The sequence below is a fragment of the Pan paniscus genome, chromosome 15 (assembly GCF_029289425.2).
Source record: "Pan paniscus chromosome 15, NHGRI_mPanPan1-v2.0_pri, whole genome shotgun sequence".
Classification (NCBI taxonomy): domain Eukaryota; kingdom Metazoa; phylum Chordata; class Mammalia; order Primates; family Hominidae; genus Pan; species Pan paniscus.
In genome coordinates, this window is record NC_073264.2 from 96,862,170 (window position 1) to 96,934,258 (window position 72,089).

At 44.4% G+C, this 72,089-nt stretch overlaps 1 protein-coding gene and 1 long non-coding RNA gene across 2 annotated transcripts; one reads left to right on the forward strand and one right to left on the reverse strand.

The window, feature by feature from the left end:
- Nucleotides 1–3,031: 3,031 nt before the first annotated feature.
- TCL1A (TCL1 family AKT coactivator A) lies at nucleotides 3,032–7,742 on the reverse strand. The gene is made up of 3 exons (XM_055097542.1): nucleotides 7,569–7,742; nucleotides 5,839–6,015; nucleotides 3,032–5,421 (listed from the first exon to the last, which is right to left on the reverse strand). Exons 1-3 carry the CDS (start codon nucleotides 7,686–7,688, stop codon nucleotides 5,374–5,376), a joined length of 345 nt encoding a protein of 114 aa, XP_054953517.1. The 5' UTR covers nucleotides 7,689–7,742; the 3' UTR covers nucleotides 3,032–5,373.
- A 1,358-nt stretch (nucleotides 7,743–9,100) lies between these two features.
- On the forward strand, nucleotides 9,101–50,479 carry LOC130540802 (uncharacterized). The gene is made up of 3 exons (XR_008954805.1): nucleotides 9,101–9,328; nucleotides 11,088–11,185; nucleotides 48,732–50,479. It is a non-coding gene; the product is annotated as an uncharacterized LOC130540802 (long non-coding RNA).
- Nucleotides 50,480–72,089: the final 21,610 nt, after the last annotated feature.

The following is a 72,089-nucleotide window of genomic DNA, read 5'->3' on the forward strand; positions in this document are numbered from 1 at the left end:
AGATGATCATCTCAACAGATGCAGAAAAAACGTTTGACAAAATCTAACATCCCTGCATGAAAAAAAAAACACTCAATAAACTGAGAATAGAAGGGAACTTCCTCAATCTGATAAAGGACATTTATGAAAAAGCCATAGCTAATATCAGACTTAATGGTGAAAGATGAAGATTTCTAAGATCAGGACCAAGGCAAGGATGTCCACTCTCACTCTTTGTTTTTCTTTCTTTCCTTCCTTCCTTCCTTCCTTCCTTCCTTCCCTTCCTTCCTCCCTCCCTCCCTCCCTCCCTCTCTCTCTCTCTCTTTCTTTCTTTTCTTTTTTTTTCTTTTGAGACGGAGCCTTGCTCTGTTGCCCAGGCTGGAGTGCAGTGGTACAATCTTGGCTCACTGCAACCCCCACCTCCCGGGTTCAAGCGATTCTCCGGCCTCAGCCTTCCAAGTAGCTGGGATTATAGGCACCCGCCACCACGCCCGGCTAATTTTTGTGTTTTTAGTAGAGATGGGGGTTTCACCATGTTGGCCAGGCTGGTCTCAAACTCCTAACCTCAGATGATCCACCCATCTCGGCCTCCCAAAGTGCTGGGATTACAGGCATGAGCCACCATGCCTGGCCCACTCTCACTATTTCTATTCAACACAGTTCTAGAGGTTCTAGCCAGTTCTAGAGGTTCTAGCCAGGGTAATTAGGCAAGAAGACAAAAGGAAAATCATCCAGATTGGAACAGAATAAGTAAAATAAATATCACATCATGCTTGTGAGGATGGCCGTTATCAAAAAACCAGGAAACAACAAATGCTGGTGAGGCTGTGGCAAACCCTTGTGCACAGTTGGTAGGAATGTAAAATGTTGTAACTGTTATGGAAAACAGTATGGAGGCTCTTCAAAAAATTAAAAATAGAACTACCATATGGCTCAGCAATCCAACTGGCAGGTATTCATCTAAAAGAATTAGGAAACAGAATCTTGAACTGATATTTGCGTGCCCATATTCATGGCAGCACCATCCATAATAGCGAAGAGGTGGAAACCACCTTCTATCCACCTGTGGATGAATGAATGAGGAAATGGTGGTGCATACATACAATGAAACTTCATGCAGCCTTAGAAAAGAAGGAAGTCCTGCCATATGGTTGAGCCTGGAGGACATCACGCTAGGTGAAATAAATCAGTCACAGAAGGACAAATACTGCATGATTCCTACCTTAGATGAGGAAGCTAAAGTTATAAAAGTCATAGAAGTGGAAAGAAGGGTAGCAGTTTCCAGGAGCTGGGAAAGAGGAGGCGATGAAGAGTTGCTCTTTAAAGGGCACAGGGTTTTAGTGATGCAGGATGAAAAAGTTCTAGAGATCTACTGTACAACAATGTTCATATAATTAACAATACTGTACTGCACACTTAAAAGTCTGTTATGAGGGCAGATTTCATGTTAGTTTTTTTGTTTGCTTTTTTTTTGTTGAGAAAGGGCCTTGCTTTGTCACCCAGGCTGGAGTGCAGTGGCAGGAACACGGCTCACTGCATCCTTGACTTCCCAGGCTCAAGCGATCCTCCTGCCTCAGCCCCAAAAGTAGCTGACACTACAGGTATATACCACCACGCCAGGCTAATTAGATTTTTTTATCATAATAAAAAAAGAGTAAACTTAGGAATCAATTTAACAAAAGAAATGCAAAACCTATACTCTGAAAACTGCAACATGTTATTAAAAGAAATTAAAGAAAATATAAATATATATGTAATAAAATATGTAGAGGGAGGCTGGGCACGGTGGCTCACGCCTGTAATCCCAGCACTTTGTGAGGCCAAGGCGGGCGGATCACCTGAGGTCAGGAGTTCAAGACCAGCCTGACCAACATGGTGAAACCCTGTCTCTACTAAAAATACAAAAAATTAGCCGGGCATGGTAGTGGATGCCTGTAGTCCCAGTTACTTGGGAGGCGGAGGCAAGAGAATCGCTTGAACCTGGGAGGTGGAGGTTGCAGTGAGCTAAGACCGCCATTGCACTCCAGCCTGGGCAACAACAGTGAAACTCCACCTCAAAAAAAAAAAAAAAAATATATATATATATATATATATATGTATATATATATATGTATGTATATATATATATATATATATATATATGTGGAGGGAAAAATATGAGGTATTTAGAATACATTGGCAAAACAACTTTGTGTTTCCAGCCAAAACCCTAGAGTCAGTCTTGTGGAAAACTGAGATTCTGCATTGCATTTAGTTAATTTATTAGGGCCATTTATTCTTACAAAACAGCATTTCTTTTTGTAAGAAGTAATCCTTTTGCTATGTTTTTAATTTCCACAGCAAATTAAATCTGCACAGCACTTGCCATCCCCTCTTCCTAAGAATCTAGCTCCCTCTTTTTCAAGGCCCAATCTTAAATGCCATATCCACAGACAGGAATTTCCTTACCAGCCAATCGAACTCCCTACCATTACCCTGTTCTATTTTCTTCTGGGATTTTGCACCTTCTTTTTATCTTTTTCCAGAACTAAGGCTGCATGAGAGTGGGGCCTTCACCTTGTCCCTGCTGAGTCCCAGTTCCTGGCACCGTTCATGGTGATGGTCAAATATTTGGTCAACAAAAGAATCTCGCACAAAGCTTCCCTCTTTCTGGGTCCCCGCGTTCCTATTCCTAAAATGAGGCAGCTGCCTGATCTCCCATGGTCCCCCTGCTCTGACTTTCCACGTTCCAGCCCTGCTGAGAGGCACCTGTACAGTAATTGCTCCCACAGACCAAACTCCCCTGCTGCCATGGTCTGTGCAGGGTGACCGGGTTACAACAGAAGACACAAACCCTGGCACGTTGGACGTCAGTGCTTCTTCTCTGTCTAGTGCTGGTTAAGAAACCTGGGTTCAGAGACTGTAAAGCGGGAGAAGTAGTGTTTTTCTTATACAATTCTCTTAAAGCACTTCAGTTATATATCCCGCTGAATCCTCAGAACAACCCTCTGAGTTCATCTCTGTGACAAGAAAGCTGTGGACTAGAGACACAGGGAAGTGGGAAGGCCAGGATTCGACACAGGACTGATTCCCTTCTCTGGAAGGCATCCCCTGGTAATATCTGAGGTCCAGCTACTGTCTATAGAGGTACAGGAGGGGCAGCAGGGTCTTGAGAAGGGAGCAAGAGGACAGGGCACAGGGTGGGATCTGCTGTGACTGCAGGTCATGGGAGGTGGGGAAGGGAGTCTGCTTGGGGCCTGAGTGGTCAGGGACAGCTTCAGGCAGGAGGGGCTTCTGCTGGGATTGTGAGCAGAGAGGATAGAAGTTATCTGTGCAAGGACAGAGCCTGGTGAATGCCCAGGTAAGGAGGAGGCAGAGCTGGCTGGGGCCGAGGGCACATGGGAATGAGGAGGGTGAGGAGAGCAGGACCAGATGGAGGCAGGGGGGGCTCTGGAATAAATCAATCCATGAATATTTTTTATTTGGGGGCTGCCTATTCTCACTTCTCTCCACCAGAATCTAAGTCAAGGATAGAAGCTGATTCCGCACGAAGTTAGATAAACTATCTTGCATTTAATCAATCATTACAAAAAGTATTCATGCCACATACAACTTTGTAACACCCAGGTGCGTGACCATCTATAAAAGGGGGGAAACCCAACCTCTATCCCTTTTCCACGTGGGCAAGCCAAGGGTTCTGAGGGCTCATCCACAGGGCTCGCCGGCCTGGCCTCCTGCTGCGTCCTGGGCTGTGGACCACTGATCCAGAGGCTTCTGAGTCCTGAGCACAGATAAGGGCTCCTTTCAGGCCTTTCCTTGAGCTGCACCTGAACCTGTGTGGGCAGGCAGCGTTTGCAGGCGTGTTTACGGGCAGGCAGCGTTTGCAGGCGTGTTTACGGGCAGGCAGCATTTGCAGGCGTGTTTACGGGCAGGCAGCGTTTGCAGGCGTGTTTACGGGCAGGCAGCGTTTGCAGGCGTGTTTACGGGCAGGCAGTGTTTGCAGGCGTGTTTACGGGCAGGCAGTGTTTGCAGGCGTGTTTACGGGCAGGCAGTGTTTGCAGGCGTGTTTACGTGCAGGCGTAGCACCATGTGAGACCACTGGTCCGGGGTTTCAGAGGTCCTGCTAATGTGAATCGGCTGTGTTCTCACAAGTTCACGGAGCTGAGTGGGTGTGCAACATGAAACACTAGTGCTGTGAGGGACAGAAGGGACAGAAAGAGGCCGAAGACCATCAGCCAGCTGAGAAAAGCCGAGGCACAGGTATAGCTGGGCACCTGGAAGAAGCTCTGCCAAATGGAGTCCTCCTTGGCAGGAGTGGTAGTGCTAAGGCGAGCAGAGTGGGCTACAGGCAGGTCCTGCAGGCCCTGGGTAGAGCTCATCCTCTGTCTGTCCATTCCTCCAAGACCCCAGCGTGATGGAGGAGAAGACACAGACGTAGTAAACGAAGGTGAACAGAAACACAACATCCCCATTGTAGGCTGGCCAGGCTCAGGCCCTGGGGTGAAAGGAGACAGGTGCTGCAAGACCTGGAGAAGGACAAGAGAAGACAGAACCAAGGGTGAAGGAAAGGACCAGGCAGTGGCGAGGGGTGGTGCTGCTGGAGCAGGTCTAAGTGGGAAGCCTAGTGGTCAGGGATGACCCCCAGAGGCCTTCTGAGCCAAGGCAAATTCTGACACCTGGCTCTGTGATCTGAAGATGTCACTATACTTCAACTCATTTCTGAGTTTTGTACTCTTATTTCCTCAAAACTCAATAGCATATCTAATATCTGGCTCAGCTGATGTAATCAAGCACCAGTGCTTATTTAATAAAGCAATGGTAAGGCCGGGTGTGGTGGCTCATGCCTGTAATCCCAGCACTTTGGGAGGCCGAGGCGGGCAGATCATGAGGTCAGGAGATAGAGACCATCCTGGCTAACACGGTGAAACCCCGTCTCTACTAAAAAAAAAAAAATACAAAAAGTTAGCCAGGTGTGGTGGCGGGCGCCTGTAGTCCCAGCTACTCCGAGGGCTGAGGCAGGAGAATGGTGTGAACCCGGGAGGCAGAGCTTGCAGTGAGCTGAGATTGCACCACTACACTCTAGCCTGGGCCACAGAGCCAGACTCATCTCAAAAAAAAAAAAAAAAAAAAAAAAAAAAAAGCAATGGTAAATGAAAGTGCCAGCTGAAACTTGTGAAGTACCTTATAGATATGAGCAGCTGCGATAAAGGGGGCTGCCTACAAAGCCCTTGGCTCCCGAAGTGGTAAGGGAGAGACATGAGTGCCTCCAGGAAGCCTCTCCCATCCCTAGGGACCCTCAGATGGCAGCAGTCGGGGAGGGGTTAGCACTGCCTTCATGGAGAAGGGGTGGTCTTTCTTTCTGATACAGGCACTGTGGACTAAGAGGGGTCAGGCTCCAGTGGAGCTCACCATACATCAGTCATCTGGCAGCAGCTCAAGAAGCATGTCCTCCACGCCGTCAATCTGAGAGGCAGAGAGAGAGAGAAGGCATTGATCGGCCAGAGCCCTCCACTCCCTCCATTCCTCACTCCTGCGCCTTCCCCTAGCTGGAAACAGCAGGTAGGAACCCAGGTGTGAGGATTTCAGGGGCTCTTGGAGACTGCCCCTCCTCCCACCAGCCTTCAGCCTGTGACTGCCCACCACAGATGTCTTCCTGCGGCTAGCTGGTGGCTGGGAGGAAGTGGAGGTAGGGTTCTGTTAGAGACCTCAGAGGATCTATCTTCTCTCTGGTAAAGTCCTTTAGAAATCCGCACTTGTACATTTCCCCCATTTTTTAATGCTTTTGGGACTGGGATGGAGGGAAGATAAACCACTAGGGCCAGACATGGAGGAGGGCAAACCCAAGATCACCCGATGGACCTCTGGGGGAAAGACACTCACCTTGATGTGGTACACTAAGCGCCAGAAACTGGAGTCTGAGGATCGGTATCGTCCATCAGGGTAGAGCTGCCACATGATAGGCAGCAGGCTTGGGCCTATCTGGGTGGGGGTCATAGGCCTCCCCAGGACGACGTCTTCCCGACGCAAGAGCACCCGTAACTGTAACCTATCCTTTATCTGAGGAGAAGAAAAGGACAGGGCATACTTTCAGGTTCCGCTTGCCAGGGCTTTTCCAGGCGCAGAAAACCGGAATCCCTCCTGCCAGCCACCCACCCATCTGGGCAGGGGTCCGAGTGTGAAATGATGGTCATCACTGTTCCCTGAAGCTCACTTCCTTAGGCCATGCATGCTCCTCTCAGGGACTCTGGCTGGGCCAGGACCACCAGCACACACATGTGTCTAGCCACCCAGACAGGGCCATGAAAGGCACACTTTTTTCTGGCGGGTTGCAGTGGCTCACACTTGTAATTCCAGTGCTTTGGAAGGCAGAGGCAGGAGGATCGCTTGAGGCCAGGAGTTTAAGACCAGCCTGGGTCACAGAGCGAGACCCTGTATCTACAGGAAAAAAAAAAAAAACAACAAAGAAAGAAAGAGAGAAAAAGAATACTGGCCTTTTCAATGATGTGAGGCAAAATCTGTCCCACAGTTTGCTAGTGGGTTATTTTTTGTGGAGCATGTATCATGATTTTATGAAAAACTGTCTGGTTCGTGGTTTTGGTGTCACGTTGAAGAAGAGATTTCTCAGAGATTTAAAAAAAGAAATCCACTGAATCTTCAAATTATTTCTTCAAATTTTGATTTTAAAAAAGTAAGTATTTAACTTGATTTTTAAAGTAAAAACATATTTAAAAAATTGAAATGCCAATAAAAATGCAGATTTTGTGGTGGTTAAGAGCCTAGAATTCCAACCCCATTACCTACTAGCAATCTTACCTCGGACAAATGTACATTTTTGTGCCTCAGTTTCCCATCTGTAGAGACACAGTCAACACTCAATAATTTTTGATTGTTTGCTACTGGACATACATGTTCTAATGTATTTTTTAATTTTTATGCTTTCTTCAGTGTATGTTTGGAAAGAGTTTGAACATTTTTTGACTCTTTTTCATTGAGTAAATCCAAATACTTGTAAAAGACTTATCTATTTCTTTAACAAAAACTTAACATGGATTAAGGACCCATCTTAAGGCATCACACATTATAAAAGTCAATATTGATTCAATACCGGCGCTTTTACTACATCACTTGTTAAATTTGTTTTCTAAATAAAGCCCAGAGGTAATGGAAAATACTTCACACTCTAGGGCAGTGTTTGCTATGCCTGGTTGACCCTAAACTGTTGAGGGTTCTTTTTAAAAATACAGATTTCTGGGACCCACCTGAGATGATTCCGATAATCGGCCATATGGATGAGTCACTTAGAGATACCCATTTTTAAGGATTAGGACCCCGAAGCCCAGAAAATGCCTGCTGTAGTCAACATTATAGTCACACTCCACAGGCACTGGGTCCCCCCCTTTGACCGACATTCCTTTGCGGTTTTCCCACCCTTCTTCCCTGCCTGGAGAACTCCTATTCATCCTCCAGAGCCCGGCTCAAAGTGGCTTCATCTGTGGGGATCCTCCCTGCCCCATAGTGAGTGCTCCTTGAGTCCTCGCCCTTCCTAGGGCATCCCAAGCTCCCAGGGGCTGCCCCTGCTGCCTCGCCATCCGCTCCAAAGCTGGCTGTACCTCGATGGTTAAGGGCAGCCAGGCATGCTGCCTCTCGTCCAAATACACGAACTTCTCCCAGGCCCACAGGCGGTCCGGGTGGTCGGTGACTGCCTCCCCGAGTGTCGGGCACTCGGCCATGGCGTCCTCGGGCCGCCTAAGAAGCAAGAGCCAGAGCCTCTCAAGGCCGCTCGCTGGTCCCTGGGATGTGGGGCCGACCCTTTATATCCGGGCAGCATGCGGCCGCCACCAAGCGGCGGGGCGGGAGGACGGCCTTGGGGCGGGACCCCGGGTCGGGAGAACGACCTTGGGGCGGGGCGTAAGGCAGGATGGGGCGGGGTTTGTGGGGGTCTTGGTGGCAAGTGAGGGTCCCGCGCAGGCGCTACGTCCCGGCCTGACTTGCTCCCTGGAACGGTGGCAGCGCCTGGGAACGCAGACCCGGCCCCAGCTGGCCCGCGCCTTCCTCGAGGCCCCGGCCAGCAGCGACCCCGACCGCCGCCCTCTGCTGCTGCTGGAGAGGCACCGGGGTGACCTTGGCCCTTCTTCTGGAAGACCCCGCCGCTTCCCTCGGCTGCCGGACCGGGACTCTGGGCCTCTGCTGGGAACTCACAGTCGACACCAGGATGCCCAGAGCCAGGACACACTCCTCATCTTCTGGGATCAGAAGAGACCCGCGCGGGCCTGAGTTAGGCCTGGGCTTTCCCGGGTTCCCTGGATCTCCACCAGCCTGTGCCTTTGAGTGTCAGAGTACGTTTTTTGGCAAAGGACAACTCCTGACGCTCCCTCTCCCTCTTCCATACACAAAGCATGCGTTTTCCACAGGTCTGATGTGCTGTGGACATCTAATAGCTATTACAAAATGGAGAATCATGGGTTTTTCCCCTTGGGCTTTGAGTTTACTAGTGAAAGCATAGTTCGAAATGAATACTTAAAAAGAAATCCCTCCTTCCACCCTAAGATCAATGGATTTGAAAAGTGCCTGGTTTATATGATCAAAACCACCCCTCTGTAAATTACAAGCAATAAGGAAAACAATTTCACTTTATTTTGCAGTAACGCATTCCCACTAAGGCAATTAAGAAAGTCATGCACAATGAAAAACATGTGAAACCAGCTCCAGCCTGGTTCAAACATCACCATGGGATGGAGTTTGGTGTCTCATCTTCCAGCTGTTTCCCAGTTCTCTGACCAGGCACTAAGAACATAATTTGTGATCCTTTGAAATATCACCAAAGTGGAAATTAAGAGATCTGATGAGGACATCTGATTCACCTGGCAGCTGGGTATCTGTCTCTTTGCCTATCCAGAGAGCCTAATTCCCAAGAAGGGGCTGAGAGGGCCTAAGGTAGTCGAGACATAATGGGATTTACCAGGAACACAACATAGAAGAGAAAAGCCAAGGGAAGTTGGGGGTGGAGTGAGGGCCCCTGAGCTCAGCAAACCTCTTTTCCACTGTAGCCCTTAGTGGTGTTAATATTTAATATGCAAACTTAAAGGTTTCATGCTGATTTTCCTGTGAATGGCTCTTGACTCCAGACCCAGATAGCCACAGAGCAAGATGACAAGCTCGCTAATAAGCTCTGTTGGGGAGGTCTCAGCCCAGGCCAGAGCTGTGAAGTGAGAAATAACAAGTCCAGTTTAAATAGTGCTGCTGGGATGGACTTTTGTGGCCAGGGAAGGGGTACCCAGGAGCCAGTGTGGCCACTGACCCAGCCTCATCAATGGCCCTAGGATCCAGAATGCCACAAACAATGGAGCAAGAATCAGATCTGTGTGTCTGGGTAAGCAGAATGTTCTGGGAATATAATTCCTTTTTCCTTCTTTTGTAAGAACAGTTTATTTCTTCAGTTTTGCATGAGGGCTTCTTAATATTGAGCAAGAATATACATCATTATTGCGTGAGATTTAGAAAATTATTTGAGAGAGGGTTCCAATAAATGAAAATGAATTAAGGATGTCTGTGGAGTTCATTGGGCAACTTATAGAGCCCTTGAGCTTTTTTAAGTGAACATTCCACAAGAGGGGAAACAGTAGCTATTGCATAGTCTCAGAGCTGTCTCTGAGCCTCCGTGGCATGTTATCTGCCCCATCTAAGGGTTATAAAGGCCATAAGCCTAGCTTTAGAATTTTATGTTCCTTTCCAAGTCTTTGTTAGTCTGATTTCCCTGAGGATAAGCAAATGGATGTTTCACACAGAAAGCTACAGGAAGCAATCATTTTGACAGAATCCTTAATGGATGCGTTCATGTCCTGATTTAGATCTAGTTTTGCCTTTACCACGATCACCTGTGAACTTGACAAATCCTTTGCAACTTGGCCTCAGTGCCATAGTTTTGTAATGAATGGGCCAAACTACCTGCTCTCTAAGCTTGTTTCTAACTCAGTAGGCCCCAATCCTCCTATAACATTGCCTAGCGGGAGGAGGGAATAGTTAAGAAAAGAGATGGACAAAATATATGATGTTAGTTCAGGAATGCCTACAGTTTTTGGTACAGTGGCTGTAGATCAAGGACCCCAGTGGAATTCATGGGAGCCATTCTTCTTGTTTGGGTTCCAAAGAAGGGGTTGAGGAGTAGTCAAGGCCATCAGGATGACCTTGACTCAAAGTGTTGTCCCTGGACCAGCTACAATAGCATCACCTGGAGCTCGTAAGAATGACAGAATCTGGAGCCTCCCCCAAGACTACTGAGTCAGAATCTGTATTGGAACAAGACCCCCAGGTGATTCACGGGCATGGTAAATGTTGGGCTATATGGAGGGAGGGTCAAGAGGGAGAGATAGGGGGTGTCTGATTCAACACACCAGTGCCCTCCAGATTTCTCCAACTATGACACAGGACTTATATCGGTGTTTATGTATCATTTACTTCCAGGCTATCTTATTTTCTGCCAAAATCACCTCTAATATATAGAGTGTTTTCCTCTTAAAAGAAAATCCTAGTAACCAAGGTCATCCTAACCAACCCTGGGGTCCTTGATTTTCAATGATTATAGCAAGCTGGAAAGAGCCTAGAGGCTACTTAGGTGTTTAGGCCTTTGGGCCCTATGATGACTGACCCTAAACCACTAAGAATCACCTGGGAAGCTTTAATAAAACACCTGCGCCTGGATCCCACTCCAAACCAATTACATCAGAATCTCCGAGATTGAGGCTTGAGAAAAGTAGGTGATGCTAACATGTAGGCAGGGTTAAGTACAATTTCTCTAAGATCTGAGTGACTGTTTTTGATGTGTGCACAGATTTATAAATCTAAATAACTATGAAAATGTCAAAGCTATTCTTTCTACCATCAATTCTCATTGTAAACTTCACCCCAACTCCATATTTTACTTCTTTCCCTTTGCCCTACTTTGCTGCTTCCAATCCTTTGTGGTCAGGGATCCATAGCCCTAAGTTTATTGGAATCATAAGGGTCTGAGATCTTGCTAATGTGTAAAACACAGAATCTGTGATATATATGTAGCTATTAAGGCATCCATGCCTGGAGTGTTTTGTTTGTTTGTTTGTTTTTTGAGACAGAGTTCCCCTCTTGTTGCCCAGGCTGGAATGCAATGGTGTGATCTTGGCTCACTGCGACCTCCACCTCCTGGGTTCAAGCGATTCTCCTGCTTCTGCCTCCCGAGTAGCTGGGATTACAGGTATGCGCCACCACGCCTGTCTAATTTTGTATTTTTAGTAGAAACGGGGTTTCTTCATGTTGGTCAGGCTGGTCTTGAACTCCCGACCTCAGGTGATCCTCCCACCTCGGCCTTCCAAAGTGCTGGGATTACAGGCATGAGCCACCATGCCCAGCCCGTTTTTTTTTTTTTTTTTTTTTTTAATTCCTAGGTCTGGGCCATAGTTGAAATAATTAAGGCTGCTGATCAAGTGAGTTCAGGGTACAAAAGATGTTGTAGCCTTTACTCATAAGGGATGAAATGGTATCTCTAAATTAATGGAGAATCTGAGACAAGGATATTTCAAGTAGAAATTAGGGACTGATCCTACTCTGCCCACTACATAGCTATCATCTCTCTCTTTAAAATTAACAGTTCTAAGGAACTTAAAGCTTCTCCAACTTTAAGGTGTATATGGAGATTTTATTTAAATACAGATTCTAATATGGTAGGGTTGAGGCGATTCTCAAGATTCTGAATTTGTAACATATTCATATCCTCGGAGTTGAGGCAGGTACTAATGGTCTATAAATCACCTCTGGGTAGCAAGGACCTATACTAACCCCCATGCTACCCTTGATACCCACACAAAACACAAATGAAAAACACAACTCACAACCCCTACTCAAAATGCAGCGAATAGTTGATTCTGCCAAGCTAGCAAGTGACCAAGATGTGATAGAATTGCACTGGACACTTTGAGCTACAACTGTGGTTGCCATTTGCCAGAGGCAAGTTAAAGTTGACCTACATTTGTATTGGAAACATTTCTCAATCCTGGGATTACTCCACACCTTGGGTGTTACTGTCCTACTGATGCTATGATGCCTACAGCTTTGTTTTTGTTTTTCTGTTTTGTTCAAAAATGTTTTAGCTATTCAGACCTTTTGTGGTTCCATATGAATTTTAGGATTATTTTTTCTGTTAATGTGAAAGTGTTGTTGGAATTTTGGTAGGGATTGCGTTGAATATGTAGGTTGCTTTGAGTGGGATGAACATTTTAATAATTTTAATTCCTTCAATCTATGAACATGAGATATTGTTCCATTCGTTTGTGTCTTCTTCAGTTTCTGTCATGGGTATTTTGTAGTTTTGTGTGTTCAGATCTTTCACCTCATTGCTTACATTTATTCCTAAGTATTTTCTTATTTTTTGTAGCTATTGTGAATGGGATTTTTAAAATTTCTTTTTCACATAGCTCATTATTAGTGTATAGAAACGTTACTGATTTTTGTATGTTGGTTTTTGTATCCTGCAGTTTTACTGAATTCATTTATCAGTTCTAACAGCTTTTGGATGGAATCTTTAGGAGTTTTCTATACATATAAGATCATGTCCTCTACAAACCGAGACAATTTAACTTCTTCCTTTTCATTTGGATGCCTTTTCTTTCTTCTACCTGTTGCTCTGATTAGGATTTCCAGTTCTGTGCTGATTAGAAGCAGTGAGAGTGAGCATCCTTCTCTTGTTCCTGATCTTAGAGAAAAAGCCTTAAACTTTTTACTATTCAGTATGACATTAGCTGTGGACTTGTCATATATGCTTCATTGTACTGAGGTACATTCCTTCTAGACCTAATTTGTCGAGAGTTTTTACCTTGAAAGGATATTCAGTTTTGTCAAATGCCTTTTCTGCATCTATTGAGATGATCATATGGTTTTTGTCCTTCATTCTGTTAATGTGATGTGTTACTTTTACTGGTTTGTGTACATTGAACTATCCTTGTATCCCTGGGATAAATATCATTTGATAATGATGAATGATCCTTTTGATGTGCTGTTGAATTCAGTTTGCGAGTATTTTGTTGAGGATTTTTACATCTATATTCATCAGGGATATTGGCCTGTAATATATTTTTTTCTTGCAGTGTCCTTGTCTGACTTTAGTATCAGGGTAATGCTGGCCTTATACAATAAATTTGGAAGTATTCCTTCCTCTGCAATTTTTTGGAGCACTTGGGAAGGGTTGGTATTAGTTCTTTAAATGTTTGGTAGAATTCAGCAGTGAAGCATCAGGTTGTGGGGCTTTTCTTTGATGGGAGACTTTTTATTACTGATTCAATCTTCTCACTTGTTATTGCTCTGTTCAGATTCTCTGTTTCTTCATGATTCAGTCTTACTAGGTTATATATGTCTAGGAGTTCGTCCATTTCTTCTAGTTTATCCAATTTGTTGGCACAACATTATTCATAGCAGGCTCTTATGAACCTTTATATTTCTGTGGTATCAGTTTCATCTTTCATTTCTGATTTTGTTTGTTTAGGTCTTCTCTTTTGTTAGTCTAACTAAAGCTCTATTGATTTTGCTCTTTTCAAGACATCAACTCCTAGTTTCCTTGATCTTTTCTACCGTTTTTCTAGTATATTTCATTTATCTCTGCTCTGATCTTTATTATTTCCATTCTTGTGCTAATTTGAACCTTAATTTCTTCTTCTTTTTCCAGTTTGTGGAGGTATGATGTTAGGTTGTTTATTTAAGATCCTTCTTTTTTGATGTAGGCATTTATTGCTATAAACTTCCATCTTAGAACTGCTTTTGCTACATCTCATATGTTTTGGTATGTTGTGTTTCCACTTTCATTTGTTTCAAAATATTTTTAAATCTTCCTTGTAATTTCTTCTTCAACCACTGGTTGTTTAGGAGCACGTTGTTTAATTTCCACATACTTGTGAATTTTCAAAATTCCTCCTATTGATTTCTAGTTTCATGCCATTGTGATTGGAAAAGATACCTGATGTGATTTCAATTTTTTAAAATTTGTTAACACTTGTTTTGTGGCCTAACATATAATCTATCTTATAGAAGGTTCTCTGTGCTTTTGAGAATATATTCTGCTTATGTTGTGTAGAATGTTCTGTATATGTCTGTTAGGTCCATTTTGTCTAAAGTGTAGCTCAAGTTCAATATTTCTGTATTGATTTTCTCTCTGGATGATCTGTCCATTGTTGAAAGTGGAGGTATTAAGTTCCCTTACTATTATTGTATTGCAGTCTATCTCTCTCTTCAGGTCTATTAATATTTGCATTATATATTTAGATGCTCTGAGGTTGAGGGTATATACATTTGTAATTATTTTATCTTCTTGATGAATCGACTCATTTATCATTATATAATGACCTTTGTCTCTTTTTATAGTTTTTAACTTAGTCTCTTTTTTTATGTAGTCAATGTTCTCCTGAATTAAGGTCTATTTTATCTGATGTAAATATAGCTATCTCTGCTCTCTTTTGGTTTCCATTTGTATGAAATATCTTTTTCCATCCCTCCACTTTCAATTTATGTGTGTTCTTAAAGGCAAAGTGAGTCTCTTGTAGGTAGCATGTAGTTGAGTCTGCTTTTTTTCTTTTTTTAAATCAATTCAGCCACTCTTTTTCTTAGAGAATTTAATCCATTTATATTCAAGGTAATTATTAATAGGTAAGGACTTACTACTGTAATTTTGCTCGTTGTTTACTGGTTATTTTGTAGATCCTTTCTTCCTTTCTTGCTCACTTGCTGTTTACCTTTGTGGTTAGATGGTTTTCTCTAGTGGCATGCTTTGATTCTTTACTTTTTATCTTTTGTGTATCTACTATAGATTTTTGCTTAGTGGTTATCATAGGCTTACATAAAACATCAAATAGTTACAATGGGCTATTTTAAGCTGATAACAACTTAACCTTGATCACAAAAACCTCTACGCTTTTACTCCAGTGCCCCTCCAACTACATTTTATATGTTTGTGTAATAATTTACATATTTTTATATTGTGTATCCCTTAACAAATCATTGTAGTTGTTATTCTTTTTAATAGTTTGGTCTTTTAACCACCCCCCCCCCTTTTTTTTGAGATGGAGTTTCACTCTTGTCACCCAGGCTGGAGTGCAATGGCATGATCTCGGCGCACTGCAACCTTCACCTCCTGGGTTCAAGCGATTCCTGCCTCAGCCTCCTGAGTAGCTGGGAATACAAGCATGTGCCACCACACGCGGCTAATTTTTGTATTTTTAGTAGAGATGGGGTTTCACCAGGTTGGCCAGGCTGGTCTCAAACTCCTGACCTTAGGTGATCCGCCCACCTTGGCCTCCCAAAGTGCCGATTACAGGCATGAGCCTCCATGCCTAGCCTTAACCTTCATACTAAAGATATAAGTGATTTACACACTACCATTTCAGTATTAGGGTATTGTGAATTTGACTCTGTACTTACTTTTACCAGTGAATTTTATACTTTTATATGTTTTCCTGTTACTTGTTAGCATCCTTTTCTTTCAGGTTAAAGAATTCCCTTTAGCATTTCTTGTAAGGTATGTCCAGTGGTGACAAACTCCCTCAGCTTTTCTTTTCTGGGAAGTCTTTATCATTTCCTAAAGGACAGCTTTGTCAGGTAAAGCATTATTGGTTTGCAGGGGTTTTTTTCCCTGAAGCATGTTGACTATATCATCCCACTCTCTCCTGGCCTGTAAGGTTTCTTCTGAGAAATCCACTGCCAGCCTTGTTAGAGCCCTTTTTTATGTGATATGCTTCTTTTTTCTTGCTGCTTTCAGGATCCTCTCTTTGTCTTTGATTTTTGACAGTTTGATTGTAATATGGCTTGGTGCAGTCTTATTTGGATTGAATTTGATTGGAGACTTTTGACCTCCCTATACCTCAATATTTATATCTTTCCCCAGATTTTGGAAGTTTCTAACTTTTATTTATTCGTTTATTTATTTTCTTTGGTGCCCCTTATGCACCAGGAAGCTTTCATTTTTTTAGATAAGCTTTCTGGGTTTTTTTTTGTTCTTCTCTTCTGCTTCTTGGTCATCCATAATTTAAATATTTGTTCTCCTGATGCTGCCCCATAAATTCTTTAAGCTTTCTTCATTGTTAAAGTTTTTTCTTTTTTCTCCTCTGACTGTATACTTTCATATAACCTGTCTTTGAATTCACGGATTCTTCTTTTGCTTTATTAATTCTGCTGTTGATGCTCTCTGTTGCACTTCACATTACATTCACCAAATTCTTCAGCTCCAGAATTTTCATTTTTGCATATGATTTCAATCTCTGTTTATTTTTGTATATGATTTTGATCTATTTTGTTCATTTATGTTTCTCTGATTTAATTGAATTGTTTTTTTGTATTTTTATTGAAATTCTCTGAGCTTCCTTATAGCAATTATTTTGAATTCTTTGTCAGGCAGTTTATATATCTCCATTTCTTTTGGGTCAGCTACTGGGAGATTATTGGTTTTTTGTTTGTTTTGTGGTGTGGCATACTTTGGATATTTGTCTCCTCTAAATCTTATGTTAAAATGTAATCTCCAATATTCAAGGTGGGACCTGGAGGTATTTGGATCACAGGGAGAGATCACTCATGAATGGCTTGGCAGCCTTCCCACAGTAATGAGTAAGTTCTTGCTCTATTAGTTCATGTGATATCTGGTTGGTAAAGAGTCCGGGACCTCCCCCCAATCTCTTGCTTCCTCTCACCATGTGACATGCCCCTTTACCTTCTACCATGAGTAATAGCTTCCTGAGGCCTCACCAGAAGCAGATACTGGTGTCATGCTTCTTGTACAGTCTACAGAACCATAAACCAAAATAAACTTCTTTTCTTTATAAATTACCTAGCCTCAGGCATTCCTTTATAACAATGCAAAATGGACTAATACAGAAAAATTAGTACTGAGTAGTGAGGTATTGCTATAAAGATACCTGAAAATGTGAAAGTGGCTTTGGAACTGGGTAACAGGCAGAGATTGAAGGAGTTTGGAGGGCTCAGAAGAAGACAGGAAAATAAGGGAAACTTTGGAACTTATTAGAGACTGGTTAAGTGGTTGTGACCAAAATGCAGATAGAAATATGGACAGTAAAGGCTAGGCTGACAAGGTCTCAGATGGAAATGAAAAACTTACTGGGGGATGGAGCAAAATTCACCCTTGTTACTCCCTAGCAAAGAACTTAACTGCATTTTATCCATGTCCTAGGACTTTATGGACAACTAAACTTAAGAGTGATGACCTAGGATATCTGGCAGAAAAAGTTTCTAAGCAGCAAAGCATTCCAGAAGTGGCATGGCTACTTCTAACAACCTACAGTAAGATATGGGAGCAAAAATCCTCAGCCTGTTCATGTGGTAGAGAAGGAAAGAGCATCTTCAGGAGAGGAATCCAAAGGAGAAGGATCCATGCAGGCTGGGGAGCAAACTCTTCTAGAGAGATTAGCATGACTAAAAGGGAGCCAAGTGCTAATATTCAGTAAAATGGGGAAAAGGCATTACAGGAATCTTCCAGGTCACCCCTCCCATCACAAGCCCAGAGGCCTAAAAGGACAGACGGGTTTTAGGGGTCAGGCCCAGGGCACAATTGCCCTGTGCTGTCTTACCTTGCAATGCTGCTCCCCACATACTTGCAGCACAGGCTCCAGCCTTGGCTCAAACAGCCCCAGGTACAGCTTGGGTCACCACTTCAAAGAGTGCAAGCCATAAGCCTTGGGGCTTCCACATGGTATTGGATCTGCAGGTGTGCATAATGCAAGAGTTATGGAGACTTGGCAGCTTCCACCTAGATTTCAGATGTATGGAGAATCCTGGGTGCCCAGGTACAAACCTGTCACAAGGGCAGAGCCCCTACAGAGAGCCTCTGCTAAGGCAATGATGAGGAGAAATGTGGGATTGGAGCCCCCACACAGAGTCTCCACTAGGGGACTACCTAGTAGAACTGTGCAAACTGGGCTAACACCCTCCAGACCCCATAATGGTAGAGCCACCAGCAATATGCACTCAGCCTGGAAAAGCTGCAGACATTCTACTCCAACCCATGAAAGCAGAGCCACATGGCATGCACCCAACAAAGCCATGGGGATGGAGCTGCCCGGGGCTTGGAGGGCCTACCCCTTGCACCAGTGTGCTCAGGATGTGGAACATGGAGTCAAGGGAGATTATTTTGGAGCTTTAAGGTTTAATGTCTGCCCTGTTGGGTTTTGGACTTGCATGGTACCTGTTGTTCCTTTCTTTTGGCAGATTTCTCCCTTTTGAAAAGGGACTGTTCACCCAGTGCTTGTATTATCATTGTATCTTGGAAGTAAATAATTTATTTTTGATCACACAGCCTCATAACTCTAAGGAATTTGCCTTGAATCTCAGATGAGACTTTCGAGTTGATGTTTGGAACAAGTTAAGACTTTGGGAGACTACTGGAAACGGATCATTGTATTCTGCGATATGAGAAAGACATGATGAGATTTGGGGGACCAATGAGGAATAATATATTTTGGATATTTGTCCCCTCCAAATCTTATTTTGCAATGTAATTCACAATGTTGGAGGTGGGGCCTGAAGAGAGGTTTTAGATCATGGGGGCAGGTCCCTCATGAATGACTTGGTGCCCACCCTATGGTAATGAGCAGGTTCTTGCTCTATTAGTTAATATGAGACCTGGTTGTTTAAAAGAGTATGAGACCTCCCTCTTTCTCTTACTCCCCCTATTGCCAAGTAATATATCTGCTCCCCCTTTGCTTTCTGCCATGTGTAATAGCTTCCTGAGGCCTCACCAGAAACAGGTGCTGGTGCCATGCTTCTTGTACAGTCTGAAGAACCATAAGCCAAAATAAGCCTCTTTTTGTTATATAAGCTACCCAGCCTCATGTATTCCTTTATAGCAATGCAAACGGACTAATACATGGCAATATGTATTCTTGGCTTTTCATGTTTCTTGTTGCCTTATGTTGAATTCTGCACATTTGTTAAGATCAATCCCTTCCAGACTTTATGGGCTAGTTTCAATGTGGAAAGACCTTCTTCTACTTGGAGGTGTGAAGGCACTTCCTGGATGCTATGTAGCAGTTCTGACACCAGTGAGGGTGCCACTGTTGTCAGACAGTGTCTCTGTGCAGCTCTGTCAGCTCAGGTGTTGATGTTGCTGAAGATTGCAAGTGGCCAACAGTGTGGATGTCTGCAGTGGTGGTGAAGATTGTTGGGTTTCACTGGTAATAGCTGCTAAGATCTTCTCAACTTCTTTTTCTCCAACTGGGTAAGTTGTGGACAGGAGTTCCCTTTTGGTACTGGGTCCAGCTTATGGGCCGATTTGCATTGGCAGTGTCATTAGTATTGATGAATGGTACCCTGGAGTAGCCATAGAGCTGAGATCTGAAGCTTGGGCATGTGTGGAGGGACTATGGCTCTGGGGTCTGCTGGTGCCTGGGAGAAGGCACCCCTACTGCTGCATTGGTAACAATATATGAGATGTGAGTGCTTGTGAAGTGTCAGCCAAGAATGGGAGCACAGACATGGTCAGAGTTACAGTGGCTCCAGGGTTAGGGCAGGGCCTAGTTCTCTGTGGCAGCTGAGCAGATGCCCGAAGCATAGGCATGTACATGTGCAGAGAGACCTTGATTCTGGGCTCTGGGGTGTAAGCTTGTTCTATGGCTATGTCTCTGGTGTCTGACACACGGGTGGGTATAGTGCAGCCACAGAGCCTGGTGTCTGGAGTGTGTTCACTCATGGGGCAGCTGTGGCTCATGTGTCAGGGTCATACCCAAGGGAGGGTGGTGGCTGTAGTCTTGAAGCCACACAACAGCTGTTTCTTGTGTGGGGAAAACCCTACCCAAGGGTTTTTTTCTCTCTCAGATTCACCAGTGAAAATGGCTGTTGTTCAACCTCAAGGCAGAAGATGCTGTTACACCCTGAGAAACAGGCTGTTGGGGACAGGATGGCTTCTACCATATGGCTGATGCCAGTAGCCTCTGCCTTTCTTCTTCGTTTCTAACCATTTTCTGGCATCTCTGTTCTGCCAGTCTCACAAGCAATCTTTTCTGTGCGGGTATTCTCTGTTTGTTTGTTTTTTTTTTTTGAGATAGAGTCTCTCTTTATCCCCCAGGCTGGAGTGCGGTGGTGTGATCTCGGCTCACTGCAAACTCCGCCTCCTGAGTTCAGTGATTCTCCTGCCTCAGCTTCCTGAGTAGCTGGGACTATAGGCACACACCACCATGCCCAGCTAATTTTTGTATTTTTAGTAGAGACGGGGTTTCACCATGTTGACCAGGATGATCTTGATCTCTTGACCTCGTGATCCACCCGCCTTGGCCTCCCAAAGTGCTGGGGAATGGGCTTTTGAGCCCTCCCGAGACTATTTTGGTTTGTGGATAACTGTCTATATTTGTTTTGTTGTTTGGGAGTGAAGGCTGTTTTCTTCTACTCCACTATCTTAGGTGACATCACTCTACATTTACTTCTTATATCTATTTTTCTTTCCTAGATTCACTTCTTGATGGAGTAATTCCTCTAAGAGCCCTTATATATAAGGCCTTCGTGTGATTAACTTTCTAAAGATGTGCCATCCCATATGTGACCATTGTCCACATGTGGCTATTGAACATGTGAAATGTGCCCTGGATTTCAAAAATGACATACATGCATGCACACACACACACACACACACACACACAAACACAGTGTAGTGTTACTCATATCCCCATATATGCCAGCATTCTGCATTTTGCTTATACATTTTGCTTTTAATCTTTGTCAACAAAAAATTCATGAATTTCTTAGTATTCTGTATGTTGTACAAGCAGATGGGCTCTGAGCAGAGCCTGAGAGGCTCCCATAAGAGCAGAGACATGAGCTGTAATATGTAGACATTACATCGCCTAAAAGCTGCACGGAGAGCTTTTCAGTGACTGTCGAGTCCTGGAAACTCTCCTGGACAATCAGCGCTGCTGTTCAAGTACACTCTGGGCAGAGATGATGTCACAGTACCTCTCCATAAAGGAGGACATTATTCTTACATTTAATAAATAAATTGGAATTAGGAAAACTGTAGGGGAATTTGGGTAGAGGTGGGAAGCAGGCATTCAGCAGTCAGGTGCACCTGGGCAGGAGGCATGCTGTCGCCTGGGTCCACAGGCCTGAGGATGGGAGGAAGCTGAGATCAGGCCAGGGTGTCTCCAGGTGGGTGAGGCCACAGCGTGGTGCACTGAACAGGTGAATAAATATAGCCCTGCATAAATTACTCAGCAACGAAGTGGAGCTGGGGAAGATTAACCAGGATTATACTGTATTTATAAACATGGGTTTTAAGCTCATTGTTATTAAGAAATATAACTGAGAGGGTATCATGGAAGATTCACTAACTGTGGCAAAGTGGAACAAAAATAGTAACAGTATTTATTTATTTTTTGGTATCACTAATAAATGAGAGTATTACATATAAGTCAGAGATTGCAGCTTGAAGTTCAAAGCTAGGCATCAGAGTCCTGTAATTGTATGCAAAATTTTCTTTATATGTAAATACATGACTTCTTTTTCTAGGGAGAGGGTCTAAGACTCTAAAAGTTAAGAACTACTGATCGTGTGGTTTATATTCATGATAACTGAAGTTTTTCTCCATTTATGACAACTTAAAAATATCATTGGCAGTAGGGGGTGGGGCAGAGAATTCTCCCTCTAGAGGACAACATCACATCTATCCTTGAGTTCATAAAGGTAGTAGACTAAATATAAATAAATCTTCTTTTCTGGGCTCTATCATGTCAAGTTATTGCACCATGTAATGATTTGGAAATGTTCACAAGGAGTCTGAATACATCTCCTGATCAGGCTGCTCACCCCTTAAGAGATAAAGTCCGTGCTCCCCCAACTCCTGTGTTTCTTAGCTCCATTTGCCTTGCAAGGTGCTCATCTACTTTCTCTTCTCTTCCTGTTAGCATCACTTTCTGATAGTCTCTGTGCATCTTCATTCTCCTAATCTGTTGTCTAATTTTACATGATCTTATCTGAGTGAGAGGCTAGGGATGGCAAAGGCTGGATAACACCCATTTTTCCTAAAGCTTAGTGACCTCACTAAAATCTTTTTCATTTCCTAGTTTCTGTTTGAGCCAAAAAGCTGACCACTGGATTAGTCTGGGCATTGCTATATTGTGTTAAAATTGAGCAGAACAGTTGTGGCAATAACCTCTGGAGATTAGAATATATTGCTTGAAAATCAAGCCAAAGAGTTGCTGTTTTTTTTCCTCATTTTAATTTCCAACCCTCTATTGCCTGCTTTATCTCTTCTCAGGCTTCTGAGTGCCGCTGGAGAAGGTCATAGCATCTTTCTGATTTTATACATTCATCATGTCTAATCCCAGCTCAGCCCACTCAGCAGTCTTGATGATTTATTTCATTACTCACATTGAAGATTTCAGACTTATGCTTTTCTAACTCCCTGTTGGAATGTAAGCTCTATAAGGGCAAAGCTTTTGTTTTGTTTCATTGAATCCTACACAGCCAGGAGAGAGCCTGTCACACAGGAGATGCTTAAGAAATACTTGAATGAATGAATTGTTGTCCAGAAAGAAACCTTATATTGGGAAATGGCAGAAGCTCATTGGGCCACCCAGAGTGGGGCGGAGGGTAGCACAAGGAGCCGCTAAACTCTACCTTAAATTCTTCCCTAATAACATTGGTGAATTGGATTTCCTGAGATTAAGAACTTCTTTTCATTAAAGAAAGTAAATTCCACAGAGGAGGAGAAAATATTTGCAACGTACAGAACTGACAAAGTGCTCAGATCCAGAATATGTCAAAAAAACTCTAACAAAGTAGCAGAAGACTCACTTCCCAGATTCCCCACCTCCTCATATTGTTATATTGGTGATTAGGTTTTAACAATATGAATTTTGAGAAGACAAGCAGTCAGACCATAACACCTATTAAAAGATGCCGCATTCCCCTTGCTGAGATAGTAGAATAGTAATCAATAAATACTGAGGGAACTCAGAGACTCGCACCGGCAGGAGAACAGGGTGATAGTGGGGAGAAGGTCAGCGAGAAAACGTGAGCAAAGGAATCTGTGTCACAAATAAGTTCAAGGGAAGGTACTATGCCTGGATGTGCACATAGGCCAGATTTATGCTTCTTTGCACCCAAACATCTCAGTGTAGCAAAGAGTAACAGAGCAGCATTGCCGCCAGCATATCCCGCCTCCAGCCACAGGGTGGTTTTCTCCTCTCAGAATGGAAAGAATGTACGATCAGGTTTTACACAGTCATTCCGTTCCCAGGGGCGTGCAGGATACGGAGGCCTTCCTCTTACCTCAACTGCAAGAGGCCTTCCTCTTTCACTAATCCTCCTCAGCACAGACCCTTTACGGGTGTCGGGCTGGGGGACGGTCAGGTCTTTCCCTTCCCACAAGGCCATATCTCAGGCTGTCTCAGTTGGGAGAAACCTTGGACAGTACCCGGCTTTCCTGGGCAGAGGTCCCTGCAGCTTTCCGCTGTGCATTGTGCCCCTGGTTAGTCGAGACTGGAGAATGGCGATGACTTTTACCAAGCATACTACTTGTAAACATATTGTTAACAAGGCACATCCTGCACAGCCCTAGATCCCTTAAACCTTGATTCCATATAACACATGTTTCTGTGAACACAGGGTTGGGGCTAAAGTTACAGATTAACAGCATCTCAAGGCAAGACAATTGTTCAGGGTACAGATAAAAATGGAATTTCTTATGTCTTCCTTTTCTACATAGACACAGTAACAGTGTGATCTCTCTTTCTTTACCCTACAGTCTGTAAGAGAAAGTGCTTCTCACCAAAATCAGCCAGGAGCCCCTTTCAGGTTTTATCTAAAGAAAACCTGTCTTTAACTGCCAGCCACATTTCCTGTTTCTTTCCTCTTTCTTTAACTCTTACACTTTCTTCTTTCGCTTATTAAACTTTTGCTCCAACCTCACCCTTGGTGTTCTCGCTCCTTGCTTTTCTTGGTTGTGAAACAAAGAACTTCGAGTCATGCCTTGGGCAATGAGATTGCTTCACCTGGATGGATGTGATGACTCAGTATTGTAAAGATGTCAGTTTTCCCCCAAAGTGGTCGACAAATTCAGTGTGATTCCAATCATAATAAAAACTTGACATATTCTAAATTTTTATGGAAGAATAGAGTTCTTCTAGCAGCAAAGTTAGAGCAAAGAGGGTGTTCCTTATGCATTTAAAAATATTCTAATAGCTATAATGATAAAATGAGGCATGATTTTTCCAACAACAGACAAATAAATCAAATGAATAGAGGAGTGAACCCAGTATTTATGAAGATTACATGTAAGATCAAGGTATCATCTAATGAAGAAAGCATGAGCCTTTTAATAAATAGTATTTTGGAAACTGCCTTACTATATGGAGAAAGCTAGGTTCCTATCCTTCACAATGTTTTAAAAACAAAACAAAACCCCAAAACAAAAACTCTAAATGGATTAAAGAGGCACACATGAGAGGCAAAACAATATATATGTTTGTGACTCAGGAGTGCAGAAGAATCTCCTTAACAAACCCTCAAATTAGAAAGCATACAGGACACTGGGCACGGTGGCTCACGCCTGTAATCCCAGCACTTTGGGAGGCTGATGCGGGCAGATCACCTGAGGTCAGGAGTTTGAGACCAGCTTGCTCAACATGGCGAAACCCCGTCTCTACTAAAAATACAAAAAAAAAAAAAAAAAAAAAAATTGCCAGGCATGGTGGCGGGTGCCTGTAATCCCAGCTACTTGAGAGGCTGAGGCAGGAGAATCACTTGAACCCGGGAGGCGGAGGTTGCAGTGAGCCGAGATGGTGCCACCGCACTCCTGCCTGGGGGACAAGTGTGAAACTCCATCTCAAAAAAAAAAAAAAAAAAGAAAGAAAGATACAAGAAAAAAAAAGAAAGCATACAGGAAAAAAAAATGGGAAGAAAACGATCAGCAAAAATGACAGGCAGGTACCAGGACAGGGAAATGTATTTGCAGTATCTAAAACCTATGAGGAATTAACATCTAGAGCATTCCAAGAGCTTTTTTATATCAGCAATATAAAGACAAAAAGTCTAAAGGAAATCCCAAAGTCTATACAGAAAATTCAGATGGAGAAACCCCATTGCTTGAAAAGAGGTGTTTAATCATAACGCTAGTCAAAGAAATGCAAATTAAAGCAACATAATACCATGTCACACCCATCACATTGAAAAACAATAGGAAGTCATCTAATACTGAATTCTGGGGAGTCTGCAAAGAATACAAACCTGCAGGCATAGGTGATAGGAGGGTAACGGATACAGCCTTTCTGGCGATCCATCTGGCAGGACTCTGAGATTAAGTATGTGTACTTCCTTTGACCCAGCAATCCCACTCAAAGTTGTAATCCCCCAGGGTAATAGTTGCTATAAGGGTGTTCAATTTAGTATAATTTAGCCCCAATATCTAGATTATTGCCTGAAGGATAAAAACACTCAACAGATGTTTGTGAATCAGGAAATGAATGAATGTCACAAAGAGAGCAGAAAGTAAGCAATCTGCACCTGTAGGCATGGATAAGTAAAATGTGGTATATTCCTATGAGGGAAGAGGATACTACCGTAGTTACAAGGAGCAAACTGTATTTATGTGGAGCCACCTGAATAGACTGCAAAAGCACCTGTCAAAGGAAGCAAGTGAAAAACGGAATCAGATTTGTTGAAAAAATCCCATTCATGTAATTTTTAAAACCACACCCCTCAAATTATTTTTTAAAAAGTTATACATCCAAACAAATATTAGAAGGGAAATTGGGAGGATGCATAAGCACTAGATTGGATGCTCCATAACATCGACAGAATAATGGAGAGAAATAATGAGATACCAAAGGGGCATCTTGCCTGAAACTGTTACCAGAAAGGGGTCCCAATCTGGACCCCAAGAGAGGGTTCTTGGATCTCACGCAAGAAAGAATTCAGGGTGAGTCCATACTGTAAGGTGAAAACAACTTTATTAAGAAAGTAAAAGAATAAAAGATGGCTACTCCATAGGCAGAGCAGCAGCTTGGGCTGCTGGACTAAGGATATATATTTCTTGATTATATGCTAAACAAGGGGTGGGCAATTCTTGGAACTGAGTGTTCCTCCCCCTTTTAGACCATATAGGGTGACTTCCTGATGTTGCCATGCCATTTGCAAACCGTCATGGCACTGGTGGGAGTGTCTTTTAGCATGCTAATACATTATAATTTGTACATAATGAGCAAATAAGACAATCAAAGGTCACTTTCATCACCATCTTGGTTTTGGTGGGTTGGGGCTGGCTTCTTTATCACAACCTGTTTTATCAGCCAGGTCTTTATGACCTATATCTTATGCCAACCTCCTATCTCATCCTGTGACTAAGAATGCATAACCTCCTGAGAATGCAGCCCAGTAGGTCTCAGCCTTATTTTACCCAGCCCCTATTCAAGATGGAGTCTCTCTTGTTCAAATGCCTCTGACAAAATGTGCTAATGTTCCAGGAAGTGACCATGAGGAACTCAGTTCTGTGCACCTGAGCTGCTAAAAACCACCCACCTCCCAAAATTTCAGACCAGCTCTTGGTACAGAAAGTGGTCAGAGGATTCTATTCCTTGTTTCTTGCCTCCCAACTCCCTTTCCTCCCTGCCTTGAATAACCTCTTTCTCCCTCTGTGCATCCATTTACCTGACCAGTCCCCACTCCCAACAACGCGCCCAGTGCTCTGTGTCTGTAACACAAGGTGAAAGCCTTTGGGAGCAGAAAAGATAGTTTTCAGACAAAATTCAGTCTGCAACATGAGAGAGCAGCAAAATCAAAGCCCCAAGCGCTTTGTCCAGAGTTATTCTCTTTAAAGGAGGAACTTGGCAACTTGGCATGCACGTGTTGCTCTCATGGACGACAGAGAATAAGAAAGTAAGCGATGAATTTGAAAGGTTTTTACCCTTGTACGAAAAACAACTAAGCACCTTCTGTGTCCCTAGTTCAGTGCTGAGGAAAGAGAAATTTACTCAGGTACAATATCAGTCACCCTGTCTGCTGTAGCATAAGGAATATAGACCTTGGAATCAGACATTCCAGCATTGGCCTTGGGCTCTGTCATGCACAAAAAGCCATGTGACCTTCAGCAAATTGAGTCATTGATGATACTCAGTTACTGTATCTTTAAACTGGGGCTATTTATACCTATCTCAAGGACTGGTGAGGGAGTTAGGGTATGTCAAACTGGGAGCCCAGTGCCAAGATCTCCTTTAGGAATTACAGCCTGTTGGGGAAATAAGACACATGCTTTGAAACTTAAGCAACCATCTTGCTGGATATAAAACCAATATACAAAAAATTCAATAGTATTTCTATGTGCAAGAAACAGAAAGTAAAATTTTAAAAGTACTATTAAAATAGCGTATTATTCATATACAAATATAACAAAATATGCATAAGATTGTATATTGAAATTTGCAAAACATTATAGAAAGGAAACTTAAATAAATGGAATGATTCAATATATCATGCATCAGATCACTCAGTATTATAAAGCCATCACTCAAAGCAATCCCAATGAACATCCCAGCAAGTTTAATCTTTTTTTGTTGTTCTTGTCAGAAATTGACAAGTTGGTTGTAAAATTCATATGGAACTGCAAGAACCAAGAACAGCCAAGGCCATTTTGAAGTAGAACAAACCCCGAGGATTACCAGATGAAAAGCTACAATAATTAAGACAGTATGGGCTGGGCGTGGTGGCTCACGCCTGTAATCCTGTTACAAATAAAGTTTTGGTGCCGCAAAAGAAATAGCACTTGAATATAAAATTTTCTTTTTAATTCTCAGCAAGGCAAGGTACTTCTATAGAAGGGTGCACCCTCACAGATGGAGTAATGGTGAGCGCACTCTTGGACAAGGGAGGTGAAGGGGTTCTTATTCCTGATACACGTGGCCCCTGCTGCTGTGTCGTTTCCCCATTGGCTAGGGTTAGACTGCACAGGCTAAACTAATTCCGATTGGCTAATTTAAAGAGAGTGACGAGGGTGAGTGGTTTGGCAGGAAAAATGGTTATGACAGAGCAGGTAATCGGAATGAGTCAGGGTGGAGCAGGTAATCGGAATGAGTCAGGGTGGAGCAGGTAATTGAAAAAGGTTGCTTTATGACGAAGTTCAGTTAAAAGTAGAAGGCAAAGAATTGAACATATGACATATTGATTCTTTGAAAAGAAATTTAGGACTCATATCAAACAATCCCAACACTTTGGGAGGCCAAGGTGGGTGGATCACCTGAGGTTAGCAGTTCGAGACCAGTCTGACCATCATTTTGAAACCCTGTCTGTACTAAAAATACAAAAATTAGCTGGGCGTGGTGGCACATGCCTGTAATCCCAGCTACTTGGGAGAATGAGGCAGGAGAATTACTTGAACCCGTGAGGCAGAGGTTACAGTGAGCTGAGATCACACCACTGCACTCCAGCCTGGGGGACAGAGTGAGACTCTTGTCTAAAAAAAAAAAAAAAAAAAAAAAAAAATAGCTTGGTAGGCTCAAGGATAGAAAAACTCCACAATGGAACAGCATAGGGAGCCCAAAACAGACCTAGAAAAGAGACACCATGAGCAGTGGGGGAAAGGATAGCCTTCCCAGCCATATATGCATGGACCAAAATGAATCTCAATTCTTACCTCACACAATGTACAATGGATTGCAGATTTAAACAAGAAAGATTTTTACCTTTTAAAGGAAAACATGATCAAATGTATTCATAATCCTGAAGTAGGCAGATTTCTTAAGGAGGACATAAAATCACTAACCATAAAAGAAAATCTTATAAATCTGGACTAAATTTGGATAAAATGAAAGATGCTCATCATGACACACCATTAATAGAATGAAAAGGAAACCTACTTCTTCTATAAAGTAGTAGAAGATATTTGCACTACATGTGTCAGAAAAAAGACTTGTATTCAGAATATATAAAGAACTCTTACAAATCAACATGAAAAAGACAAGCAACCCAATATATAGGTGGGCAAAACACTCAGACAAGAGCTTCACCAAAAGGGTTATCCAGATATCCAATAAACATAAATAAGCTCTACCTCACTGGACATCAGGAAAATGCAGTTTAAAACCAACATTAGACATCAATATTACATACTTACCAGAATTGCTAAAATGAAAAAGAGAAAATACTAAGTGTTGCTAAGAGTGTGAACAACCGGATTTTCATATTTTGTTAAGCATACATTTATTCAACCACTTTGGAAAACTGACAGTTTCTACTAAAGCTGTGGTTTTGCTTTCCACATTTTCAGTTATCCATGGTCAACTGCAGCGCAAAAATATTAAATGGAAAATTCCAGAAATAAATAACTACTAAATTTTAAACTGCATGCTATTCTAAGTATTGTGAAGACATTTCTCACTGTCCTGCTCTGTCTTGCCTGGGACGCGAATCATCCCTTTTCCCAGCATATCCATGCTGTTTACACTCCTTTCCAGTTGCCACTTAGTGGCCATCTTGGTTTTCAGTTTGACTGTCGAGGTATCGCAGTGCTCATGTTCAAGTTACCCTTATTTTATTTCATAATGGCCCCAAAGTGCAAGAGTACTGATGCTGGCAATTCGGATATGCCAAAAGGAAGCTTTAAAGTGCTTTCTTTAATAGAAAAGGTGAAAGTTCTTGACTTAAAGAAAAGGAAAAAAAGTATGTTGAGGTTGCTAAGATCTACAGTAAGAACAAATCTTCTATCCATGAAATTGTGAAAGAAGAAAAAGAAATTCATGCTACTTTTGTTGTTGCACCTCAAACTGCAAAAGTTACAGCCACAGTGCATGATAAGTGCTTAATGAAGGCAGAAAAGGCATGACATTTGTGGGTGGAATACACGAACAGAATCATGTTCAGATTGACAGCAATTGGGTTCAGTATTATTCCAGGTTTCAGGGACCCACTCTTCTTACCTAACAGGAATGTGTGCACATGTCCACCAGAAGACATGTATTGGGAGGTGCATTGTAGTGCTATTCAAAGCAGCCTCAATCTGATAAGTACTTGAAAGCCCTTCTCAGCAATGAGAATGAACAAACTACAGCTATGCACAAAAAGATGGATGAAATTCACAAACATAAGGTTGAGGGGAAGAAATCAACCATGAATGAACTTCACAGACATTCTGTGGGCAAAAGCAGACAGACTCAAACAAGTACACATTGTATTACTCTATTCATGATTCCATTTACAGAACACATAAAAACAAGCCAAGCTAATCTGTAGTGCTGGAAGTTAGAAGAGGGATTACCCTCAATGGGGAAAGGCGGTAGCTGGAAGGGGGTATAAGTTGAAGGATAATGGAGGTGTTAGTTATGATCTCCTTTCTTGAGCTGGGTGCTGGTCACACAGGTGCATTTGTGAACATTCACCATGCTGCATACTCAAAATACTTGCACTTTGCTGTGTGTCTATTATACTTCAGTTAAAGGGTTTTTATTATCAACATTAAAATTAATGTCTTTGGTGAAGCTTCTGAGTACTTTGCCCACTTATGTATTGGGTTGTTTGTCTTTTCATGTTGATTTGTAGAAGTTCTTTATATATTCTGAATAATAGTCTTTGACACATGTACTGCAAATATCTTATACTACTTCGTGGGTTGCCTTTTCATCCTTTTAATGGTGTGTCATGATGAGCAGTTAAATAATAAAGAGAAGTTGTCTGAAATGCTGACCATCAAGAACCAAAGGGGCCAGGTGTGTTGGCTCATGCCTGTGATCCTAGCACTTTAGGAGGCTGAGGAGGGAGGATTGCTTGAGGCCAGAAGTTTGAGAACAGTCTGAGTGAGACCCCATCTCTACAAAATTAAAAAAAAAAAAAGGCTGGGCACGATGGCTCATGCCTGTAATCCCAGTGGTTTGGGAGGCCGAGGTGGGTGGATCACTTGAGGTCAGGAGTTCAAGACCAGCCTAACCAACATGGTGAAACCCCATCTCTACTAAAAATATAAAATTAGTCGGGTGTGGTGGTTCATGCCTGTAATCCCAGCTACCTGGAAGGCTGAGGCAGGAGAATCATTTGAACCTGGGAGGTGGAGGTTGCAGTGAGCAGAGATTGTGTGCCATTGCACTCCAGCCTGGGCGACAAGTGAGACTCTGTCTAAAAAAAAAAAGGAACTTAGCCAGGCATAGTGGTGTATGCCTGTAGTCCTAGCTACTGGAAAGGCTGAGGCAGGAAGATCACTTAAGCCCAGGATTTCGAGGCTACAGTGAACTATGATTTCACCACTGCACTCCAGCCTGGGCTACCTGAGTGAATGAGACTCTGACTCAAAAAAAAAAAAAAAAAAGAAAGAAGAAAGCCACACACACACACACACACACACACACAAAACAGGATGAACACAGGCTTAGATGCTATGAAAGTTTGGAGTAGAAGTGGTTGGTGTGGCCTGGAGAGGTCCCAGGGGTCTTCTTGGATAGGAGCATTTAAACAGCCTTGAGGGCTTTTGATGAAGGGAAGAAGCCCTTTGGCTCTATGTAAAAAAATAACCTTTGAAAAATAGGTTGATGATTATAACTGGTTCTTTCGATGCAGGGAAATTTCTGACCAGCCTCGTGTAATTTTGAAGAAAATGATTAAAAAGAAATTTCAGTGTGATGTAGTAGGCACGGAGAGAAGCATACTTTCCTCTGTGAGCCTAATAAAGTTACTCACTTCTCTGAGCTGCAGTTTCTGCATCTGTAAAATGAAAAATAATGCCCCTTCAGAGGGTTATGAGTGTTAAATATGATGGTTGGCATGAAACTGTTAGTGTGGAAAAAAAGAACCCTAGACAGCCTTTATTAGTCCCTAAATAAACAGTGTATTGTATATCGGGTTTAACCATAGCAAGCCTTTTCTAGATCTCCCACCTCCAAGAACCTGTGGGTGACATTGATAAATATATAAACAGCTAACTTCAGGCTTCCGCTCTCCAGATTGGAACAGTTGTTCATCAGCACAAAGGCTGAGGGTATTGGTGCTGGGATGATTCACAGAGAGAAGTGGAGTGGGTCTATGGTCATTATGCAGTTTATTACTTAACTCCCTTTGGCTGCTCCATGCCCTGCCTAGAGATGAAGCAGCACTTTTATTTGAGGACAAGAAGCTAGGGCTCACAGTGGGTTTGTGAGTCCCCCATGCCACATGTGCTTGCTTTGTCAGACTCTGCAAGGTTGCTCCCTCCTGCTGAAATCCTGGAGGTGCAATGTCATGAGTTACAGGAATCCCAGGATACAGGAGATGGAGAGTGAACTCACAACCTTTACTGCCAAATTTGCTGCTCCTTGGGATTGTACCACCTCTTTCCTGGTCTCCTGGTAGCAGCCTCATATTAGACTTAATTATGCTAAATTATTTAGGCTAAATTATCTCCCTGTACCTAGACTCTTCTTATCATGCCCTCTACCAAGTAAGATCTCCTACAACAGGAATCTGAACAGGGCACTGCCCTGGGGATAAAGTGCCAGCTCCAGGGCAGACTATACGAGTTTCTCTGAGATCTGGCCTTGTAGAGTGCTGGAGGCAGAGAGACCATCAGGATGGTTGTTGTGTCCTGAGAGAGGGACGATGGTGGTTCAAACAAAGGCAGTGGCAGCCGGGAGGTAAGAAATGAGCTGCTGAAAAAACTATTAAGGAAGTAGAATCAATAGGAAGTAAAGAATAATCTACAGGAAGTAAAGTCAAATCAACAGGAAGTAAGGTTGACTCAACGGGAAGTTGAGGAAAATCAATGGGAAGAAAATCAGCTGATTGTTGTGTGTGTGAGTGTGTGGTTGAGGGCTAGGCAGGGGGATGAAGAAGGGAAAGGAGGAGTAGATTTTCTTCCCAGATGCTTTCCTGGAAACAGTGTGGTTGGGGATGCTATTTACTGTAATGGGAGCATAGCGAGAGAAGCAGGTTTTCTTAACCTGCCCCCACCATCCCCTACCCCTGGCCCCCCAGCCCCCCAGCCACAGAACCTGAGAGAAAAGTTCACAGTGGGGTTGTTTAGTTGAGAATGTAATGCCAGAAATCAGGAATGAGGGCCTCGGGAGGTGAAATGGGAAGGAGAGACCCAAGGCAAGGAGACATTATTCAACTGGCCACCACCATGAGTGACTGGTTTCTCAATCCCATGGAACTTCTGAGTCACTTTATGAAACACATCTCAGGACTGTCCTCAGATGATGAAAGTGGAAGGAAGGCATTAGCTCCTATCCCTGTTGGCCCAAAGCTACCCGTAGAGTTAACATCCTACAGTTTTGATTGCATGGATCTGAGGGCCCAGGAGTGTGACACCCTGAGAGAAGCCCAGGGATAGGGCACAAGAGACATACAGCCCTAACCTGAGAAAAGGCACTGCCAAATGGCACCTGCACAAAGCCAGTTGAAGCTCGGTGGAACAGGCCATCACAGCAGTGGCTGGAAAGAGATGGTGTAGAGGGCAAGAGCGGTGGACTCCATCTCAGAGAGCTGTGTGAGAGTGATCCAACATCCAGTTCAGAGATGAATGTACTAAAATATAAAATGATCCCTGAACTTGAGAAGCCCACAATCTTGGAAGGAGGACATTTAAACACAAGTTACACAGCAAGGTGGGGAGAGTGCCGCTGCTGCTAATTGCTGTGAATATAAATATCTATTTACTTTTATGGGGCACTGCTTTAACTATATGCTTTACTGTAAATTCTCTCATTTAATTCTCACAGCCATCCTATCAGGAGTTAATATTATCCCCAGTTCACAGATGAGGACATGGTGATACATTGTCCAAAGTCATAAGCTAGTAGGTGGTACAGCCAAGATGCAAACTGTTTAAATCCTTTGGAATGATCAAAGGAAGTAGATGCTGGATCTGATGAGTTGGAGGGGGCAGATCAGCCATGAGTTGGTTATAATGACACTCCTTTGTATATAGTTAGTGCCATTTTTGCAAAGGCATTTACAAATATGGTTTAATTGATACCAATAATACAAGGCAGGAGTCATCATTGTCATCTTTATTTGTTGGAAGAGGAAACAAAAGCACAGAAAGGTGAAGCATCTTTACCCAGATCATTCAGAGGATCAGCAGTGGGGCCACTGCAGGCCACTGGGCAGCTGATGGCTAGCAAATCTCCCTTCTGCACTCTGCTTTGGAAGAAGGATGACCAGAAAGGCCTGGGCCCATTGGCATTTTAGCACTGTCCTCAAGTGAGTCAGGTACCACTATACAGACTCAATTTTACCTTCGGTAATTTCCTCCTTCTGTAAAGATTTATTTTAGGCTATAGGGGGGCAAAAGGATTCCTCACAGTTAAAAGCATTTGCCGCTCATACCAATGTCCACTATGATCTTCACCCTAATTCTGGACATGGAGGGAAAGGTTTGTTTCCTTTAGACCACATCTCCTGGGCCGGCCATGGGAGATGGTGACAGAAGCTTGTGACAGAAGCTACATTCTAGAGAGCTGAGGATATTTGAAGATATGTGAGTCAAAAGTGGGCGTAGAGAGCCTGGCCCAGGGCAGGTGGGCCAGGCCTGAAGTGAGACCATGAAATAGACAAGCCCACAGAATCACCCCAAGAACCAGGGGGACAAGGGTGTGGCGGGAGGACACTGTCCATACCTCTGAGGATGGAGTTTGAGGTCTGTCTTTTCAGCCTGCTCACAGCAGAGGCCCTGAGGACTCATTTCCTGGCTCTGAGCCCCACTTTTCCTGTTTGGCTTATTGGTTAAAGGTGTGGACTGTGGAGTCAGCTTCATGTGGGACTGACTCCTCCACTAGCTGAGGGGCCTTGGACAAAGCACTTGACGTCTCACTGCTCGGTTTCCCCTCTGTAGATAGGAGATGTTGATAAGGGCAGTCAGGAGGATTAGATGTGTTACCTTAGGCTGAGTGCTGAGGAAGGGGCCTAGTGTACAGGGCATTGAGAAGTCACGTCTAAAATATGAGACATCACTCAGCCTTGCCCCGAGGCTGTTGTGAGATCAAATGAACACTGTAAACTGCAAGGCAGGCAAGGCAGGCAAAGCTACCACGTGGGAGACACTCATGCTCCTCTACACGGAGCCCTCCCCTTTTAAAACCTGCCCTCCAAAGAGGCTCTGGAATCAGCCTTTTGAGCCACACTCCCTGTCATCCAGCTCTCAGCATACTTCCTCCAGCCTCCACACCTGCCACCTGCCACCTTTCTCCTTGGGATCCCCTCTGCCCAGGCCAGCTGTGCACGGAACCCACAACCGTGAGCTGCCGGCCCTGGCTCTTGACCACCAGGCTCAGCACCCTCCTTTGACCAAAACACACAGTGTGAGCCTGCCTGGGGCCCCACTCACTCAGGACTCTAACATTAGAGTCCTCTGATGCTTGTCTTAGTCCAGAGACCGAATCGTTCATCTTTGTATTCTCTGAAGTGCTGAGATCAGTGCCAGACCCAGAAGAGATGGTTCAGAAATAGTAATCACGATTGTGTGTGTGTGTGTGTGTGTGTGTGTGTGTGTGTGTTGGAGAGGGTGGTATGCACAAGGAACTAGGCTGCATGTAATCCTCTCAGCGGCCCTATGAGTTGCGGACAATTAATATCTCTATTTTATAGAGGAGGGTACTGAGTCATGCACAGGTAAGTGACTTGCCCACAGTCTTACAGGTAAGCAAGAGAACAGAGATTCCAGCCTAGGCAGTCTAGCCCTCAGAGTTGTGCTTTAACCTCCAGCATGTGTGGCCACTCTGGATGAATGGGCATTGGGCTGGATGTTGGATTGGGATTGGATTGGTGGGACATATTGCCCATGGCAGCTCATCAAGCAAGATTTTTGTTGTCCTAACTCCCACTCCCACCCCCACCTCCACCCCACCCTCTGAGTTATTCTGCAGGCAATTTGACCCCAAGGGGACCCTAAAATGTACTGTATCCCAATTTGACCCCAAAGGATATTATTGATTTTACTACTCTCTGCAGATGGAGCTGACACATCTGACTACTCTTCCAAGGACTTGGAGCCTATTTTTCCTGGAAGAGTGGATGCATTTGCTGTGAGTCTTACTCAGCTCCTTGGTCCAGTTGCCTTCCAGTGTGGCATAAGGGGTCCAGACTGTGTCCACTGCCCTCAGATACCCATATCTACCTCTGGAGGAGCCAGAAGAAATTACTCTGCACCAGATCCTGGGGACAGAGGATGGAGAGGATGCTTAAGAAGAATCAAAATGTACCCACCCAAACCCTCTGGAGGTGCTTAAGAGAGAAGCCATTGGAATCACACCTATTGCTTCCTGGCTTGTAATCTTGGGCAATTTGGCTGGCCCCTCCCAGGGTCTTAGCTTCCCCATCTATGACTTGAGATGATTCCTAAGGTTGTTGTTTTTAGTAGCCTTTGAGCCCCATTGTTCTGTCTTCTGACCTTGCATTGGCTCTTAGATCCCCAGGGCCCTTTCCCTTTTCTCTCTGCAAAGGTAGGTAGCACAGCTGGCTGGCTCTTCAATGCAATGTGCACTGCTACAGTGAGGACCCTGGACAATACCTTTCATTGCACTAAATAGCATCACAGTTTTTTTTTGTTTTATTTATTTATTTATTTATTTTTTAAGAGGAGCATAAAAAAGTATAAGTAGCTTGGCAGGATGTTGACTTTGCCTTCCTAATTAAATCTAGGGGAGAATCCTTGTGGAAAAGATGCCAGCAAAATGTATCTCTGAAATTAATTATGATAGCTGAATCAGCATTGGATGAGCAATATCTTTCCTCTTATCTTCCTCTGACTTGGATGATTTTAAAAATTCAGTTATTCATTCTCTCAGCAAACACTTACCATGCTTTTGGGCACTGTGGTTAAGCACTGGGGATTTGGAGATAATAATAATCAGGATGCCTGGCGTTGGGTGCCAGAAGCTAGAGGAGGCATTCTTCATGCATCATCTTATTTAATCCTAACTCTATGAAGCAGGTGCTCTCACTACCCCCATTTTTACAGATGAAGAAGCAGGATGAACACGATTAAGTAACTTATCTAACATCACCAATGGTAAAAGGCAGACCCTAGATTCAACCCAGTTATTCTTCAGCAAGTTGGTAGGGGAACTCCTTACGCTTTCTTTGAAATGGAGCAATTGCCATTTTCTCATTCTTATGCAGTGTGTCAAAACCACTCTAGAAACTCTTTTATTTTTATATCAGGAGTGCAACAGTACTCCTTCTGGGCAGTTATAGCCTCAAGACAAATCTCCTAGCACCCCCTCTTAGTCTAACTGCCATCCCTAAGTCTCTTCTGTCAAGTAAGTCTGTGGCAACCCCTGTAGAGAGACAGAGAGTAAATGCATTAGTGCATCAAAATCTCCCATGTGTTGAGATAAAGGTCTCTATAACATATAAGGCAGACACAAAGGAGAGTCAGCTCCACTTAAGATGATGGCCTGGGCACAAAACTTATGTTAGTTCATATAGGTAACATCAGCTGCTGTAGCAACTAAAGTCCCAAGTTCCAGTAGATTAACAAATGCAAATTGATGTCTCAGTCCATTGTGGGTATGATAGCTAATTTTATGTGTTGACTTGACTGGGCTAAGCCATGCCCAGATAGCTGGTTAAATATTATTTCTGGTTGTAGGTGTGTCTGGAAGGTTGTTTCTGGAGAGATTCTCATTTGAATCAATAAAGAAAATTGCCTTCACCAATGTGGGTGGGCACCATCCAATCTGTCCAGGGCCCAAACAGAACAAGAAGGTAGAGGAAGGGTGAATTTGCTATCTCTATTTGAGCAGGGACATCCATCTTCTCCTGCCCTCAGACATCAGCACTGTAAGTTCTTAGGTCTTTGGATAGACCAGGACTTACACTATCAGCCTCCCAAGTTCTGGACTTTTGCATTGGATTGCAACTTATACTGTGGGTTCTCTTGCTTCTCAAGCCTTCTGACTGAGACTGAATTATATCACTGGCTTTCCTGGTTCTCCAGCTTGCAGACAGAAGATGGTGGGACTTCTGAGCCTCCATAACATCAAATTAATATGTGTGTGTGTGTGTATATGTGTGTGTGTGTGTGTGTGTGTGTGTGTGTGTATCATATTGATTTTGTTTCTCTGGAGAATTCTGATGAATATGGTGGGTACTCTTGTTTGGAGGTGGTCATTCCCAAGGCCATCCAGGTAGCCATGTCCCTCTCATCTTGTGGCTTTGCAATCCCATGAGGTCTCACAGTCCTTTGCTGGATCCTCTGTATCTGGGTAGGAGACAGAGAAAGGACAGGGGCCAACCATAGGAGGCTCCCATGGGCCAGGCTGTGAGTGAGTCCCATCACTTCTGACTCATAGTCCAATGTCCAGAATGCAGAGACCCTGGCTTCAGAGGAGGCTGGGAAATAGGGTATGGCTGTGTGTGCAAGAGGAAAGGGAGCAGGTTTGGAGAGCAACTGGTCAGTTTCTGCCACAGGCCTCCACACTCAATCCATCCCATTTTCCTGAAATTGCTTCTCTGCAAGTGTCTGTTCCCATTAGAGTGTGCCCTTAAAGGGCAGAGGCCACTTTTCACTGGAATCCCATGCTGGAACACAAGGTCTTGGGCATAAAAGGAGCTTGACACGTTTCTATTGGCTGACAGATGAAGACATCAGTGAAGACTTGGGTTGGATATATAATGTTATATATCCATCCAGTTTTATATAATTTTGGATTAGCATTGTGATTTGCAAATGTGATGCTTACTTGTGTACATGAAGGGTTCTGATTTGGAAAAGAAGGACCTTCTTCCATTGGAAACCAACTTGTTCTTTCGATCAAGCAAGTCTCAGCACCGTCATTCATGGGATGGCAGACAGACTATGTAAACTAGCCTGTGTGTTATTTTGGCAATAATAAAATAGGATGGCAAACATCATCATTCTATTCAAAAGAGAGAACCTTTTCTTTGGCAATGACTGTCATTATTGGGTTCATTATATGGTTGATCAGGAAGCCCCCTCAAGAGTCATTTGCCATTAAGGAAAGACAGGCAAAGGCTAGTGGGGGTGACAACAGCTGCCAAATCTTTTTAAAAGCCCTGAAATATCTAGACCAGGGTTCCTCAGCCTCAGCCCTACTGACATTTTGGGCGGGATCTCTCTTGTGGGGGTGTCCTGTACATTGTAAGGTGTTTAGCTGTGTCACTGGCCTCTACCCACTGGATGCCAGTAGCTGCTCCACAACCGTTATGACAATCTAAAATCTCTCTAGACATTGTCAAACACCTCCTGGAGGTCAAAATCACTCTGGGCCGAGAATTACTCATCTAGAGAGTTCCTGATGAAGGATGCAGAGGCAAGGACCACATTTCCCAGCTCTCTCTCACACCCTCTGTAAGGAGCAGCATGGATCACCAAGCACTACTGTTTCTGACAAGGCGTTTGCACACTCCTCAGTTATGTTTAAGGAAAACGTGGCTATGAACAGTATCTCAGCTGTCGCTTTCCAGCCCCAGTGCCGAGCAAAAGGTCAGGTTGGAGGGATGAGGTGAGCAGCTCAGGCTGCCTCAAAGGGGGCTGTTCCAGCAAGATTGTTCCATGCCACATGTCACACCGGGTGGCATCCACAAAGGGACCCTTCTGATGGAATCTCAGAAGGGGGTCTCTCCCAGTGGGCCTAGGTCAGTAGAGAGGACTTGGTCATAACATGAGATAGAAAAGCCAGCATTCCTCCCTGGTCACCAGGTGTTGGAGGGTCATCGCCTGGCTTCTCTGCCCCATGACCCTAATTCAGAGAGAAGAGAGCATTGCTCAGTGTAACTCTCTTACTTTAAAAAAGGGTTCTCTGCAACATGACTCTATATTTGGTGTCTCCTTTCTGTTTTCAGTTCAACAACAACCTTGGAAGGTAGACAGACTGGAAAGCATTGGCCCTATTTCATGGATGAGGAAACTGAGACTAAGGTTGAATGACTTTTCCCAAGAAGAACTCAAATCATTGTATCATGGACCAGATGAGTCCAAGCAACCCAAGTGTTTCCAGTGTGCAGGCTGCTGTTTGAAATGCAAACTTAGGTGGAAATTTGGGGTTGTTAGATTCCCAGCCATTTGCCATGATGAGCCTGGTGAGGACACAGGGTTTTGCAGAACGTGTATGCCTCTCATCCTCCCTTAGGCAGGATACCTGAGGGATGGGTAAGAACCCAGCGGCCGGGGGAGGGGTTGGGGGGCTGGGGACGGGGTGCTTGTTCTTATGCATGTGGTGAGGACAACATGTGCAATTGTTCTTGTCCAGGACATGTTAACCATCATTGCCCCTCTCCTGTTGTGTTTTCCTGCTATTCAACACAGCTGGTTCTGTTCTCCATAAAACAGGGATGAATCCCTCACAGGGGAATAGGTCTTGTTTTTGTTTTTGAGTAATGTAATTAAAATCTGGAAAGAGTTCACTAGTTCTGGAGAAAAGATAGGCCCTCACTTTGTGGCTTATCCCCATGCCTATTACTTTGGACGCTTTTGAGTATGCTGTTCTTCAAAGGATGCTCTTGTTTTATTTCAGAGTAATTAGTATTTATTAGATTAGCAATTTTTAATGAGACAAGCAATTAGAACTCAGTGAGCTGGCAACATAACAAAGTAAATAGAGGGCATGGAGGTGGGGGATCCAGCTCAAAGGGAAGTGGAAGGGTCACCCACATCTTTCCAACGGTCCTGGAGGTACAGGGGCAGCAGGACAATGGGACATGTGGCTTATTGGGAAAGTGAGGGATGGAAGGGAGCTCCTATCAGCCTGGAATTGAACTGCAGGCACTGCATTCATTTTCATGTTTAACCCTCTCAACACCCAGTGATAAAGAGCTGCTCTCCAGGAATGCCTGGAAATCCCCTGCGTCTCCATTAAACCAACATATTTATGGGCTTTTTTTGGTGTATGAGGTCCTTTTATTTGATTATCACAAATTCTGAGACTTCTCTATTGTTATCCCTATTTGACAGGTGGGGAAATTGAGGCCCAGACAAGTTAAGGGTCATAAACTTAAACAAAGCAAGTGTTTACTGGCAGAATTGTATGGAAACCCAGGCCTGCCCCTTCCATGGCACCATGCTGTATCTCAACCTTGATCATAATGAGGTGTGACAACAAGAAACGGGGTCTGGGCCAAAAGATAGACGATGCATTTTGCGTGGGAGACAGGTTGCTGATGCATTCAATGAAGAAACAATTTCCTGACATTTTGCATTTGGTTGTGGGCAGTGTAAGGTGAGGGAGACAGAGACTAATTAGATTTCTGGGAAACAGAGAAGTGGGTAGCAGCAAGATAGGAAGGAAGCTGAGAACTGGAAGGAGGACATATCCTCAGGGAGCAGACAACTGCGTGAAATGGGGGGCAACCAGGATGCCCTTTAAGAAAGAGAAATTGAAGCTGAATGTCGGTCTAGGTGCCCGCCTAACTAGAATAACCAGAGAGACTTCAGAGAAAACGAGAACTGGGGAGTGACAGTGACTTCTGGCACTCAGACAGTGGTAAAGCTCATTGAGATGAATGTTTGAAATCCAGTTCTCTGCAAAGCCAGGAAGGAGACCATGGGGATCCCTATTTACTTTCTGTTTCTAGGTTCCATTGTGTCTCTCTTCTCAGAGCCATAAGAAGAATTTCTGAAGGCATCAACTGCCTTAATTAGATTGGCAGGGTCACAGCCTCTCTTTAACCCTTTTGATCCACTCAAATGGCCTGTTTCTTTTATGTAATTAAGCGTATGCAATGTTTCTTATAGAGGATAAATCATTTTCTTGCTTGATCACATTTTCTACTTTGGCCCTTAAACTGAGAAATTCTATCTTTTTGGAAATGATGGAAAGAGGTTGTATCTGTTAGTTCACTCATATCAATTCATGACTCCCATAGATAGGAAGGGGACTTCATTGGTCTGGAGGAAAGGGCAAAGGGACTGAGCATAGGTGTCTTGAGTTCTTCTGGGCTCTCCCTATTGGCATATCCAGTCTAAGATAATGTGTTTTCCTTTTGCTCCTGTCCTTCCATGGGGTAAGCAAACCTAGGTGAAGCCCAAATCAGTCTTGGCAACTCAAGACTTAGCCCCTCTGTGATTAATCAGGTAGGATTAGCCCCTTTCTTAGCCCCTCTGTAATTAATCAGGTAGGAGTCAGTTTCAGTTCTCCTTCAGCTGCTTGGAGAGGTGTCTGCTCTGCATATCCGGCTTTCCCATTGTGTATATTCCATGATCTTTATGCTTCCCAGAGGAGACGATAGCTATGCTGAGATGTGAAAAATTACTGGGAATCAGCAAAGAGAAGATGCATTGGAAGAGCCATCCAAACAAAGGGCATGGCATGAGGAGGTGAGAGATGGGATGACGAAGGTAGGGACGGGCATGTGTCTGCTGTTTCCACAGCACAGGAGGTGAGGCGGGGAGTGGTAGGAGTCAGACTGGAGTGGTCAGTTTGGTCAATATCATGGCATCCTTAGATGCTGAGCTCTGGAGCTCTGCCTTTATGATGTAGACTAATGAGTCCTAAAATACTTTTCTTAGAAAGCCAGTCCTGTGAAATGCTCCTTAGGAAAAGTCCTGAGGCCAAGTATGTTTGGGTAATATCTTAGAGATTCCCAATAAACAGTAGCCCATTGGGCACTGAGAAATCCTCCAATGAAGAAAACTATTCAGTTGATTAACTTGGTAACCATTTTTAACATTCTGAAAAGCCATTTTTAAAAAAACCTCTTTGGTAAACACTGCTTATGGGCAATCCAGGGTCTTTGAAAGGTCTTAAAGAAGAGAGTGATTCTATAGGATTTATCTTTAACAGTGTGGAGAATGGATTTGAAGGAAACAAGGCCGTGTATAGGAGACCAGTGAGGCAAGGGTTACAGGAATTCAGGGGAGAGATGCTAAGGATACACAGAGCACTAGGAGATATTAGAAAGTAAGCAGTTTCAGAGACATTTAGGACATAAAACAATCAGAACCTGGAAATCTATTGGATGTGATGAGTGAGGGAAGGAAGAGTCAAGGATGACTTCCAGGTTAAATCAGGTGGATGGTCACGTCATCAACTCAGAAAGAGCACTTTGATATGTTGACTTTGAGGAGTCAATGGTATGTCAAGGAATAGATCAGGTATGCAGATAGATTTGAGTCTGGCTCATGGAAGAAGTTCGGGTTGATGATACAGTCTTTGGAGTTGTCTGTATTTAGTTGGTGATTTGAATAAGAGCCCCCAGACAAGCATATGTGTAAAGTTAAAAGAGTCATGGTCTACTACTATAACGTTAAGGAATAACTTCAAGGGGCAGAAAGAGGAGGAGGTACCCATGAAGAATTTTGAGAAAGAATGAAAGTGGTATGAGATAAACCAGAAGCTGTTGCTCCATAGAAGTCATGGGGGTAGGAGATTTAAGAAAAGTACAGTGACTCACAGAGTCAAATCTAAGAGACAGGCATAGTGAGATGAGGCATGGAGGAAGGATGTGGCCATTGGCTGTTGGAAGCTCCCTGATACCTCCCTGAGAGTGGTTCCAGGAGGGCAGTGGGAAGGAAGGCTGATTTTAATGGGCTTGGAAGTGAATGGAAGTCAGTGAATGTCATGGAAGGCAAGTCCTTTGACAAGTTGGGAAGAGAAAAATATGAGAGATGGGATGACAACTGAAGTGAGAAAGATCTAAGTATGGAGCCAGTGAAGAAGGGGAGGCTGAGGTGCAGGAAAAGAGAGGACAATTTATGGAACAACAAGAGCAAAGATGGAATTAGAGAGTTGAAAAAGGACAAGTGGAAGGTTTTGACAACAGAGTAGGGAGCCCAACTGAGGAAAGACCATTAATTTTAGTATATTTGATCAATGTAGTTGCATGATTTTCCTCCTGCTTGGCAATCTAGCATAGAAATAGAGAAGGTGGGGCACTACATTGATGGAGTGATGGAGTTTCATCAGCTGGTTGCAGGGCACAAGAGAGGAGCAAGGGAATTAAGGATGTTGGTGAAAGAATGGCTTAGAAAGTCCATGTGGAGTAAAAGCACCAGAGGGATGAAAAATGGGCACAAACAATCCCAAAGACTGGGATGAAAAGGACAGGCTGAAGGGGGAAGAGTGCTGATAAGGCCAATATGAAATAAAGTCTTGAGAAGATGGGATAGTTAGATCAGAGTATCTAATACTAGACATTATGACTTCAGAGGGAGGAAGGTCCCAGGGATGAGGAAGTAAAGGAAGTGGCTCAGAGAATAGATACTGAAAGGTCAATGAATTGGAGGCATAGGTGTTGCAGGGCCTGCTGCAGGGATGATGAGGCTAGAATAGATGACTTCCAAGGCCCCCGCTGGGTTTGCGATAGAATGTGCTGGAAGGTGTCAGCCAGCATCTCCAGTGCTTGAGGTATACCTCCACCTACTCACTCAACATCTCACCCAGATGTCACACAATCACCGTGAACTCAACTGGACAAAAATTGATTTCATTGCGTTGTCCCTGAAGTCTGCTTCCCTTCCTGTGCTCCCTCTCCCAGTTAATGGCCCACCACCTATTCAATAACTCAAGTCAGAAATCTCCCCAACACAAGCCTCATCATTTCTATCTTTGATATATCTCACAGTCCAGTGCTCTCCTCTTCGTATCTCCCCAATACTATTACCACTTCACCCTCATGGGCCTCTGCTCTGTTACAGTAACTGCAGCCTGCCTGGTTTTCCTACCATGGAAAGCTGCCCCTACTCCCTCCATTCTGCCTTCAAGGTGCTCCTACAGTGATTCCCTTAAACTGTTACTCAGAGCATACCATTTTTCTGCTCAACAACAGAAGTTCGAACCCTTAACCAAGCATTCTATGCCCTTCAGTATCTGCTTCCAACCTCATTTCCAGCTTCATTGTCTGTATCTTCTATTCACACATCTTCAAGTTCCAGCCGAAGGAGTCTATCTCCTGTCCGCAGCTTCTGAGTGTTCTCTTTTTCTTTCTTCAGGCTGTTACTTCTGCCTAGAAAGTCTTCTACCTCCCCCAGTATGCCCTTTAAAATCCCACCCCCTTTTTTAGGACCAGTTCAAATGTCACCCCTTCCATTGATCTAATCTCCCTTTGCCTCTCTCCAACTAAAAGTAATATGCTCCTTTTGTAAATTCGCAAAGGATTTTAATGAAACTTCATACAGTTACAGCATTTTGTCTGGGCTTCTGGTCAATGCCATGCACATCTCACCTGCCCTGTAATGCTGGGAGCAATTGGGAGTAGCAGCCAAGTCTTCATGTTTTTCCACATTGCTTCCTTTGAGGTAATGGGGGGCCTGTAGTTAGAGCCAAGTGGGAATCTCACCTTCAGCGCTTGGAAGCTGTGTGACTTGAGTATGTTTCTGAACCACTCTGAGTTTTAGTTTCCTCAACCCTAAAACACAGATAATGATACTGACCTCCCAGCATTGCTGTGAGAATTAAATGAGGTAGCAAAGGCAAAGCAATGCCACTTGCCTGGCACATTGTAGGTGCTAAATAAACACCTCCTTTCCCTATGAAGTCATAGTTTTGAGTATGTGAAAAAATAAATGGAATGAAGGGAATCAGTTGTTACCTTTTGGACTCTCTTTTGGAGAGGACCTGTGGTATGGCTTGGATCTGTGTCCCCACCCAGACCTCACGTTGAAATGCAATCCCCAGTGCTGGAGGTGGGACCCAGTGGTAGGTGATTGGATAATGGGGGCAATTTCTCCTGGTTTAACACATCCCCCTAGCGCTGTTCTTGTGATAGAGTTCCCAGGAGATCTGGTGATTTAAAAGCATATGGCACCCCCGACCTGGGCTTTTCCTTCTGCTACAGCCATGTGAGACGTACCTGCTTCCTCTTTACCTTCCACCGTGATTAAAAGTTTCCTGAGGCCTCCCAATAAGCCGCTATGCTTCCTGTGCAGCCTGCAGAACCATGAGCCAATGAAACCTCTTTTCTTTATAAATTACCCAGTCTTGGGTATCTTTTATAGCAATACAAGAATAGACTAATACAACCTGTTTACCGGGCAAGGGAAAGAAGCAAGGGGGTAGGACCAAAGATTTCTCCTTTTTTATTTCCAGGATTTTCTTTAATGAACATCTCTTATGTTTTAAGTTAGAAAGCATTTCTATAAGTGTCTGTATATACACAAGAACATACATACAAGTATTTATATATATAAAACACTTGTAAGTTTATAAACCCTTATATGTATGTATATATGTATACACATGTTTATATATGTATATGTGTTTATATGTAACATATATAAGTATATATGTGTGTTTGTAGACATATACACACACACACACATATATATATATAGATATATATATACACACACATACTTATTTTATATTAGAAAAGGCTTTGTTCACTGACCAATCCAGAAATGTTTTGGGCTTGCTCTTGAGTTTTCATCTGAAGACTGCCAGCTAAGCCTGCTTTAAAATGATCGTCTCTCTGAATAGTCTTGAAGTTACCCAGATCCTCTATGGAGATCCCGCTCTCCCCTCATTTTCACATTCAATTTCCTTTCATTTTTCTCTAGGGCAACTCCTGCAATGAGAAGTTTTAATTGTTGTTCTCCACCAGGATAGGAAAGGGCACACAGAGCATGTTTAATCTTTTGTTTTTCCTTTGGGAGTGGGTGATGGACGAGATGCATTCATGTGCTAATTCATCCCCAGATCATGTTGCTGCCATTCTCCTTGAGGTGGGGAGAACCATCATGCTGAGGATCCTGAGATATGCAGGGGCCACTCAAAAGCCCTAGAGAATGAGAGGTGCTGGGTGGGGATGGGGGCCAATGTGAGTCTGATGTGGGATGTAGCTGAAAGAATACTGGTGAGGAGACAGCCCCATCTGTGTTTGGTCCCAGCTCTGCTGTGTCCTTACTTTGTGACCTTAGGCAAATGCCTTACCTTTCTGGCCCTCAGCTTGGTCATTGGGAACATGAGAGCACAAACATCCATTTCCTAAGCCTCTTGGAGGGCTAAGCAAAGGTCATTAAAGACCCCAGCCAAAACCATCATTCTCAGCAAACTATTGCAAGAACAAAAAACCAAACACTGCATGTTTTCACTCATAGGTGGGAATTGAACAATGAGAACACTTGAACACAGGAAGGGGAACATCACACACCGGGGCCTGTTGTGGGGTGGGGGGACGGGGGAGGGATAGCATTAGGAGATATACCTAATGTAAATGACGAGTTAATGCAGCACACCAACGTGGCACATGTATACATATGTAACAAACCTGCACGTTGTGCATGTGTACCCTAGAACTTAAAATATGATTTAAAAAAAAAGGAAAGAAAAAAACTCATAAAAGAAAAAACATCACAACTGTAAATAAGGACAAAAAAAAAAAAAAAAGAGACCCCAGCCACAGTTTCTATGCATGAAGTAAAGGCTCGATAGATGAAATCCCGGGCACCCATGGCTCCTCATCTGACTGGAGAATATGCCTTTTCAGAGAATGCTGACATTCACGTGACATTCAATTTCAGGGCAAGCACCTACTAGGCATGTCCAGATGATATGGACATGTCTGCCTCTGTCCTCAGGACATGACAATCTAGTGGAGCTTGGGGAAGGATGAGGAGATATTGTCAGTCCTCAAGTTCAGAAGAGTTGGCTGGACCGAGCAGGGTCCTAGGGAGTGCATCGCAAAGGCGGCAGAAGACTCCAGAAAGCAGCAGGAACAACCCATGCCCAAGATCTGATGCCAGAGGCATAGCCTTTGTTCCTGAATATTGACATCCTTCATTCACAGATGAAGAAACAGAGGCCCGGGAAGGTTCAAGTGTCCTATCCAAAGACACAGGTTCTGCCTGACATACGGAACTCAGTAGCCACTTCTTGCATAAGTTAGAAAACAGGTGATGATGCTCTTACTGCCAACTGGTCTTCAGAAGGTTTCTGGTCCTCCCCACCCTTCCACAATCCATTCTTCCTACTTGATCGCATCATTGTCCTAAGGAGCTGCCCTCATTCCTGCATGCTCTGGTGCAAAGACCTTTAATGGACTCCCACAGCACATGCGAGTCCTGGGGACAAAATCCAGGGCTCTGCAAAGCCTAACTTCAACTCACCTGCCCAACCTTACCTCTGATTACAAAGTTCTTCTTGGTGGTCTCCTCCTAAGCACTCTAGGCTCTGGATTGCTATAACCTTTCATCTCACAATCCTTGTCATTTCCTTCCTCCATGCCTTTGTTTATCTTAGTCCTTTTCCTCACCCTTTCCTTTGTTTTGCAAGCTCCTCCTCAGCACCTCCTGCCTTTGAAGTTCTAGTTAAATGTGACCTCCTTGGAAAGAACTATGTCCTGTGCTCACAAGGCACTGCCTGTCCCTCTGGAGTTGCCCCTTCACATCTTGCCATGGAGTGGAGCCATTTGTGTTCATTACTCACTCATGAGTGAGCTCCTCAAGAATGGGAGAATGAGGCTGATTTGCCTCTGTGACCCCAACTCCCACCCAGGGTTTGGCATGGAGGAGTTGCCCAGTATGCACTTACTGAATAAATAAATAAATGAGCATAGTTCCTGTTCATCTGCCAGGAGCTTGGGGTAAACAGGGCATGGTGGGATGGGATGGGGTGGTTGACTGGAGGAATTGAGAACATATCAGTTGCTGAGAGGAGTGGGCTACAAAGGCTAAGAAGGAGGCTGGGCTCAGACAAGGAGCTATGGTGAGAATCCGGACCAGCCTGGGGGTTGTGTGTCATAGGTGCCATGATGGAGGTGGTGGGTAGACATCATAATGCCTGTTAGCATGTAATAGATGCCTATGATGTGCCCAAACTTGTATTGGATTCATCCCATGCCTTCCTTCATTTGCTCCTTATAATAACCCTACAAAGCAGGTTTCATTGTCACCATCAGTTATTATTATTCTTATTTTTCAGACAAAGAATTCAAGACTAAACTGGGCATGGTGGCATGCACCTGTAGTCTCAGCTACTTGGGAGGCTGAGGCAGGAGAATCGCATGAACCTGGCAGGCGGAGGTTGCAGTGAGCCGAGATTGTGCCACTGCACTCCAGCCTGGCCACAGAGCGAGACTCCGTTTCAAAAAAAAAAAAAAAAAGAAGAAGTCAAGACTAAGAAGAGTGAAGTATGAAGTAATTCACCCACAGACACCCAGCTAGTGAGTGGCAGACCTGGAAGACAAACTAGTTCTGTTTGGCATCAGAATCTATGCTGTCAGCCACCTCACCACATTCATGTGACATCCAACAAAGTGGTGCCTTCACCTGCTACTAAGTCTTGCTAGGGCTAATTCCAGAGCCAAGACTATGAAGTGGACAATGACCTATGAAGCGCTAAGTGAACAGATGTCATGTAAATAGCTTGGATCTCTACGTGCATGTTTGCATTGTATATGTTTACCAAAGACCTTGTTACAGTGTTTTTAGGCATGGCTCACTTTATAAAGGTCATCACAGTTGGCCAAGCTATCTGGTATTTATTACTCATTTGATACTCACACCTGCTCAATGATGCTGGTATCATTACTCTCCATAATGATTTTCCCATCATTTTACAGATGGGGTTCAGAAAGATCAGGTGGTAGATCCATAGTCACACTCCAGTTAATTGATAGGACTGAGAATTCAATGCATGCCCACTGCCTTCTCTTACAAGTCTTGGGGTATTTGAGTGTAATTCAATAATGACAACCCCTTCACTGTCCAAAAGGGGTGAATGGAACATCAAGCTGTCACAAAGGCTAGGTTGGAGGGCATGGCTTATATCCTTGGGTAAGTAGGCTTACTAAACTTAAACCCTAAAGTTGAACTGACTTAACTACCCAGTCCCAGCAGCTGGAGTGGGACAGGACACTGGGTCTATATGGAGAGGGGTCTGCCCAGATTAGCTTTAGGACGTGGAGAAGCAGAGAACTCATGTTCCTACAAACAGGTTCACTCTCAAGATAAAGACAAGGAACCAAACTCAGCCTGCCTGCTTCATTTTTTCATATTTGCCAATCAGATAAGTCACTTCCGCCCCCAGAGAGATTTAATAAAGGAGCAGAGAAAGACTTCTAATAAAATTCCCTCCATATGGAAGGAAACGGAGACATCGGGAGTTACGTTAATCATGCTCATTTCTTAACAGTGCAAATATCAAGAGTTAGAAATTAGAGTTCCTGGCTGGGTGCGGTGCCTCACTCCTGTAATCCTAGCACTTTGGAAGGCCAAGGCAGGCGGATTGCCGGAGCTCAGGAGTTCGAGACCAGCCTGGGCAACACGGTGAAACCTTGTCTCTACTAAAATACAGAAAAATAGCCAGGCGTGGCAGCGTGCACCTGTAATCCCAGCTACTCGGGAGGCTAAGGCAGGAGAATTGCTTGAACAAGGGAGCCAGAGGTTGCAGTGAGCCGAGATTGCGCCACTGCACTCCAACCTGGGTGACAGAGCGAGACTCTGTCTCCAAAAAAAAAACAAAACAGAAATAAGAGTTCCCACATGACAGCAAGAATCACTGAAAATGCTGGACCCACTGTCAATGCTGTATTGTTGCAAAGAAAATGTTTATCTTGCCTAACTTTAAAGTCACACATGCCTGGGAACTTCCAACTAGAACACAGCTGGCAAAGCAGACACCCTCTCCCTGCAGCCTCATTGAAAATGACCTCCTTTACATTTCCTCATTGAGAATCTGCCCAGTGAGGACTGTGGCAGAAGAGAGTCAGGGAGAATTTTCTAGCTGATTAGGGTTAGAAAATGAAGACGAGGGCTCTCTTGTAATCAGCAGGAAGCTATGATAGAAAAGAATGCCTTTTAAATTTGAAGTGCAAAACTAGAAAATAGAAAATTATTAGGGGGGTTTGATGTGAAGTTTCGGAACTCTTTTCAAGACTGTGTGTTTTGAAGATAAGATTTTAAATAATGTAGGAAGGTACAGTCTATACTGATGGGTTCAGGATATGCTAACCCAAAATATGGCACCTTGGTGTTTGAGAAAATGGCGGAAGCAGGAAGGTCATTCTCACCATCCACCTCCCTTTTGCCCTCCTGAAGCAGGTCTCCTTTGAAAGGCCCCTCCCTGTAACCAGAAGAAAGGAACATTCTTATCTTTGAAGTCACAGGGTCACAGAGAAGAATCTGAACAGGACTTACTAAATTCTTCCAGTTTGTCACCATTTGCTCATACCATCTTTGTCCAGTTATATTTCTCCAAAGCTATCCACTCTTCATCAAACTTAGCATAAAAATTGTAAAACCTTACACGTTTCTTCAGGTCTTCCTTTTCCTTAGGAAGCCTCCCATGTCACATGAAACTTAAATAAAATAAATCTGTATGCTTTTCTCTTGTTAATCTGTCTTTGTGAGGCCTCAGCCATGAATTTAGTGATAGATGAATTTAGTGATAGATTCTTCCTCCCCTACAGTGCCTAGAAATGCATTAGGTTAAATGTAATAATAATTGTTTGAAAATTGCCAAAGTGTCCCTGGGTATTTATCCTTTTTTTAAAAAATCAGCTTTATGGAGGCATAATTTACATACAATAAAATTTACCAATTTTAAGTGTATAATTTATAAATTTTGACAAGAGTATGCGGTCGTGTAATCACTAATAATAATTATTGATTAGAAAAATATCAAACTCTTCCTATAGTGTTTGTGTCTTTTATAAAGCTTCATGAGGTTATTCAGTGTTCTCTAAGACTTACCAGATTTAACTAATTTTATAGAAAATTCTACTTTTGATTAAGGAGTGATTGAAAACCTTCCTTGCCATCGGCGTGCACTTTTTTTTTTGAGACAGAGTCTTGCACTGTCAGCCAGGCTGGATGCAGTGGTGTGATCTTGGCTGACTGCAACCTCCACCTCCTGGGTTCAAACGATTCTCCTGCCTCAGCCTCTTGAGTAGCTGGGATTACAGGCGCCCGCCAACACGCCCAGCTAATTTTTATATTTTTAGTAGAAACGGGGTTTCACCATGTTGGCCAGGCTGTTCTCGAACTCCTGACCTTGTGATCCGCCCACCTTGGCCTCCCAAAGTGCTGGGATTACAGGCGTGATGCACTTTTAAATTGAAGCCACGAAGTAGGGCAGCCCAGCCTGCTGCAAGGGAAAGTTCCTCAAAGGGGGAGAAAAAACATTGGCTTGATAGCAAAGATTATAAGCCTAAATTAATGAAATAGCTAGAAATAGTTGAGCAGAGGTTGGCGGCATTGAGGAGTGCTGCTTCCCACACTGTACCCACACCCTCTCAGGATGGCTCACACACTCATCCCAGCGCACATTTACATAACACTTCACCGTTAGAAAGTGCTTTCACAACCATTTTACAGTTTAGAAAGTGCTATCACAACCATTAACTTATTTAATCTCTTCCTGCTTGCCCTGAAGCTAAACAGGCCCTGAAATGAATTTACCCAGAGCTGGATCATAAAAATATTCATCTCTGTTTGCCTGCATCTCCCTTACCAGGCATGGGGCTCTCTTAATGGCAAGGTGGATGGCTCCACGGCCATCGGGCTGGAAATGAACCAGGGACTATTCATCATTTCTTGGGTTCTGTCCCCACCAAACACTGGGTGCCAGGGGCTAATGAACGAGGGAGTCTGATCCAACTGTAATTTGGAGCTCTGGGCTCTGCAGCCAAGTCCCCGCTGCCCTGGCTGGGACTTGGGAGAGTATCAAAGGACGATGCAGAAGAAGGATCCAAAGTGAGTTTTGAGAAAAAAATCTTCACATTCTTCTTCTAAAGCCTAATTGTGGGGGTAAGGGAGAGTCCTTGGGTGACTAAGGGCTGAAGATCTCCGTCTTCAGAGGACATGTTCTGCAAGCCTAGGACATGCACAGAGATGAGACGGGGGATGAATTATGCCAAACCTCACGGCAACTCCCAAGTAAAACCAGGGGAAACCAGGTTACCGTGTATGTCAAGGTCACCCAGGCGAATGACTTAGGAGTCAGAGAGCATGGATCCTACTGCTCACTGTGGTGTCAAGTTGCTGTTCACCCTTGAACAAGCCTTTTGCCTTCTCTGATCTTCAATTATTTTATTTGTAAAAGGAGGAAAGTTGGTGATTTGATTTCTGTGTGTCTTCTAGAACTGAAATTATAGGGCTCCATGGAAGGGGAGCTAAGGAAGGAGATGTGGAAAAGTGGTTTGAATGGTGGGCTGAAGAAGAGGGAAGCTTCTGTTTGTGCACTGTAGGTACAGGAATCTCAGTACCACAATCTTCTTTTCACCTCCCGATGACTCTAATCAACCCCCCTCTCTCCTCTCACTCTGTGTCTGTCTCTGTGTGTGTGTGTGTTCATCCTCCCTAAGAGCCTCTTGGATGCTTCAAATGTAGAACCCTGAGAGATTGCCCCAGTTTTCAACATGACAGGTCAGTATACATGGCAAAGGCTTTGGAGCAAGCAGATATTGATTCAAATATTCCATCCTCACTAGCTGGGCATTCTCCACTTCTGATCCATTCCTGCAAGGAGGGATACGGCTACCTATCTTGCAGGGCTGTTGAGAAGATGAGATGAGATGCATAGGAAAACCACTTAACATGCGGAATCACCTTAATGGGTGACAGTTATTATTAAATAATAATAACATTTAAGTAGTCAGAGAATCGAGACACTGACATTGTCCCTCCATTGTCCCCATTGTATTCCATAGGGGCTGCCAAGGCAACACCAGAAATGTAGCTTGATCATTTATCCCTTCCTCCCCATCCCTCTGCAAAGGGGAACAGGCTTAGAGGAGAAGCCTGGGAGTCATGCTCCAGACACATGCTTACCAGCTGTGGGAGTGTGAGCCTCCCAAGCCAGTATATCCTGTGTTTGTGTATTTACTCATTCACTTGGCAGGCATTTGTTGGGCACTGACTGTGTGCTGGAGGGGTGCTTGTAAGCCCCAATGTTGTAACAAGGATGTGTAGCCCCAGCTCTGCCAGCCTCAAGGGTTGACATGAGGCTCTGAGGAGATGATATCTGGGAAGCACTTGGTGGGATTGAGCATTGTGCATTATTATTGCTATTAATGAAGTTATTACTATAGTGATACACAAGGCAGGGTATAATAAAGGGTAGATAAGACAGGAATGGCCAGAGAGACCGTGGTGGGAGGGGCTTATTTAGGGATCCAGCTCCATGCACCAGTAGGACTCCCAGCTGGGGAGGAATCAGGCAGTAGGTTCGTGCCCCTGGAAGGGCAGGAACAAGCCCTGATATTGCACATCCCCCATCCCTAGTGGCCAACTAGATGCCAGGCACAAGGGGGTTCCCAGAAAGGATGGAAGGGAGAGATGGGTGTGGCAGCTGTTTCAGCTGAGGGAACAGCATAAATAGAGGGGTACGGGCAGGAATGCTCTATGCATGTTTGGAGGAACAGACTCCCCTGTGGTCTGAAGGAGTCTGGATGTCCAGGAGTTCCTAAGGGATTGTGTCATTTTCAGAAACAGGATCTTCCACATCCCAGCCACTGTGAGGCCTGTAAGGTGCCCTTTCTCAGCAATTTGATCCAAGGTGCAGTTTGAAGTGGTTGCAATGCATGCTTCTTGCTAATTGTCTAGCTCTGTTACACCATGGAATCTCAGTCAGTAAGACACCAGAGCTAACGAAACTGCCTATCTGAACACTTAGGAAAAAATAACGTAGCATTTCCAATCATTACTACATTTCAGGCATTGTTCTAAGCCTTTTATTATATATTAGTCTATCATCACACCCATTTTACAGATAAGGACATGGTGGCATACAGAGATTAAGTGAATTGTCTAAAATCACGCTGCTGGTGAGTGTCAGAGGTGGGATCTGAACCTAGGCACCTGGATTCCAAAGGCCACCATTTTAACTGCTACAGCATATTACCCTGGACAAAATAGATGTGGTTCCACTTGAGCTTACAGACTAGTGGTGGAGAGGTTCAGAGATTCAAAATCAATTGACAAACAAAATCAATTTTAAAGAAGACAAGTGTTGAAACAGCGATTAGTCTGAGAGACTCTTTTTGGATAGGGTGGTCAGCGGAGGGCTCTTTGAGGAGGGAGCATTTGAGTGAGAGGTGAAGAGTGAGAAGGGGCCTCGGAAGAGTGTCCGAGGGGGAGGGACAGCCCGAGGCAGTGGAAAGCTTGGCGTGTGAGAGGAGACAACGGAAGGCTGAGTGTGGGGTGCGGTGAGTGAAGAGGGTGAAGAACACGAAGTGGGAGTGGTTCTGATCTGACAGGGCTGGCAATTCCCAATCAGCAGCTGATTAGAAGTCATGAACTAGGAGAGGGAAAGTTCAACACAGGGAATTAGCCCACAGCAGGTAGTAATGGGGGTGAAGCTGATGTCAGGGGAAACCCGACCAGCTACGTAAAGCACACACAGACACAAGCCACAAAGCAGCCCCTTACAGAAATGGCTGATTCTTGGGCTAGAAAAGGAGGATGCAAGATAAGCCTGGAGCATCTTAGCTTCCTGCAGTGTCAGAGAGCAAGGAAGTGTGCAAAAGGAAACCCACAGTGATGAGGGGATGTCAAAGGGAGGCAGGAGCCAACTGAAGGAGCTCCCAGTGGTCAATGCTCAAACAATTTGAGCAACGTGATAAATAAAAGAGTATTAAATTATAATCCAAATTATAGAATAAATGTCCATGAGCCCATACTGATATAAATATGTGATTGAATAAATAAATAAATGAGACACCACAGGCACATCTCACATGCACAATTTCAAATAATTTATACAGATGCTCTGCCCTTAAGAAGGTAGAGCATGGCTGACTCTGAGAACACTGCCTGGGAGCAGGAGTTAGCCCTGCTCTGCAAGGAGCAGCAAAAATTAAAAAAACAAAAAACAAAAAACAAAAGGCCGGGTGAGGTGGCTCATGCCTGTAATCCCAGCACTTTGGGAGGCTGAGGCAGGCAGATCATGAGGTCAGGAGATTGAGACCATCCTGGCTAACACAGTGAAACCCCGTCTCTACTTAAAATACAAAAAATTAGCTGATGTGGTGGCACGCATCTGTAGTCCCAGCTACTTGGGAGGCTGAGACAAGAAAATTGCTTGAACCAGGGAAGCGGAGGTCGCAGTGAGCCGAGATTGCGCCACGGCACTCCAGCTGGGTGATACAGTGAGACTCTGTCTCAAAAAAAAAAGGAAAAAAAAGAGAAAAGAAAAGAAAAAAAAATAAGGTAGAACATAACTCTCCAACTCCCCACTCCTTAAGTGTGGGCTACGCATAGTGACTTCCTTCCAAAGAGCATAGCATGGACAGGGGGAGGGAGGAACGAGTAATTTACAATTGAGAAATCTAACAAGCACTACCATTGCCAGGTGGCCAAGATCAGCATCCAGAGTGATGCGTTGTGAGAACAGTATGCAGTCTCCCTTGGTATGATGTGAGGACCTTTGTGATCTTCTCCCCAAAACCTCATAACCCCAGTCTAATCATGAGAAAAATTTCAGAAAAATCCCAATTGAGGGACAGTCTACAGAATACCTGAGAGTAGGCCAGGCACAGAATACCTGAGAGTAGGCCAGGCACAGTGGCTCACATCTGTAATCCCAGCACTTTGGGAGGCCGAGGTGGGCGGATCACCTGAGGTTGGGAGTTCGAGACCAGCCTGACCAACACGGAGAAACCCCGTCTCTACTAAAAATACAAAAAAAAAAAAAAAAAAAAAAAATAGCCAGGCGTGGTGGCACATATCTGTAATCCCAGCTACTCAGGAGGCTGAGGTAGGAGAATCGCTTGAACATGGGAGGTGGAGGTTGTGGTGAGCCAAGATTGCGCCATTGCACTCCAGCCTGGGCAACAAGAGCAAAACTCCGTCTAAAAAAAAAAAAGAAAAGAAAATACCTGAGAGTAATCCTCAAAACTGTCAAAGTCATCAAAAACAAGGAAAGTTGGAGAAACCATCACAGCCAAGAGGAGCCTAAAAACTAAGGAAATCTGAACAAAGTATGCATGTTACTAAATAATAAGTTATCACTACTGGTTCATTAACTGTGACAAATGTACCATACTAATGTAAGATGCTAAGAACAGGAAAACCTGGATGTGGAGGACATGGATACTCTGTACTATCTTCACATTTTTGTCCTTTATATCTAATGCTATTCTAAAATAAAAAAGTTTGCTTTAAAAATTCCACTGACTGGGTTCATTCAGTGGAGAGACAAACAGTTCTGTACTCTTTCTCAGAATCTATGTGTCTCCTTGTATTCTAAAATAACACATTCATTTTGAAGTTTATAATTTTGAAAAAGTGACACTTTTGAACTAATTAGTTTCAGAGAGCAGGGATGAATGTAATACATTTAAAATGATGCTGAAGACTTCTTTAGCTCTCACAATGGTTAAAAAGTCATTGATGCTTAGCGATAACGTTGGTGTCTCTGTTCCAGCTATAACAAAAATACTTTAGACTAGATAATCTATATAGATAACTGAATTTTATTTCTCACAGTTCCAGAGGCTGGGAAGTCCAAGGTCAAGGCACCAGCAGATTCAGTGTCTGATGAAGGCTCTCTCTTTGCTTCCAAGATGGCGGCTCTTACTGCATCTTCACATGGCGGGAAGGGTGAAAAAGGGTTGCTTCCCTCACAGTAGTACAGAGAGTACTTTTTATACAGGCACCAGTCCCACTGTTAAGAGTGGAGCTGTCATGTCCTAATCACCTGTTAAAGGCCTCACTTTTTTATACTATTGCATTAGAGATTAAGTTTCAACATGAATTTGGAAGGGACACAAACATTCAAACCATAGCAACTGGCTTAGCACTGAAAGCGCAGGCTTGGCCTTTAGACAGACCTGGGTTTAAATCTCATCTACCAGCTGTGTGGCTTTGGATAAATCCACTCAATCTCTCAGGGCCTTGACTTCTCCACCAACAAAACGAGAATAAAGTATCTGCTTTATATTCAATACTTTCCTGAGGATTAAATGAAATAAAATACATGAAGCACCTTGCAAAAGCTGCAAGGTTCCTGGCCCCTCATATGCACTACATAAATGACAACTTCCAAGAAAGTCATGTTCAAGTCAGCACCCTGCCTTGGATACGATTGGAGTTGTCTAGGTTACTTAAAATTTACCAGCGCACAAATCACCCAAGGATCTGGATAAAAGGCAGAGTCTGGTTCAACAGTTTGGGGGTTGGGGGTAGATGCCACATCTCTCACAGGTTTCCAGGCGATAGTGACGCGTAGGGACGCTGCTGGACCGGGGCCCCTGCTGAGTAGGGAGGAACTCGGCTGTGGAGCTCGTTCTGACCAAAACCACGTGGTGCTCTTGGGCAAGCGACCTTCCCTCGCTGAGGCTTACTCTCCCACCTGTAAAACAAAACAAAGAAATGCAAAATAAAAACAAGAACTATTTATTTTCCAAGAGCATAGATTTGTTTCTTGGTGTGATACGACTGGTCCACTCTGGGAGCCAGAAAGGCAACTGCAAGGTCCGCTGCCTCTAGGGGTTTCTCAGGGGGTGACTCAGTTTCCTGCTTAACTCCCCTACTGCTTAAGGTTTATAAAGATCATAGTGCGGACCTCTAAAAGACTTAAGGGAAAACAAAAACCAAAACAAGAAAAACTTCTAATTTTACGGATAAAACTAAATGGAACAAACTGCATTATTTTCATCTGAATTCCTTTCCTCGTGGCTCATTTTGACACGGAGAAAATAAATTGCCATCTACCCCCCAAACCAGCTGCTTCCAGTCAGAGCGAATGGATCATGATTTAATGAAGACAGCCATCTGTTACAGGGTAAAATCCTAATTAAGCAATATATGAATCAGAGCAAAATTAGCCATCAGGTCATTAGACTTCTGTAACTTCTGAAAGGAGCGTGGAGTCATTACCACGTGGGGCAGTCCTTCTCTAAGCACCAGACTGCGAGGAGAAACCCATCCCTCCCCTGGAATGCTGCAGCCCAAACAGGAGGGGTTGGAAGGTTCTGAGGCGCTAATTGAAATAAATAATCTGCTTTCAGAGAAGCCCTGGTGTCCTACGTAATGAATGTACCTCTCGTCTGTCCAACATGTCACAGTTTGACAGATGCTTTCGCACCTAGGAGGACCTGAACCCTCCTCTGCTAACCCCTTGTGTAGGTCTGACGGTGGGAGCTGTAGGTCCAGTGACTCGCTCAAGAGACCACAGCCGAAAAGGAGCCAAGGCAAGGCCAGCATCCAGGTGTGTGGCCTCCACATCCTGCCACCGACACTGCCTCCTCCTCGATGAATGTCCCCAAGGAGCGTGTGTTATCCCAAATTAATGAGATACTCTAATGACTGAAGCTCTTGGCTCTGCAAGATTGGATGCCTCTCTGAAGCTTTCAGATGCTAAGGGGATGACTCTAGCACACTGCAAAGCTGCTGCAAGTGTTCTGCACCACTCTCTAGATGGCCAGAGGCCCAGCTGACTAAAAGACCCTGGCTGCCTTTCACTGCTGTTCTAGTAATGCTGATAGCTCTGCATCCTGCATGTAGTAGGTACTCAATAACTAAATGTCGAATGGGTGAAGAATACGTGCACATAGTAGGTACTCAATAACTAAATGTCAAATGGGTGAAGAATACGCGAACAACCTTGACGAGTCCCTGCATCCCTCTTAACTAACCCTCAGGACTCTAGAGAAAAATATTTAGTTGTTCCCTCTTGTCTATAACATAAAGCTCTCAATATATCATCTTCATCAAAAGCCTTTAAATAGAGACAAGTTGTACCACTAGACAATGCCCTCTCCAAATCCACAGGCAAAGAGCAGAAAGCTTTCTGCTCCATCCCTTGCCAGCCCTGGGACTCTTCTGTGGTCACAGCTTTGCTAGGGATAAGTGGTAGCTCATCTTTATTTCAGCTTACATGTGGTTTGTTACTACAGAGGAGGGGAGGTGCATTTTCCTATATGTCTCCCTACTAATTATGCCCCTTTTTGGAAATTGTATCCTTTACTCATTTAGTTACAGAAAACTCAGTTTTTCTTATTTATGTGTAGGATTTTTTTTTTTGAGACAGAGTCTCACTCTGTTGTCCAGGCTGGAGTACAGTAGCACAATCTCGGCTCACTGCAACCTCCACCTCCCAAGTTCAAGCAATTCTCCTGCCTCAGCTTCCCAAGTAGCTGGGATTACAGGCACGTGTCACCACGCCCAGTAATTTTTGTATTTTTAGTAGAGACAGGGTTTCGCCATGTTGGCCAGGCTGGTCTCGAACTCCTGACCTCAGGTGATCCTCCCACCTTGGCCTCCCAAAATGGTGAGATTACAGGTGTGAGCCACTGTGCCCGGCCATGAATTTTTTATATAATAAAAATATTAACTCTTTGCTGCAAATATTTTTCCTACTATTTTTCTCCTCTCCCCATCCCACCTCCAAGTGCAGAGACTTTAAAATTTGCTGACGTCCCTTCTGCCCATTGTTTTCCCTTGGGCTTGTTTCCAGTGATGCTGTGCTTAGCAAGTCTTTTCTCCCTCCAGATGTTTGATAGATATTCAAGTCTAATTCTTCTGGTGGTGTACGGATTGTCTCACACTTACCTAACCTCTGTCATCCACCTGGAATGTATTTTGATATGTGATGTAAGAAGCTTTTCTCTTGGCTCCCTAATTCTTCATTCTCCACGTGACCGCAGAGTTCTACACAAGTGCAGGTGAAAGCTGGACACAGTTAGATGTTGCTGTGAGCCTGAGTGCATCCTGAGGTTTTTTCTCAGGTATGTTGATTGAAAGTGTCTAACATTAGACGGCCCCAGGAAAGGAAGTCTTAGTCATCTCAGCACAAGTGGAAGAAGAAACAAGACGAGGAGTTAACTGTGTTGTCTTTAGGTCCTAAACTTTTACTCATTATCGAAACTCAGATCCAGGGTCATTTTTCCTGGGAAGCCTTTCTTGTGATGCAGCCCCAGCCTGGGTTTGCTATCTGCTCTTTGGGCCCCACAGTGTTCTGTCTTACCTGCCTATGAGTACCCACATGGGATGGCTGCTATCGACTTGGCTGATTCTGCTTTGTTCCCCTCAGGGAAGGGACCTTGACTTCTCATTGATTTGCTATTGTTTCTCCAGCCCCTAGCACAGCCCTTGCTCATAGCAGGCCCTCAGTAAATACATGTCTAATCCATGTCCAAACTCATGAATAAGTGGCACCTGAGACGTCCCCCTGGCCACCCATCATGCATGGTAAGCATCCTCTGACACTGTTTCATGAACACTCACACCAACTAGGAGGGCACTGATAACTATTGCATTTACCCACCAGGAAACCGAGGCTCAGAGATGTAAGGAACTTGCTTGCCATTTCTCAGGGCTTTAGTTTATGATGATTCTGCACATCCTCACATTATTCAGAACCTGCTTGTTCAGTTGAGGACATTGAGGCCCAGGGAGAGGCACAAAGTCACACTGTCAACATGCTCTTAGGCAGACTCATGCTGCGTATGGAACTGGGATGCTTCAGGGATCCCAAAACCCTCGTCTCTCTCCTGCTGGGCCATGCCCATGGTCTTGCCTGTGATTGGTTCTCAGAAAATAATGATTAAGTTACACTGATTTGAACCATGATACCAACACCTACTAGTGTGTCTATGAAACTTTCCACTCTTCCAAAACATTCTTGCTCTTACTGTCTTGGATCCATTCATTCTGTCATCCTTGGACATAGATAAAGTCCAAGGATATCAGCCAAGCACCTTGCAGGGCTGTTTAAATCACTAGATTCTCAACTGCAACTGCATGTGCAAAAGGAGAGGAAATTCCTGACCTTGAATAATCTGTGTCCACATAATTAATTTTATGTGTCAACTTGATTGGGCCACAGGGTGCCCAGACCTTTGGTCAAATATTATCCTGAGTGCATCCGGGAGGATGTTTCTGGATAACATTTGAATCAGTAGACGTAGTAAAGCAGATAGGGGGTCCTCATCCAATCAACTGATGACCTGAAGAGATAAAAAAGTCTGAGTAGGAGGAAACTCCTCCTGCCTGAGTGCTTGGACTGGGACCCTGGTCTTTTTTGCCTTTCTGACTTGAACTGAAACTCAGCTCTTCCTGGGTCTTGCACCTGCCTGTCTTCAGCCTGGAATGACACCATCAGTTCTCTTGATTCTCCAGCTTACCAACTGTAGATCTTGGGACTTCTCAGCCTCTGGACGCATGTGAACTGATTCCTCATAATATTTACACACATATATATCCTGTTCTGTTTCTCTGGAGAACCCTGACTAATATGTCCATATAAGGAGATGGTGTCTCCAGTATCAATTAGAGGAACATGTGCTTCTCAGGTGACACCTGACTCCCTGTGCTCCATGATTGCGGTTTACAAAGTGTATCCATGGACCTGAAGTTTAATTTACACAAAAAGCTTAGGAAGAAGGAATTGGTATTCTCACATTTACAGATGGGGACATTGAGGCCCGAAAGCTAAGTTACTTGCCCCTGACTGCATCCATTTTCTAACTCCAGTTCTTTCTGTGCTCTCTTATGGGGTGTGAGCTGGATTTGTTGTCTTCCTCAGGTGTGGCAGAGCCTCTGGGGAACACAGCCACATCAAGGGTCCTGGTTCAAAAGCTGTCCCAAGATGTAGAAGTCTGGTTTTGTACCTGATCCAATGGACGCAGTTCAGCAGGATAGAAAGTTAGGAAACAGTAACCAGAAGGTTGTGGAATGGCTTCAGGGATGCAAAGGTCCCGGGTGACAACATGGCTCAGGATGCAGCTGAACTTGGCTGCTGAGCTAGAGGAGAGTGAAGAGCATTCAGCATGGTAGACATGCAAGAGACTGCAGTAGGAAGGCAGAAAGAAATAGGGAATGGTAGGGATGGTAGTAAACAAGAGGGCATGCATGCCCAAAGACATCTTGCCGAGACCAGCTCAGTCTGCATTAGGGAGAGACCCTAACGCAGCGGCGCTAGAGGAATTAAAGACACACACACAGAAATATAGACGTGTGATGTGGGAAATCTGGGGTCTCACAGCCTTCAGAGCTGAGAGCCCCGAACAGAGATTTCCCCACATATTTATTAACAGCAAACCAATCATTAGCATTGTGTCTATAGATATTAAATTAACTAAAAGTATCCCTTAAGGGAAACGAAGGGATGGGCCGAATTAATTGCAGCAGGAGCATGTCCTTAAGACACAGATCACTCAGGCTTTTGTTTGTGGCTTAAGAATGCCTTTCAGCGGTTTTCCACCCTGGGTGGGCCAGATGTTCCTTGCCCTCATTCTCGTAAACCCACAACCTTCCAGCGTGAGCGTTATGGCCATTATGGACATGTTACATTGCTGCAGAGATTTTATTTATGGCCAGTTTTGGGGCCAGTTTATGGCCAGACTTTGGGGAGCTTGCTCCCAACAACATCCACCTTATTTTATGGAATGAATGCTTGTGTATTAGTCTGTTTTTATACTGCAATAAAAAACTTCTCTGAGACTGGGTAATTTATAAAGAAAGGAGGTTTAATTGACTCAGTTCTGCATGATTGGGGAGGCCTCAGGAAACTTACAATCACAGAGGCAGGCGAAGGAGAAGCAAGTATCTCCTTCACAAGGCAGCAGGAAAGAGAGAGGGAGTGAAGGGGAAAGAGCCTCTAATAAAACCATCAGATCTCATGAGAACTCACTCACTATCACGAGAATGGCATGGAGAAACTGCCCCCATGATCCAGTCACCTCCCACCAGGTCCCTCCCTCGACACGTGGGGAGTGTGGGGATTACAATTCGAGATGAGATTTGGGTGTGGATGCAGAGCCAAACCATATCAGCTTGCATCCCCCCGGAATTCACAGGGCAAAGCCCTGGCCCCCAGTGTGTCTCTATTTGGAAATAGATCCTCTAAGGAAGTAATTAAGGTTAAACAAGGTCATGGGTTGGGGTCCCTAATCTAATAGGATTAGTATCTTTATAAGAAGAGACAGAGCTCATTTATTCTCTCTCTCTCTCTCTCCCTCTCTCTCCCTCTCTCTCCCTCTCTCTCCCTCCCTCTCCCTCCCTCTCCCTCTCCCTCTCCTATTCCTGCGTCCCCTGCATGCACACAGAGAAAAGGCCATGTGAGGACACAGCAAGAAGATGGCCATCTGCAAGCTAGAGAGAGCACCCTCAGGAGAAACCAATCCTACTGTCACCCTGGCCTCAGACTTCCATCCTCCAGGACTATGAGAAAATAAATCTCTTGCTTAAGCCACTGAATCTGGACTATTTTGTTATGGCAGCCTGAGCTGGCTAATACACATTCCTATTTAAAAACAAATAAATAATGTGTGCAGGGCTGATTCAGCCAGTGGCAGGTTTGCAGCCTGTAATACTCAAAGGCATTCATAGTGCAGCGTTCAGGTGCCAGAGTGCTCTGTAAATAAAGAGGAATGTCTGGGGTTTTGGAGACAACGGCAGGAAGGAACAGCATAGGACTATCTGGCCTGAGGATGTGATCCTGAAAGAACGGGCTTTGTACGTGAAGCTGAAGAAATAATGGTCTAGGAGGAGCAGTGGGGATTAAGAAGAATTTCAGCCTGTGTCTGTCCCTCATGTGAGAAGAAGCCTGTCAGGAAGTGGCACCCTTGGAAGACAGCCGAGCCTCAGCAGGGAGGATGAAGAGAGCTGAATGAGAGGTTCAGGATAGAGAGGTGATATGGTTTGGCTGTATCCCCACCCAAATCTCATCTTGAATTGTAGCTCCCACAATTCCCACGTGTTGTGGGAGGGACCTGGTGGGAGATCATTGAATCGTGGGGGCAGTTTCCCCCATACTGTTCTCGTGGTAGTGAATAAGGCTCATGAGATCTGATGGGTTTATAAGGGGTTTCCACTTTTGTTTGGCTCTCACTCTCTCTTGTCTGCCACCTTGTAAGCTGTGCCTTTCATCTTCCACCAGGATTGTGAGTCTTCCCCAGCCACATGGAACTGTGAGTCCATTAAACCTCTCTTTCTTTATAAATTACCCAGTTTCAGATATATCTTTATTAGCAGCGTGACAGCAGATGAATACAAGGGGCATTCCTGCTCTACAGCTGGGATTCTGGAATGCACAGTGGGGAAGGGGGCAGGTAGGAGAGCAGAGGAAATTTGGGTCAGGGAGCAACATGAGGTGGTAGAAAAAACTGGGTGCCTGGAGGGGTTTCCACTGGGGATGGTGACCAAGCAGGCAGGGCTGAGAGGCATGGAGGACTGACCTGAGCCCACGGTGGGTAGGTGATCCTACACCAGGGAGGGGCAGCTTCTCCTCCTCCACTTCTGGAACAGCAATCAGATAGAAGGCCACATTAGGGTCTGGGCCAGGATGGTGTAGGAGGTGGCAGAGTGAACCCAGTGTCAATGCAGGCCTCAAATCCCATCTCTGTAGCACCGATCAGACTCAGGAAGGCCTACGGCTGTGATGGGTCAGGCGTCTGGAGAAAGCAACTCGATTCTAAGGTGCCACCTGGTCTGGGTGAAAGAGAGCAGGTCTGGGTTGGGGAGAGGCAGACTGGAGAGTGGGGCTTGCAGAAGGCAGAGCCCTGATGAACCAGCACCTGAATGAATGGATTCCAGAAAAGAGCTCTAGTTTTATTATTGCTGTCAGTGATTTCCATTTTCATATGTTAATCCCCAATTATGAAACACTTAAAACACACATAGAAAAGTAATTTAATAGCATATTCTCTTTGTCGAAAAATGTTGCAGATGTTGTAAAACCTTTGCCTCCCTCTCCCCAGAGGTTGCCTCTGTATCGAAGTTGGCATACAGTCTTCCTGCCCAGACTTTCATGGTTTAAGGATAAATACCTAAACAATTTACAGCACTGTCTTACGTATTTTTAAATGCACGTACATAGTATCAAACTGCATATACCCTTATAAGTTTTTAAAATCAATGTGCACATACAAATAACCACTGGCAGGCCCAGGGTTTTTTTTTTTTTTTTGAGACAGATTCTCGCTCTGTCGCCCAGGCTGGAGTGCAGTGGTGCTATCTTGGCTCACTGCAAGCTCTGCCTCCCGGGTTCATGCCATTCTCCTGCCTCAGTCTCCCGAGTAGCTGGGACTGCAGGCGCCCACCACCACACCCGGCTATTTTTTTTTTTTTGTATTTTTAATAGAGACAGGGTTTCACCATGTTAGCCAGGATGGTCTCGATTTCCTGACCTCATGATCCGCCTGCCTCGGCCTCCCAAAGTGCTGGGATTACAAGCGTGAGCCACCGCACCCGGCCACCCAGGGGGTTTTATAGGTGAATGTTTACAGTATTGCAAGGACTAGGAAATCCCTCATTGATACCAGTCCTGCCAATCTTATCAATATAACATCGAGACCTGAGCAGTCTCCCAAGCTGTCCCCTTTGACATTAGAGATGTCTCCAATTACTGAAAAAGCAACGCTCAAGACCTGTCCCAACACAATCGCATTAGGTTAGTACGATTCCTGACTCGAGATCATTATCTAAGCTGTTTCCTCTTCCAGGAACTCTTTTTCTGCCATCTGTATCTGGTGAACTTGCCTGTGAAGGACTGTGTCCCTTTCTCATAAATCTCCCTGTCTCCTCTGCTCTTGCCTCATGAGCAAAACGGAACCCTCCTGAGCATGGGGCTCCTGGGATGAGGAATAGAGAGCATTTCTTTCTGGGTTCTTTCCTTGGCGTTACCAGGAGAACGTAGGTTCCACAAAGGCCACAGTGGTCCCATTTTTCTGAAGGTCAGGGACAACTCCAGGAAAGTGTCTGACTTCGAGTTCTGCCTTTGGACACTTTGTTAGACACTTTGTTAACTGCAGAGTGCCTCAGCGGGACACCCGTCCAAGGTGAGTGGCATCTTCCCTTCTTAATTGCTTCCTGCAGGCTTTTCTCAACTAGGGCTGCAGACAGATACAGACAACAGCTTCTTGACACCGCATCAGACCCACTGAAGAAGTGGGTGACAGACAGACCCAGTTAGATCATGGTATTTTTAGACCCCAGCTTGCTGGAAACCTTTCCCCCTCACCCCCCAGTTGTGATGTGTTTCTGATAACCTCTGTTCACGCTGAAGGACTAAAGTGTCTATATTTGTGTGTGGAAAAAATAGAACATTGAACCCAAAGGAAGTTTCTAGGCCATCTTCTTCCACTCTCAGACATCTCAGGTGAGAAAACTGAGCTCAGAGAGGCCTCCTCCCACCAGCCACCTTCCATCCCAACTGCTTGCTTGGTCAACGGAGTGATCTTTCAAAATACAACACTGGCCCTGTCACCTCCCTGCTTAAAATCCTTCAAAAGTTCTCTCTTGCCATCTGGATGAAGTAGGGCCTCTGCTCTCGGTACAAAAGACGCTTATCTGGTCCGTGCATGAATACTTTGCACACTAACTGCCCTTAGTGCACTTCTTCAAGCAAGACGCACGCCTCCAAGCCTCCCCGCGTTTGCTCTTGCTGGTCCTCCTGCCAGGGACTCCATCCCTGCACCTGTTCATTCACCCATCCTTTCAGACAAAGCTTGAAGGCCACCTCTTCCTAGAGCTGTTTCCTGACCGCATCTCCTGGGATGAATTGGGTGCTCCTTCTCTGTGCCTCTGTGCCATTTGACACAGTCTGTATGATGGCTCTGGTGTTGAAATGTCTGTTTCATGCCTATCTTACCCCTTTTATCTCTGAGCTCTCTAAGGACAAGGACTTGACTTTTCAACTCAAATATTCCTGTGCTTTTGGCATACTTCACACTCAGAAAAAGTTTGTCCAATAAATGAAATGAGTGGGTGAATGAATGAGGAAATCCCTTGTTCAAGGTTTTATACAGGTGAGCACAGAATCAGGATTTCCAGGCCAGTGTGAGTCCCACCATCTTTAATGCCTGATTAAAATATACGCTAACTCTGCCAATAAAATTATGCCATTGAATGCCTTACTGGGATTGTACCTACATCTTCGAAATACAGAAAAGGCTTTTTAGCCCTAACAAGGCTGTCTTACTGCCCCAGCTTGGCTGGGAGCTCAGCTGTGGAAAGTCGGCAGCTTCAACTGAGGCCATTAAACCGGGCATTACCTGAAGCCACGTGCCGGATAGCATCAGTCATTCAGCTGGTTTTCAAGCTTTAAGGACAGAAATCGCATTTTCTTTATGAACCTCAGAGCAGTGCACCCTCTGTTGGTCATATCTGGAATTGCACAGGGTCAAGGTTTGATCCTGTATTTGGTCCGGGACACAGCAGTTCTGTGAAATCATCCACTCGCTCACTCAATTCATTTTCTCGTTCATCCATCTTATAGACATCCATTGAGTGAGTTCCATATTCCCGCCATTGTACCACGGGTGGGTGTAAATGGTGAATGAGAAAGTCACAGCCCTCCACTAATGGTGTTGATAATCTGGCAGGGAAAGCAAAAATTCAACAATCTATTTCAAGAGTGGTGAGTGCTCTTCTAAGTGGAAATTCGGGATGCTAACAGGACACTAACAGGGAAATTCGGGACGCTAACAGGGCCTGGAGAGCTCACCTGGGCGGTGTGGGAAGGTGGGCGGGGAGGAAGAAGTAACGCCTATCCACCCCACCTCACACTCATCTAGCGGCTGTTACATGCCAGACATTGCGATGGTTCTGGGAGGCAAAAACCAGAGTCTAGCGGGGGAAGGAGGGCAGGAGACCCCAAGGCAATTACGACAGCAGCGGCAACAAAACAACAGCTATTACGCATTGCGCAACTTTAACTCATAAGACTCCTGTGCTGTAGATGTAGGTCTACACCGCGGACGTTGGTCTGTCTGCATGACGTAGATATTATGACCTTTTTTTTTTTTTTTTAAGACGGAGTTTTGCTCTTGTTACCCGGGCTGGAGTTCAACGGCACAATCTCAGCTCACTGCAACCTCCGCCTCCCAGGTTCAATCGATTCTCCTGCCTCAGCCTCCTGAGTAGCTGGGATTACAGGCATGAGCCACCATGCCTGGCTAATTTTTTGTATTTTCAGTAGAGATGGGGTTTCTCCATGTTGGTCAGGCTGGTCGCGAACTCCCAACCTTAGGCGATCCACCTGCCTCGGCCTCCCAAAGTGCTGAGATTACAGGCATGAGTCACCGCGCCCGGCCTATTATGGTCCTTTTTGAGGGGAAAGAAATTGAACCTCCTGGTTGATTCCACCACATTATGCCCCTCCCACTACATTATCCAGCCTCTCCAACCTGAGTAAGTTCAAAATAGAAGTACATCCGGGGCACGATCTTCACCAAACCCCATGCTCTGGGGACTGCCATGACTCTGCAGGTGAGAGACCCAAGACATGGTGAGGTCAAGATCCTTGCGCCAGGTCCCCCAGCTGTCAGGAGATAGCTGGTCTAGAGTGAATGGTTGGGAAAGAGACCTGTGCAGTCTCACTACCTGACACTCGCCAGGTATGTTAGTTCATTGTGGCATTGCTATAAAGAAATACCTGAGACTGGATACTGTATGAGAAAAGAGGTTTGGTTGGCTCATGGTTCTGCAGGCTGTACAGGAAGCATGGCAGCTTCTGCTTCTGGGGAGGCCTCAGGAAGCTTCCAATCATGGCAGAAGGCAAAGGTGGGGTAGGCACATCACATTGCGAAAGCAGGAGCAAGGGAGGTGAGGGAAGGTGCCACACGTATTTAAATAACCATATCTCATGAGAACTCACTCACTATCACGAGGACAGTACCACAGGGGATGGTGCTAAACCATTCATGAGAAATCTGCCCCGATGACCCAATCCCCTCCCACCAGGCCCTACCTTCAACATTGGGGGTTACATTTCAATATGAGATTTGGGTGGGGACACACATCCAAATTGTATCAACTGGCGTGTGACTTTTGGGCCAGTGACATTTTCTGTGGCTCAGTTTCTCCACTACCTACCTCATGAGATTGTCTTGAGGAAACAAAACAATACACTTTTAGAGTCTGGCACATTCAGCCTTCAATATGTGTTATTCATTATTATCATTACTAGCTCTTATGGGGGGGGATATTTTTCCCCTACTCCTTATGTTTCCATGTGGAGGGACCTCCACTAGGGCGACACCCTTGGTCTCTTTCTGCCACACACTCTTCCTCTTACTCACACCTTCCCAAGAAAGGTGGCAGCATTTACCGAACTGGTAAGCCTGGGAGAAGGAACTGGGCATGTTGGGATCAGCCCTTTCTGGGTCCTCTTTTAGAGCTGGGTAGGCACAGGTGTCTGATTCAGAGGTAAAATTTTAGGGACCCATGCAACTAAGCCACTTGCCCCAACCTTACTTTTCTCAACGGAGGTTTTGTCTCCCCTCTCTGCCTGATGCCTCTGCCCTTTTCCTGTCATTTATCCTGAACATGGGTGGGGAAGAGAAACTCCAACATTAGCCAGAAGTGATACCCAGTTTCCTTTCTGCAATTTCTCATTGTGCTTTTGCTGCTTCTAAGGGTTTTGTGTCTCTGGGGTAGAAAAGGAAGAAAACCTTTTTCAGGCTGAAGATCTACAGAAGTCTGGACTTGGACTTAGAGTAGACCTCGAGAGCCTGGACATGACTGGCAGTAAAGAGCCCAAGGCTGTAGTTCCTCAGAGGATGGAACTGGGATCCCAGAAAGGCAGGTGGTGAAGAGTGAAGCTGAACGTAGCTCACAGATCCTGCCTGCCAGGCCGGGCCTTTCCCCAGAGGTGCTTCCCTCAACCACCTGGGGGGCTGCAGGCTTTCCTCGGCTTTAATTGGTGGATGGCTCACCTGGCGTCAGACATTCAAACAATTATTAGGTAATTAATGAGAAAGGGGTACTAGTTGTGAGAATGAGTAAGATGGGGAAGGCAGGGGCCTCAGTCTCCAGGGGTCCAACTCCGCCAGCCCAGGCCCTGGTGTGCAGGGCACAGCCTTGCCTGCTGTGCACAAAAGGAGGTAAGGCCCTTCATTGCTATTCAAGCTGTGTTCCTCTCAGTCTCTCATGATGAAATCCCTGTATAGAAAACGAAATGGATCTCTGGCTGATCTGAGGCTCCCAGCCCAGGCCTACCTTGCACCTGACACCAGTCTCAGGGAGTGTGTGGGTGGCACGGCTGCTCTCCTGACAGAAGAGCCCTCCTGAGTCTGGCCCCCACCTACTCTCCAGCTGCTTGCCTGGGCCCTGTGCTCCTGGCCACTGCACAGCAGACGTGGGCACCACCAGGGCTCTGCTGCTTTGCTATGCTCTTCTCTCTGTCTGGAGTGCCTTTCCTCCCCCTGGGCCTGGAGAACTTAGAATTCACCACCAAGGCTCAGTGCAAATGTCATCTTTTTTATAAAAACATTTCTATCCTTCCTTTGTGGTTCTCCAGCAAGCCTCTAGTATAACAGTTTTCATTTCGTTGAAGACTCTAAGGCTCCTGACCATATTTAGCTACAAGTGTGTTTTGTTTGGCCAGCATTGTGATTTTAGAGAACTTAAAAGTAGGTAGAGCTTGTACACTCCAGTTCACCACAGAACCACCACTGCCCTGTTGTATTACACCATGCCTATCAGGTATTTTGATTTTTTGCCTTGACCCTGAAGGCTTTTGAGTTTGCATCCCTGTTAAAGAGCCTGGCTCCAGTAGATACAGTTTTGAAGGAGGTTGTTCATAGAGGTATACTCCTGTATATTAGGGTTCTCCACAGGAAGAGAACCAACATGGATATATATTAGAAAACAAGTGTGTGTGTGTGTATATATATGTGTGTGTATGCATACTTATTGTGTGTATATATATACACACATATATAAATTAGGTAACTAATGGGAATTTATATTTACATATACATATATACATGAGTTAGGTAATTAATGGGAATATATATATGTGTGTGCATATATATGTATGTATATATATATGTATATATATATATACACACACACATATACATACATGGCTCACATGATTATGGAGGGACAAGACCCAAGATCTTAAATTGGCAAACTGGAGACCCAGGAGAGCTGATGGTGTAGTTCCAGTCTGAGTCGGAAGGCCTGGAAACCAGGAGGGCTTATGAGTCCAAAGACCTGTAGGCTTAAGACCGGGAAGAGTCAACATTTCAGTTTGAGTTCAAAGACAGGAAAAACACACAATGTCTTAACTCTAAGGAAGTCAGGCAGGAGGAGCTCCCTCTTACTCTCAGGCACGTCAGCCCTTTGGTTCTATTCAGGCCTTTGACTGGTTGGATGAGGCCCACCATATTGGGAGGGCAATCTAGTATACTCCGTCTACCAATTCAAATGCTGTTGTCATCCAGAGACACACTTACAAACACACCCAGAACAAACACACCCAGAATAATGTTCAACCAATGTCTGGACACCCGGTGGACCAATCATGTTGACACATAAAATTAACTGTCACATCCCCTGAGATTCCTGATATGGTTTTGCTGTGTACCCCCCCAAAAAATATCAT

Coding starts and splice junctions, on each gene's coding strand:
- TCL1A (XM_055097542.1), bottom strand. CDS start 7,688: ATGGCCGAGTGCCCGACACTCGGGGAGGCAGTCACCGACCACCCGGAC. Junction 6,016..7,568: donor GGCTGCCCTTAACCATCGAG/GTACAGCCAGCT, acceptor TCTTCTCCTCAG/ATAAAGGATAGGTTACAGTT. Junction 5,422..5,838: donor GCTTAGTGTACCACATCAAG/GTGAGTGTCTTT, acceptor TCTGCCTCTCAG/ATTGACGGCGTGGAGGACAT.